General features: G+C 41.8%; 4 protein-coding genes and 2 long non-coding RNA genes across 7 annotated transcripts; 2 read left to right on the forward strand and 4 right to left on the reverse strand.

Annotated features, from left to right (window-relative positions):
* Positions 1-18,195: 18,195 nt before the first annotated feature.
* LOC134206996 (uncharacterized) lies at positions 18,196-21,434 on the reverse strand. The gene is made up of 7 exons (XM_062682737.1): positions 21,222-21,434; positions 21,011-21,156; positions 19,720-19,993; positions 19,030-19,203; positions 18,569-18,687; positions 18,383-18,501; positions 18,196-18,321 (listed from the first exon to the last, which is right to left on the reverse strand). The coding sequence occupies exons 1-5, from the start codon at positions 21,432-21,434 to the stop codon at positions 18,637-18,639; spliced, it is 858 nt and encodes a 285-aa protein (XP_062538721.1). The 3' UTR covers positions 18,196-18,321; positions 18,383-18,501; positions 18,569-18,636.
* Positions 21,435-24,485: 3,051 nt separating this feature from the next.
* On the reverse strand, positions 24,486-25,511 carry LOC134211013 (uncharacterized). The gene is made up of 3 exons (XR_009978911.1): positions 25,403-25,511; positions 25,104-25,333; positions 24,486-24,613 (listed from the first exon to the last, which is right to left on the reverse strand). It is a non-coding gene; the product is annotated as an uncharacterized LOC134211013 (long non-coding RNA).
* A 10,394-nt stretch (positions 25,512-35,905) lies between these two features.
* On the forward strand, positions 35,906-36,791 carry LOC134211018 (divalent-cation tolerance protein CutA-like). 2 transcript variants are annotated; one of them, XM_062687545.1, is made up of 3 exons: positions 35,906-36,103; positions 36,196-36,234; positions 36,318-36,791. In XM_062687545.1, the coding sequence occupies exons 1-3, from the start codon at positions 35,988-35,990 to the stop codon at positions 36,688-36,690; spliced, it is 528 nt and encodes a 175-aa protein (XP_062543529.1). In that variant the 5' UTR covers positions 35,906-35,987; the 3' UTR covers positions 36,691-36,791. The 2 variants fall into 2 exon arrangements, with proteins under 2 accessions (XP_062543529.1, XP_062543538.1); XM_062687554.1 differs by lacking the exon at positions 36,196-36,234 and having other exon boundaries at positions 35,907-36,103.
* A 13,249-nt stretch (positions 36,792-50,040) lies between these two features.
* LOC134211036 (uncharacterized) lies at positions 50,041-50,651 on the reverse strand. Its single transcript, XR_009978913.1, has 2 exons — positions 50,495-50,651; positions 50,041-50,443 (listed from the first exon to the last, which is right to left on the reverse strand). It is a non-coding gene; the product is annotated as an uncharacterized LOC134211036 (long non-coding RNA).
* A 160-nt stretch (positions 50,652-50,811) lies between these two features.
* On the forward strand, positions 50,812-52,699 carry LOC134211032 (protein CutA homolog). The gene is made up of 2 exons (XM_062687565.1): positions 50,812-50,964; positions 51,026-52,699. The coding sequence occupies exon 2, from the start codon at positions 51,030-51,032 to the stop codon at positions 51,384-51,386; it is 357 nt and encodes a 118-aa protein (XP_062543549.1). The 5' UTR covers positions 50,812-50,964; positions 51,026-51,029; the 3' UTR covers positions 51,387-52,699.
* Positions 52,700-52,883: 184 nt separating this feature from the next.
* On the reverse strand, positions 52,884-53,291 carry LOC134206997 (uncharacterized). The gene has a single exon (XM_062682738.1). It carries the CDS (start codon positions 53,289-53,291, stop codon positions 52,884-52,886), a length of 408 nt encoding a protein of 135 aa, XP_062538722.1.
* Positions 53,292-66,756: the final 13,465 nt, after the last annotated feature.

A 66,756-nucleotide genomic window follows, 5' to 3' on the forward strand; every position in this document is an offset into this window, starting at 1 on the left:
AGCTGGTACCAATGAATCGACGATGTCTTCCAAAATGAAAAGACCATCTAATGCTTGGTTGACAAAGATAAGATCGAGCGTATTGCCAGCGTAGTTTCTACCATTATTGAATTGTTCAAAACCAGATGAATACAAGCCATCTAAGAAGATTGTACGTGATCGGGATAAAGAGGAACCAGAGCTGTCAATGTGACAATACGGATGGTTTGTCGCTATCCACCGTATGCCAGGTAGATTCTAGTCTCCAAATATGGCTATTTTATCGCCTTCGTTAATCCTCATAGCCAGAGCTTAAAATATTCATCTTCATGAAGCAACTTCGGTCCGAATTTTGACAAACATCGCATGAATATTCAAAACATAGAATGACATAGTCAGACGACTACTCCACGAACTCATTCATTCGACTGTCACTGAATGTGTTTACTGTGTGCAGAAAAAAACATAATTGGCATTGTTTATGTTGATGTTTACCGCTGAAAGTGCCTCGCGGATGAAAATCGGATTCAGTCCTGTGTGATAAATTACTTTACTCATTTGAAACGTGTTCAGATTTCAGATAATTTATCAATTTGTAAAATGTGCATAAATATTCAATGACTAATATTCAACTGAATATTGACTGTCCAGAGCCGACTATGAATGTGTCGGAAGTGAACTGACAAATGAAGAAAAATTGACTTCACTAAAAAATTTCGATTATTTTACACTCTGCTCATAGCTATCTCTTCAACACAGTTGATATGACGCTGCATAACTAAATAATCCCAGGACTTGTCAGGGGGGATATAGATCCCTCCGATAGATAGTGAGTGGCAACTATGTTTAACAGAGGTCCAAATGTGTTCTATAGAGTGCTTTGTAACTGCCAACAACGACGATGGCAATCGATTATGAACGGCAATAAGCACTCCCCCAGCCCGTTTTTCCTACTGGTGAGCGCGTTTCTTTCACATCGATAGACAGTATACCTCTCGTCCTGAATCCTGGATTCAGCAATACTGTCCAGCCACGTTTCAGTTAGAACCACTATGTCGTAGGATGACGCGCTTATGGCAGTGAAAAAGTCGTCTAGTTTGGTGCGTAATCCCCGCACGTTTTGGTAGTATATGGTGATGTCATCGAGGTTGTGATTTGATGTTACTCTGCGAGCGGTGAATGATTGAGGGAGTGAATTGTTCGAATCGGATGAATACTTGCCTGCGATTGGAGTGCGGAAGCCCCCTCCTTCGATCTCAAACACAGGACCGGGATGACTGCTGAACGCTGGCAGGAAGGGCTCGACTGCGTTGAGGGGATCAGGGGCTTCCTTACGACTAGCAGGCGTGCATCCCGATGCATTCTGTTGAAGGTTGAGGAAGCGAATAATTCCAAACAGATGAGTACTTGCCTGCGATTGGAGTGTGGAAGACCCCTCCTCCGACCTCAAACACAGGACCGGGATGACTGTTGAACGCTGGAAGGGCTCGACTGTGCTGAGGGGGATAGGGGCCTCCTTACGACGGACAGGCATGCATCCCGGTGAAGTTTCATTTATGATTGAAGATTGACACGGAGTAATTTGGCTAAAAAAGATGACCTCATCAGGTAGTGAATGATGAGTGCTAAAAACGTACTTGCCTGGAATGGCAGACTGGAGGCCCCTTTCTCCTGACCCATACAGACTGTAATGGGGAGATATGAGGCTTCCAACATGCTAATATCGGTGCGTCCCGGGGTGAAAGTCTCTAATTCAGCTCCATCACAGGGGTAATAGAAAGCGAGGGCGAAACATCCTGCGGCTGCAGCCGTGGCGTCAACGGTTTCTTGCTTTTCAGTGGATTCCGAAATTTTTGAACACCATAGTCTTCGAACTCACGGAAAAATAGCCCTTCAGGCCAGGTTGCAGGGTCTAATGCCATTTCCTTAAGTGAGGAGTCTAATCCAATCTTGAAGGAAACGAAGCTTAACGTACTGATGTCCTTCTCCTTTGCAACAAGCTTCACAATATCCGGGTCGATATCCAACGCTAGGTTTGATTTTACCGTCGCACAAACCGCATCATTAGCTACATCCGGTCTTATTTTCGAAAGATACAACCAAAACTTATTTTCGTTTTCTTTGTTGCATTTTGGGACAGAAACAACATTTTCGGTTGGTTGTTTGCTGCCGATTCGACATTTTTCAGATGGCATCATATCAAGTCGCGTGGGCGCTTGTTTGGTCTGCGCAAATCAAGTTGCGGCCAGCGATTTGTAGCAGGTGTTATGGAACGTACACACGGTCAAGCAGTTTGACCAACATTGACTCCACCTCCCGTTTGTTCAAACATCCATCAAGTTTTACCAACAGCGGCACGAACAATCAATTTATTCGACCAACAATATCACACACGAACGACCGAAGCAACAACTTGAGCACCAACCATCAAAAAATATATGAGGGTTTGTGCAACTTCACTACAAATGCTCAAACATGTTCGGCTAACCTTGACTCCACCCCCGACAACTCAAACCAAAATCAAACCGTTTTAATTTTTTCCAACCGAGCCACCAACTGTCAAATGGTTGTACGAACAACTTCAAACACGTTCCAACAAAGCAGCAATCGAAGCGTTTTCTTATGGGGGTGGAGTCAATTCGTCAAACTGCTTGACTGGTGTGTACGTTGCTTTACAGGCAGAGCGGATGGTTTTGAATTTAATCGATTAATTTCGGTACGCAGCTCACTGATTGCAGTTGTAAGCGTGGAAATCGGGGACTGTTCGTCAACTCGGGATGATATTGCTCGAAAATGACCGTTTTCGAACAGTGCAGCGCATTTATCACCCATCCAGAATAAATTATTTTTATGCGTGGTAAAATAATTCAGCATCGCGCCTGTAACACCCTCGGTGCATGTAGAGATGTCGCAAATTAATCGATTACTTCAATTAATCGATTCATCGTTGTGATAATCGATTAATTTTGAATCGATTATTACCCAACGATTAATCGATTCAATAATCGAGATGAATCGGCCGATTACTCAATCGATTAGTTACTAATCGAATAATCAGAATTTTACGACATCATAAGGATGTCGAAAATTAATTGATTATTTCGATTAATCGATTCATCGTTGTGATAATCGATTAATTTTGAATCGATTACTATACAATGATTAATCGATTCAATAATCGACAAGAATCAAGAGTAATCGATTAGTAACTAATCGATTAATCGGGATTTTACGACATCTCTAGGTGCATGTATTCATATGGAATGAATATCCGCAGTAGCCACGACAGAGAACAACATCAATGCCTGTGATGGATCGCAACATTTTCCGAACATCTTAGCCATATCGAGCGCCTTTGAATAGGCAACGTGAGAACGAATAATGTAGAAAGCTTGATAGCAGAACTTGATGCTGAATATGTTTGGCAGCTTCCAATTTTTCCTGGTAGATAGCGCTTCAGACAAAAACGAAGAGCGGGAGGGCAGCGAGCTTTTACTATTTATTATGACGGTACTCAAATTGAACACTTTACGCACTCAACAATAATTGGCAAAATTAACAGTCGACCGACAGAACAGTAAAATGAACGTATAGCCGATACACTACGTATAGGATAATAGGATAACACACGTATAGGATAACACACAAAAACGAATATTCGAGATATAATAAACGGTGGAATACAAAATAAATCAAGAGGTAAAAACCATCAAACCATACAACATAGCAGTGATGTCAGAAAAAAATGACCCAGTGCAGCGCTCTAGCCAGTGCCTCACCACCGTGTTTAAACAGCTCTCCTGGTAGTTGGTCCACTCCAGGGGCTTTGTTGTTTTTCAGCCGGCCGATCTCCTCCTGGTTTTCCTTGAGATTCGGAGCCAGAAGTCGCATGTCCTGCGCGCGTGCTCCTAGGTTCATTACCAAACCGCCACCGTTGTCTGCCATATCGCCATTCAGGTGCTCTTCGTAGTGCTGCCGCCACCTTTGGATCACCTCACGCTCATTCGTGAGAAGGTTGCCGTTTATGTTCTTACACATATCGGGATGTGGCACGTGGCCCTAACGTGAACGGTTCAACTTCTCATAGAACTTTCGTGCGTTATTAGCGCGGTACAGTTCCTCCGTCTCTTCGCGGTCTCGATCTTCCTGCTGGCGCTTTTGTCTGTTCCGCGCCCGTTTGTATCGTGCCTCGTTCGCCCTCGTGCGGTGTTGAAGCAATCTCGCCCATGCTGCATTATTCCCCTCAACTAACTGCTCACATTCGCCGTCATACCAGTCGTTTCTCTGATCCAGGGGCACCGTGCCAAGTGCAGTGGTTGCGGTGCTACCAATGGCGGATCGAATATCTATCCAGCCATCTTCAAAAGACGCTGCGCCTAGCTTCTCGTCCGTTGGAAGTGCTACTTCCAGCTGCTGCGCGAAATCATGGGCTAGTCTACCGTTTTGTAGCCGCCCAATGTTAAGCCGCGGCGTCCGACTACGACGAGTGTTGTACAGGCATACTGCAACGAAGTAGTGGTCGGATTCAATATTCGCACTTACCGCAATGCGGACGTTCGTGATGTCGGAGAAGAAATTACCGTCGATTAGAAAGTGATAGATTTGGTTTTCCGTTTCTTGGTTAGGTGATCTCTATGTAGCCTTGCGGATATTTTTGCGGGGAAATAAGGACTACCATATCGCGGGAGGTTGCAAAGTTTATGCATCGTTGGCCGTTGTCGTTCGATACGGTGTACAGACTATTCGGTCCGATGACCGGTCTATACATTTCCTCCCTTCCTACATGCGCGTTCATGTCGCCGATGACGATTTTGACGTCCCGCAGTGGGTATCCATCGTATGTCTGCTGCAGCTGTGCGTAGAACGCTTCTTTCTCGTCGTCAGGTCTCCCTTCGTGTGGGCAGTACACGTTGATGATGCTATAGTTGAAGAAACGGCCTTTTATCCTCAGCTTGCACATCCTTTCGTTGATTGGCTGCCACCCAATCACACGTTGGCGCATCTTACCCAGCACCATGAAGCAGGTTCCCAGTTCGCTGGTGGTGCCACTGCTTTGATAGAAGGTAGCCACTCGATGTCCGCTTTTCTACACTTTCTGCTCTGTCCAGCAAATCTCCTGCAGCGCTACGATGTCGAAGTTGTGGGGATGTAATTCATCGTAGATTATCCTGTCACAACCTGCGAAGCCTAGCGACTTGCAGTTCCATGTTCCAAGCTTCCAATCGTGATCCTTTATTCGTCGCCTAGGTCGTTCGTAATGGTTGTTTTCATAGGCGACTTATTGGGTCTGCGCAAACCTCCTGTCTCGTCGGAGGGCCGTCGTGTCAGGTCTTTTTAGCGTCCCACCTAACGACAGGACTTGGCCTTGTGCGCTTTGAGCGGCACACGGTCGCTTTGGCGCAGCCTATTTGCAGATACATGCAACTTTTTTATAGAAGTTGAGCAGACCCCACTTTCAAACCCCACCTCATCCTAGGCGGGCATTACAACTCGCAGATGGCCTGGGGAGGGATCGTCAAGCCCTTGGACATAGTCCCTGCTGCTTTGATCCTTGCAATGATGATGCTCTCAAATAATAAATGGTGAATTTCAATAATAATATCTTCTTACAACTTATTGAAGTCAGTACAAATTACTATTACAAAAGCTTAAACGCTTGAAGAGTACAAATGAGTTGTCCTTGCAATGACTGTGCGGTTACTAGATTCAACATGCGGTTTATCAAAAAGTCGCAGCTTTATAGGACGGATTTTGAGAACTGGTCATTTCCTCGTCTGTTCCGAAACTCTCGAAGAATCACTTGATAGTAACCAATAAGTGGTTTTTGCGTTGCTTTGGAACTTACAATGCTAAAACAAACAGAAAATGAGAAGTTACAGTTTTCTGGAACGAATCTCTTCGGAAGTTTCCTAACTTCTGGAAAACTTTTGGATGGCTTTCCAGGCTCAATAAATGGTCTTTGCAATAATTTTGCTTTGACATTGTTAAAACAAACGGTTTAAAGAAAGTCGCAGCTTTCTGGAACGAGTTACTGGAATTGATCACTTCTCCGGATATTCCGGAACTCCCGGAAAACCAGTAGTTTTCCACCAGAGGTCAATTAGTCATTAATAGAACGACACAGCACATTTATTATTGGTTCTAGTTAGGCCCTTTGACTTCATCGCAGCTGCATTTTCAATAGACTTCTCACCCTCCAATGCCCTCATACTATTCAAGTTTTCCCTACGCTTAGCTCCCCCATTCTCAGGCGCGCATAGATAGCCTGCCTGAAGTTTTTCCAACCCAAGCAAGTTTTCCATCCCATATTCGTACCGCATCGAGCACACACACAATACATAGGAACTCGTGCATAGACAGAATTGTGTGTTTGCGTGTCACTCGGTACAGCCGCATGTTTGGGTCCATAAGTTGGTGTTAGTAAACAGGAAGTTCCATCTCGCCATCGTACCTCCCTAATGTGTGCACGGTGCACTGCATACACTCGGAATTCGGAGGCACACACTCGGGAGGTCATTGCACATATAAGCTTTCGTCGTCCTCGTCGTCGATTGTGCCTGCGACTGCGAAGTGCAACTGCACCCGGCTGAAAGGTGCCCCCCTTTCGGCGCGCAACACCTCTCCGGTGCCGAGAAGCTAAGCCAACCTCCCTTGTTAGCTGATGCTTTTTGCGCTTTCCATTGTACGCACGGAGAACCCGGAACAACCCGGACAGCGGGTGCAGTGGCTGTGTCCCGGTTTCGCTGCAATCGAGTGGGGTGGGAAGGCACACCCCACCACGCCCAGTCTCACGCCCCAATCGGCGTCCTTGTCCTCCTCCTTGTCGCGGCGACACCGCTGCTGGATGATGATGATGGCACGCTCGTGATGCTGCTGCTTGCTCGAATTAGTTTCAAATGAATCGAAATGGTCCATTAAACCGACAAAGTAAACAACGAGGTAGCACAGAAGCAGACCTCCAAACGGGACCGGCATGGCATGTCCACCATTATCGAGCAATCATTTTCGAAATTTTCTCACATAATTTTCACAAAATTTATAATTTGGAAGACCACTATTAATACTCGTATTTTTTGGTTCCTTTTTACAATATTGATGGAATGCTATTCAATTTCTGATACAACTTTATAAAAAAAAACTCTGTTCGTTTTACCTGTCCGGTGTTTGGGTCACGAATTGGCTGGGTAAAAAGTTGTTCGTGCTAGCCACATGATATGTAAATGTTGAAATGACTTAGAAAAATCACAATAAATTAATGTGGAGTAGAAAAATTAAGATTAAAATGCTAGATGCCAAGAAAAGAAGGTTCGTTTGTGCTCTTGGAATGTAAATGAAAATCGTTTTTAGGCCTAGATTATTAAAAATGTAAATTGTCCTGATCCCGGCCACTGTGCGCTGCCTCGCCATCGTCCTTAGCGCAGAAGTGGAAACATTTCCGGAACCGAAGGAATGTGAAGCACAAATCGCTGCTGTATTAAAGTAAATTGAGAAAAGCGGAGAGCTGTAAAGTGCAAGTTTGTTGTAGCTTGCCGCTAGACAGCTTGTGAGCAATTGGGTAAATAAAGCACGAGCAGACTTTGTCTCTCTAATGGTTGGTGTCGTTGATTTGATTGATTTTTTATTGAATTATGTAGTAAAATCTTGACGTTGGATAATGGCATCTATGAAATGATGACGTTGGTTATTCAATGAGCATCTTCTTGTATTCTTATCGTTTCGCTTTTTGGCGATGAATTGTGATTCAGAAGCAACAATTATGCAGTGACAAAAATCCAGTGAGTATCAATTAAATTAGTCTTCTAACTCATACTCATTCTTCTTCTGACGACAATTTATATTGTCTGCACAATCAGCAATATTCTGTAAATTAGCGTCTATTTTTATGCACAAATTTGATTTATGAAATCAAACGCACAAATAAAGGAATGCGCTGTGATTTAAAATTAAAATCAAGTGCTTCAAAGTTTTCTTCAAAAGACTAAAAGACAAAAAGACAAAGCATAGCATAGTTACGGTATAATTCGTAGATTGGACACTAGTCATACTTATGTTTTTCTTTTGAAATCCTTATTCAGATTGCTATCAGAAATCAAGGTGGGTGTGGTCCTTGATTTCAATCTAGGATAAAAATCACAAAAGCATGAGGATTACTACTCCTGGCCACGCCCATCTTCACCGTAACTTGGGAGGGGAAGGAAGTGTTGATGTAGTACTTACTTAACGAGAGGCCCCCGACTCAGCGACACCCTCATAAGTACCACGGAGTTGGATATTAGGGAAGGTATTCGTTGGGTCAGGATTTGCCTGTAGCTGACAATGTGACCGTGGTAGATCTTACACCGTAACGCACCACGCAAAGGTGTCTACCCAGCGTTACGGGGGGACAAAAAGACTAAAAAAGACAAAAAGACAAAAAGACAAAAAGACAAAAAGACAAAAAGACAAAAAGACAAAAAGACAAAAAGACAAAAAGACAAAAAGACAAAAAGACAAAAAGACAAAAAGACAAAAAGACAAAAAGACAAAAAGACAAAAAGACAAAAAGACAAAAAAGACAAAAAGACAAAAAGACAAAAAGACAAAAAGACAAAAAGACAAAAAGACAAAAAGACAAAAAGACAAAAAGACAAAAAGACAAAAGACAAAAAGACAAAAAGACAAAAAGACAAAAAGACAAAAGACAAAAAGACAAAAGACAAAAAGACAAAAGACAAAAAGACAAAAAGACAAAAGACAAAAAGACAAAAAAGACAAAAGACAAAAAGACAAAAAGACAAAAGACAAAAGACAAAAGACAAAAAAGACAAAAAGACAAAAAGACAAAAAGACAAAAGACAAAAAAGACAAAAAGACAAAAAGACAAAAGACAAAAGACAAAAAAGACAAAAAGACAAAAAGACAAAAGACAAAAAGACAAAAAGACAAAAAGACAAAAGACAAAAAGACAAAAGACAAAAAGACAAAAAGACAAAAGACAAAAAGACAAAAGACAAAAAGACAAAAGACAAAAAGACAAAAAGACAAAAGACAAAAAGACAAAAAGACAAAAGACAAAAAGACAAAAAGACAAAAGACAAAAAGACAAAAACACAAAAGACAAAAAAACAAAAAGACAAAAAGACAAACAGACAAAAAGACAAAAAGACAAAAAGACAAAAAGACAAAAAGACAAAAAGACAAAAAGACAAAAAGACAAAAAGACAAAAAGACAAAAAGACAAAAAGACAAAAAGACAAAAGACAAAAGACAAAAAACAAAAAAAAAAAGACAAAAGACAAAAGACAAAAAGACAAAAAGACAAAAAGACAAAAGACAAAAAGACAAAAGACAAAAAGACAAAAGACAAAAAGACAAAAGACAAAAAGACAAAAAGACAAAAGACAAAAGACAAAAGACAAAAAGACAAAAAGACAAAAAAGACAAAAAGACAAAAGACAAAAAGACAAAAAGACAAAAGACAAAAGACAAAAAGACAAAAGACAAAAAGACAAAAAGACAAAAGACAAAAAGACAAAAGACAAAAAGACAAAAAGACAAAAAGACAAAAAGACAAAAAGACAAAAGACAAAAAGACAAAAGACAAAAAGACAAAAGACAAAAAGACAAAAGACAAAAAGACAAAAAGACAAAAAGACAAAAAGACAAAAAGACAAAAAGACAAAAAGACAAAAAGACAAAAAGACAAAAAGACAAAAAGACAAAAAGACAAAAAGACAAAAAGACAAAAAGACAAAAAGACAAAAAGACAAAAAGACAAAAAGACAAAAAGACGGAGAAAGGAGGCTTCCGAGCCTCTTGAAAGGAGGCTTCCGAGCCTCTTGAAAGGAGGCTTCCGAACCTCTTGAAAGGAGGCTTCCGAGCCTCTTGAAAGGAGGCTTCCGAGCCTCTTGAAAGGAGGCTTCCGAGCCTCTTGAAAGGAGGCTTCCGAGCCTCTTGAATGGAGGCTTCCGAGCCTCTTGAAAGGAGGCTTCCGAGCCTCTTGAAAGGAGGCTTCCAAGCCTCTTGAAAGGAGGCTTCCGGCCTCTTGAAGGAGGCTTCTGAGCCTCTTGAAAGGAGGCTTCCAGGCCTCTTGAAAGGAGGCTTCCGAGGCCTCTTGAAAGGAGGCTTCAGGCCACTTGAAAGAGGCTTCCAGGCCTCTTGAAAGGAGGCTTGAGCCTCTTGAAAGGAGGCTTCCAGGCCTCTTGAAAGGAGGCTTCCAGGCCTCTTGAAAGGAGGCTTCGAGCCTCTTGAAAGGAGGCTTGAGCCTCTTGAAAGGAGGCTTCCAGGCCTCTTGAAAGGAGGCTTCCAGGCCTCTTGAAGGAGGCTTGAGCCTCTTGAAGGAGGCTTCCAGGCCTCTTGAAAGGAGGCTTCTGAGCCTCTTGAAAGGAGGCTTGAGCCTCTTGAAAGGAGGCTTCTGAGCCTCTTGAAAGGAGGCTTCCTGAGCCTCTTGAAAGGAGGCTTCCGAGCCTCTTGAAAGGAGGCTTGAGGCCTCTTGAAAGGAGGCTTCTGAGCCTCTTGAAAGGAGGCTTCTGAGCCTCTTGAAAGGAGGCTTGAGCCTCTTGAAGGAGGCTTCTGAGCTCTCTTGAAAGGAGGCTTCTGAGCCTCTTGAAAGGAGGCTTCCAGGCCTCTTGAAAGGAGGCTTCCTGAGCCTCTTGAAGGAGGCTTCGAGCCTCTTGAAAGGAGGCTTCCAGGCCTCTTGAAAGGAGGCTTCCAGGCCTCTTGAAAGGAGGCTGGGCCTCTTGAAAGAAGGCTTGAGCCTCTTGAAAGGAGGATTCCAGGCCTCTTGGAAGGAGGACTTCCAGAGCCTCTTGGAAGGAGGCTTCCAGGCCTCTTGGAAGGAGGCTTCTGAGCCTCTTGGAAGGAGGCTTCTGAGCCTCTTGAAGGAGGCTTCCTGAGCCTCTTGAAAGGAGGCTTCCGAGCCTCTTGAAAGGAGGCTTCCTGAGCCTCTTGAAAGGAGGCTTCCGAGCCTCTTGAAAGGAGGCTTCCAGGCCTCTTGAAAGAAGGCTTCCGAGCCTTTGAAAGGAGGCTTCCAGCCTCTTGAAAGGAGGCTTCGAGCCTCTTGGAAGGAGGCTTGAGGCCTCTTGAAGGAGGCCTGAGCTCTTGAAAGGAGGCTTCCAGGCCTCTTGAAAGGAGGCTTCCTGAGCTCTTGAAAGGAGGCTTCTGAGCTCTTGAAAGGAGGCTTCTGAGCCTTTTGAAAGGAGGCTTCCGAGCCGCTTGAAAGGATGCTTCCGGGCATCTTGAAGGGAGGCTTCCGGGCCTCTTGAAGGGAGGCTTCCGGGCCTCTTGAAAGGAGGCTTTCGAGCCTCTTGAAAGGAGGCTTCCGAGCCTCTTGGAAGGAGGCTTCTGAGCCTCTTGAAAGGAGGCTTCCTGAGCCTCTTGAAAGGAGGCTTCTGAGCCTCTTGAAAGGAGGCTTCTGAGCCTCTTGAAAGGAGGCTTCCAGGCCTCTTGAAAGGAGGCTTCTGAGCCTCTTGAAGGAGGCTTCTGAGCCTCTTGAAAGGAGGCTGGAGCCTCTTGAAGGAGGCTGAGGCCTCTTGAAAGGAGGCTTCCAGGCCTCTTGAAAGGAGGCTTCCTGAGCCTCTTGAAGGAGGCTTCCAGGCCTCTTGAAAGGAGGGCTGAGCCTCTTGAAAGGAGGCTTCCTGAGCCTCTTGAAGAGGCTTCCTGAGCCTCTTGAAAGGAGGCTGAGGCCTCTTGAAGGAGGCTACCGAGCCTCTTGAAAGGAAGCATCCAGGCCTCTTGAAAGGAGGCTTCCAGGCCTCTTGAAAAGAGACTTCTGGGCCTCCTGAAAGGAGGCTTCCTGAGCCTCTTGAAAGGAGGCTTCCTGAGCCTCTTGAAAGGAGGCTTCCTGAACATCGTGAAAGGAGGCTTCTGAGCCTCTTGAAAGGAGGCTTCCGAGCCTCTTGAAAGGAGGCTTCCAGGCCTCTTGAAAGGAGGCTTCCGAGCCTCTTGAAAGGAGGCTTCCAGGCCTCTTGAAAGGAGGCTTCTGAGCCTCTTGAAGGAGGCTTCCAGGCCTCTTGAAAGAAGGCTTCCGAGCCTCTTGAAAGAGGCTTCCGAGCCTCTTGAAGGCGGCTCAAGCCTCTTGAAGGAGGCTCCAGCCTCTTGAAATGTGGCTCCCAGGCCTCTTGAAAGAAGGCTTCCAGGCCTCATGAAAGGAGGCTCCCAAACCTCTTGAAAGGAGGCTCCCAAGCCTCTTGAAAGAAGGCTCCCAAGCCTCTTGAAAGGATGCTCCCAAGCCTCTTGAAAGGAGGCTCCCAAGCCTCTTGAAGGAGGCTTCTAGGCCTCTTGAAAGGAGGCTTCCAGGCCTCTTGAAAGGAGGCTTCCAGGCCTCTTGAAAGGAGGCTTCCAGGCCTCTTGAAAGGAGGCTTCCAGGCCTCTTGAAAGGAGGCCTGAGTTCTTGAAAGGAGGCTCTGAGCCTCTTGAAAGGAGGCTTCCAGAGCTCTTGAAAGGAGGCTTCTGAGCCTCTTGAAAGGAGGCTTCCGAGCCTCTTGAAAGGAGGCTTCCAGCCTCTTGAAGGAGGCTTCCAGGCCTCTTGAAAGGAGGCTTCCGAGCCTCTTGAAAGAAGGCTTCCGAGCCTCTTGAAAGGAGGATTCCGAGCCTCTTGGAAGGAGGCTTCCGAGCCTCTTGGAAGGAGGCTTCCGAGCCTCTTGGAAGGAGGCTCCCAAGCCTCTTGGAAGGAGGTTCCTAAGCCTCTTGAAAAAAGGCTCCAAAGCCTCTTGAAAAAAGGCTCCCAAAGCTCTTGAAAGGAGGCTCCCAAGCCTCTTGAAAGAAGGCTCCCAAGTTTTTTGAAAGGAGGCTCCCAAGTCTTTTGAAAGGAGGCTCCCAAGCCTCTTGGAAGGAGGCTCTCAAGCCTCTTGAAAGGAGGCTCCCAAGCCTCTTGAAAGGAGGCTCCCAAGCCTCTTGAAAGGAGGCTCCCAAGCCTCTTGAAAGGAGGCTCCCAAGCCTCTTGAAAGGAGGCTCCCAAGCCTCTTGAAAGGAGGCTCCCAAGCCTCTTGAAAGGAGGCTCCTAGGCCTCTTGAAAGGAGGCTCCCAGGCCTCTTGAAAGGAGGCTCCCAAGCCTCTTGAAAAGAGGTTCCTAAGCCTCTTGAAAAAAGGCTCCAAAGCCATTTGAGAAGAGGCTCCCAAACCTCTTGAAAAAAGGCTCCCAAACCTCTTGAGAGGAGGCTCCCAAGCCTCTTGAAAGGAGGCTCCCAAGCCTCTTGAAAGGAGGTTCCCGAATTTTTTGAAAGGAGGCTCCCAAGTCTTTTGAAAGGAGGCTCTCAAGCCTCTTGGAAGGAGACTCCCAAGCATCTCCCTAGCATCTTGAAAGGAGGCTCCCTAGCCTCTTGAAAGGAGGCTCCACAGCCTCTTGAAAGGAGGCTCCCAAGCCTCTTGAAAGGAGACTCCCAAGCCTCTTGAAAGGAGGCTCCCAAGCCTCTTGAAAGAAGGCTCCCAATCCTCTTGAAAAAAGGCTCCCAAGCCTCTTGAAAGGAGGCTCCCAAGCATCTTGAAAGGAGGCTCCCAAGCCTCTTGAAAGGAGGCTCCCAAGCCTCTTGAAAGGAGGCTCCCAAGCCTCTTGAAAGGAGGCTCCCAAGCCTCTTGAAAGGAGGCTCCCAAGCCCCTTGAAAGGAGGCTCCCAAGCCCCTTGAAAGGAGGCTCCCAAGCCCCTTGAAAGGAGGCTCCCAAGCCTCTTGAAAGGAGGCTCCCAAGCCTCTTGAAAGGAGGCTCCCAAGCCTCTTGAAAGGAGGCTCCCAAGCCTCTTGAAAGGAGGCTCCCAAGCCTCTTGAAAGGAGGCTCCCAAGCCTCTTGAAAGGAGGCTCCCAAGCCTCTTGAAAGGAGGCTCCCAAGCCTCTTGAAAGGAGGCTCCCAAGCCTCTTGAAAGGAGGCTCCCAAGCCTCTTGAAAGGAGGCTCCCAAGCCTCTTGAAAGGAGGCTCCCAAGCCTCTTGAAAGGAGGCTCCCAAGCCTCTTGAAAGGAGGCTCCCAAGCCTCTTGAAAGGAGGCTCCCAAGCCTCTTGAAAGGAGGCTCCCAAGCCTCTTGAAAGGAGGCTCCTAAGCCTCTTGAAAAAAGGCTTCAAACCCTCTTGAAAAAAGGCTCCCAAACCTCTTGAAAGGAGACTCCCAAGCCTCTTGAAAAAAGGCTCCCAAACCTCTTGAAAGGAGACTCCCAAGCATCTTGAAAGGAGGCTTCCAAACCTCTTGAAAGAAGGCTCCCAGGACTCTTGAAAGGAGGCTCCCAAGCCTCTTGAAAGGAGGAGCCTTTTGAAAGGAGGCTTCCCAGCCGCTTGAAAGGAGGCTCCCGAGCCTATTAAAAGAAGGTTTTGAGCCTCACAAAAAAAGCTTACGAGCTCTTGCAACGAAGCTACTGAGCTCTTCAGAAAAAGTTTTCATGCCTCTCGAATGGAGGCTTCCGAATAAGGGATGGGAAAAATCAAAATTTCAGACAATCTGGTTTGATCAACACTCACACGCGATCACACTTTTTAACTATCGATTGACAAAAACTCACCTTGCTGGTATGTATGCTGGTGTTATGTTTAAAAATTGTATCTTAATTTAAAGCATTTACCTTAACTTTTTGAACTCTTTTTCCATCCTACCACGAAAGCATAACGCTTAATTTAAGAACAGAACTGTAAACATTTAGCTGGTATTAGTAAGGTTTATATTTAAATGATAATTCTGTGTTTATTATTGTTTGAGTCCAAAGTTATAGCCGGCGACAACACGCCTAATAGTGTTATTTGAAAATTTCTTAAATTGTCGGGTTTCTGTCAAACCGCACCAAGTGGCTTTTTAACTGACTTGAAATATTTTGTTTATAATAGGAAAGGAAATCATAGTAGAATATCAGTTCATAAGTACATTTGTTGTAGGATAACCTTACCCAGATAAAAATATGTTGTGATGCACATATTTGGAGCATGCAAATAAACGCAATATTCAATCGATTTTTTAAATTGAAATAAACTTAAAAGGTGCTTGCTAGTAAAATTCAATCAAATTTAATTGAATAGTGAATGTTAATTCGTTTGAAGGGTTAAGCTGCAATTTTACACGTCGTTGAATATTCACAACTATTTGCTGTGTAGTCATGGGGTTGAGAGATATCCGATACGATTTGTTATCAATTGAATCTGCTAAACGAAAGTTTGGGAAGAAAAATGGGTGATATTTTGTTTGTTTGTAAAAATAACAATCAATATCGTCTGAGAATGATTCAGCACAACACTGTTCCAAACTTTTAGATACAAGATTTTAGTCACTCGACGTTTTGTCTTTTTGATTTTTTGTCCCACAGCTCTTCATACACTGTACTGGCTATTGTAGGCAGAATTCAATGGGTTTTGATTAGCTTAATGTGACCAGCAAGCATCCTGCCAAACGCGGGACGCCTATCTGGATTGTGTCACAGGCTTGAAAATGAATCCTGCAAAAGAATATTTCGCATAGATTTCGACCCAAAAAAAATATATAAAAATGTTTGTAAGGTTGTATAGTTTGGAATAAATTTGTAAACCAAAGTTGAAAAACGCAGCGTCCCGCGAAACGCAGGACGTCTGGTCACATTAGATTAACTGATAGCATATCATGTAGGTACAATACAAAGTTTTGAAATAAAAAATTACACAATAATCAAAACTGTATAAATAAGTTTTTATTGGAATTGTAATACATCCGCCATTACGCATTTTTGTTAGAGGTACCCCGTGAAAGAACTCACTCACTTAATTTTTTTCGCCAAGATCTCGGCCTTTTTGTTTATTTTCCCGAGGTGGGCACCAGCGAGTTTCAGCAAACATGATTTTTGCCTAGATCTCAGTAAATGTGACGTTTCAGTTGCTGAGATACGGTAAATGATTTGCCGAAAATCAGTAATAAACCAAATTTTCTGCCGAAGTTCAGTTCTGAAATTTACTGAGCTACAGTGGTGCCCTATTTTACCGAGCTCGAGAAAGAAAAAGTTAGTGTGCAGTTTTTTTTAAAGAATTGCTAGATGTAGATTAATGTCCGGAGAAAATTCTGTAGGAATAACCGACAGCAAAATATAGAATATCAAATACTATAGTAATATATAATATATTATAATAATATATGATTATAAAATGCTAAATTTGGAAACTGACTTCTAATTTTATGCTGCGTTCGTATTTTTCATTTCTGTTTAAATATCACCGGTGCAGAAGTGGGTCCCAATATAGGGCCCGGAAACAAGGGTAGGAACCCAGATAGAGACTCCCGTAGCCACGCTCTTTTAATGAATTGTGACTGTTATAACATTCGAATCGATTTCTATTCATTATTTATCGTTGGGTTAATATTAACCGTCATGTACATCATCTCAATGTCAGAACTTGATTCTAGAAGTTTTTCAATATTGTTAAATTGAAACCTTTCGGGTCACATTTTAGTACTACGAGGAAGGCAAAACATAGGAAGCATTACAGAGTCACTGCAAAACCAAATTTAAATAGGAAAGACATTGTAGTCAGCCACCATCCTTATCCCTTAGCGAAGCCATTGTCTGTCCCATAGCTGCATCTGGGAAGTCTCGGTGCCGTACGACAACAAAGAACTTTGTTTCGCTTCGTAAAGCTCAAAAAGGCGAACCAAGACCAACCCCAACACTCTGCTCTGCATTCAGATACGAACCCATCAGCTAGCACACCGATTCCGACCATCACTCCATTGCATTGCACTGCACTGCATGGCCAGCCCGGACGTCGTCGCGGTGAAGCACGAACAACCGGTCCAGACGTTATGATTGCATTTTCCAAGGGCTGCCACCCACTGCCCCCATAATAATCATCTTCACGACCACCAGCGTCATCGTCATCATCATCATCGATGGCGACGTCGCCGTCATCATCGTAAAGAGGCAATAAGGCAAACAGGGCCAGGAAATGGAATATCTCGTTCTTCAACTCACTCCTTCGGCAGCGGTTAGTGGAGAGCCATTTTAACAGTCTTAGCCAATGTGCGGTTCTATGCTCGCCGATGTCTGACGGTCTGCCCGGGGGGGTTTGGTCTTCAAAGTGAGAGAAAATAGGGGAGCCGCTACTGACCAGTAGAAAGGGTAATTAAGGATTATGAAGCACTTTGACTGGGTTTTCTTTTTATGGCAAGCGTGGAACAGTTTCTGCCCAGCCATGCAGTTTAGTTGTGCTGCTCGATGGACAAAATTGTTGGACCGGTGCATTTTCGTTGTTTTGTAATGCTGCAAGGAAACTGGCGATGGTTCTGTAGATGACGTTTTCTTCATGGTTTTGAACATAGCGATAAAAGGCTGACAACAAAGAGGTTGACACTGCATACAAGGAATCACCTTGGCCGTACAATAGATAGCGACGACAAAGAATATCTTCTTCTCGAAGTAATTTTTTTAACTAAGTTTCCTTGAAAGTATCAGTAGGCTGCACACAACCGGTGATTGTTAGATTTTACCTGTTTTAGAACGGGACATATACGAAAATGCTTCATTCCATACAAATATTGTATGAAACCCTGATACTGTGTTGTACAAAGTTGTGCCGAAAGGCTATCATTTTGCACCAAAACGAACATTTTATGAAAGCCTCAGAGACCCAGTTAGACAACTTTTCATATAGTAATCGTTAACCGATTTTCTCGCAACAAGTTTCATTCAACAGGGAGCAAAGTCTAGTTGAACACTATTGAATCGACCGTTGCGTTTGGAAGTTATCAAGAAAATGGTACACACTAATTTTTTTCCACTGAAACTCAGCAAAGTTTCGCTGAATTTTGCCGAACTGAAAGCTCAGCAATCTTTTCAGCAAAATAAAATTAACGAAATGTTCAGCAATCTGAACTGCTGTCATATCTGACAGATGTTTACTGAGTTATCAGTATTTTGCTAGCATGTGCTGAAAATTCCGCATTTCGGATTGTAGTATTAATTGACAGCACTTAGCTGGATCAATTCAGCAAAACATACCAAACTGCTGAAATACCAGCTGATTATAATTGATCATATTGTTATTATTATTGCTATTCTTTCATGGTAAAAAAAATAATTATTTATAATCTTTATCTTTTATTAGAAGCAGCCAAACAATGAATTTATAAATCAAACATTCACTTCAGTGCAAACATAAAGTTATGCACGGTGGTCGTAAGGTTATCGATGGCCAATACGGCTCCAACAAAAAAATTGTAAAAATTTGCCAAAGAAGGCTCAAACTTCATTTTAAAAATACAGTATGTTTGGAACAGCAGCAAGAAAGCCCGCGGTAAGTCACACCCACCGGAAACACACGCCTGTCGAACAGGATGTATGATGCTCCCTCTTCATACTGCGGTGCCTTGATGACGAGTATCGGTTGCTTTGTCTTCGAATACCCAGAAGCAAATTGTTCGATGTCGTCTTCAGGCTAAAATATAAATATAAATATTAAATATCTTATATTTCACAATAGTACGTTGTGAACATACATTTATCCACTCGGCGATATGATCGAGTAAGTTCAGGTTTTTCTGTGGTCCTTTGATTGACCGCTTGGCCCCACGTGAAGGATTTTTCTCTTTTACAATGACCAGTGCCCGAACAAACTCTGTAATTAAAAAAATATTTCATGATTGTTTAACGACATTTATGCGATTCATTTATAATTAACTTACGAGATTTGATGTATGGGTGCAGATTATGGTGTTTAGTGACAATTTTGGTTTCAAAATTGTCCCATGTTTCATGGAAGTCCACAGCTTTGGAAAAACATCAGTTCAAAATCCATCGTGATCTGTAAGTTGAAAATAATATCGATAAGTATAGTATATTCACCTACTAAACTACCTACATGTTGCAGTAATCTATGTGCTCATACGTTTCAAAAAAGTTTCTTTTCTGAATCTACATTAAACAAATAATTACTAACGATAACAGTATCTTAATATTAAACATCACATACATTAATAACAATGTTTGTATATCGAGTTTTCATTGGAAATAATGATTACGACGTTCAATAATAATGATATACTCTACTACTGTATTAGAATTGGTGAAGAAAATTAAATTCGCCCCAAATGAAATTTAGTGCAGTTTAGTTTGAAATGTTTTTAAATGGGTTGAAATTGTTTACCAGCGATCCGTTATACTCAGTCATCAAAGGAAAAGCATCAAGTAGTTGGTCAACAATGTTACTATCGTCACCGCTGTCCCTGATTTTCTTCCTGGTTTCGAATGTTTTTACCCAGTCGCTCATAATTGCATTCAGCGATGCGTCAGTTGGAACAATGTACTTTAGCTTGTCAATCTGAAATTAAATAAATGATTTAGTATTATGTATGGTGAAACAATAATGGTATTTTATTAGAAAACTAAACACAACACATGTAGTTCAACCAAATAATTGGGCTATTCTACGAGTCGAGTGACGTGAGGTGAGTCGATTTTAGTAATTCTCACGTGAGGTGACCATGTTATTCAAATGGTGCTATCTTCTCACGTCATTCGAGCAATCTCACGTCACTCCACTCGTAGAATAAGCCCAAATAATATACCATTTCTGGCTCAAATCCCAAAAACGATTCATATTTCGAACACTGGCGTTTTGGCACCCTAAAACTAAAAATTCCATCGTTTTTCCGTTCTGAGGATCAAGACTACAAATGAATTCAAGATTGCTCGAATAAAGCCATTTAGCCATTTAAAAGTGAGTGATTGGAATATGAGTCATGTTCGGAATTTGAGTCAAAATGGTATCGGATTTGCCGGTAGATTAATGTACGAAGAGTTGTGTTATGTCTGTTAATCTATGTTGTATTCTTACTATTGAAGAGTCATCCTGATTTGCAGTGCCCTGTGCCACATCGATGTCATCACCATCATGCACGTCACCGAGACGCCTTGGTTGATGAATTTGTTGTTTGTCTTTTTTCACCATGTACTCAATGTGATAGTGAATTTTCCCACTATGTTTGCCTGGTCCTCGGCCGTTAGGGTAGAACCATAATGCCTGAGGACAGGCGGCACTGGTGGACAACATTTCATATCTTCGTACCAAGGATTTGGCAATTACATCTTTGTAATGCGCATTAGGGTGGCTGAAACAAAATCAAAATTACTTTAAATGGTTATGCGCCTGTTCTGCCGTAATCTGGAAAAGTGACAACATGCATGTTTTCCATTTTTCTGTTGAAGAGCTCGATGAGTAGTACTCGTTAACACCATTTTTTTGGAAAATGGCGTATACGTCACTTTTTCAGATTACGGCAGTGTTGGTGTGAATAAATTAAACAATCGAGAATGTATCCATAAAGACATACATTAACACAAAATTGTTGTTTTTGAGCACAAAGCTTTTTCAAGAATGATAATTGAAGCACATCAGTTAATTCATTTTAGTTTAAATAGCTCAATTCAGTACCAACATTTCAAAAGGCAAAACTGCTTTTGTAAACAAGAGCTCACGTCCCTGATGGGCTAATATGAGCCCACCCACGCAATCCAACACCACTGATAGAAGCAGCGATTCCCCTTCTTTCATTAAATGGGGCTGGATTATGTGGATAGGCACAAACTCGGTCTACCACGGACGTGAGAAGCTCTTGTTTACAATAGCAGTTTCGCCCTTTTGAAATGTTGGTGCCGAATTATCGAAGACTGAATAGTGTACATAATGTCATATAACTATATAACTCTTAAATATACTGTACATATCAGTTTAGATCTGTGTATATGGATAAGGGCCGATGCCCACGTAGCGTTTTTTTTTTCAAGCTGCGTGCACGCTGCATCCACGCAAGGTCCCCAGCAACAAATGTAGTCGTGCACACGTATACGTGTGCATTACTACATTTGATGCTGGGTACCTTTCGTGGACGCGGCGTATACGCAGCTTAATAAACCGCTATGTGGACATCGCCCCTAAGGGAACAAGCATATCAAAGGCTACATAGGTCTATTCTTAAATTAGATCTGTGACAAACGGTATAGAAATGTCATTAGGGTACACTGTTCAAAATCTTGAAACGAACTAAAACAGTTCCAATATGCAATTAGATGATAATTGAAATAATGATAATGATAATGAAGATGATAATTGAAATGATTTCACTCACTATCCGAATCTTTTGACCAAGTATTCACTTAGAATCGTTGTAATAGACTTGATCAATTTGAAGTCGACTGAATTTTCTTGTCTGAGCAACTCCATTATGCGCAAGCCTTCAGCAGACTGCCTGAAAATTAAATCGATATCGAATTCCTGCGAAATAGAAAGAAAATTTTTTGATAATAAAATAGCTTATAGTGAAATTAATATTGTGTTACCTTTTCTAACGAAATAGAAGGTCCAGCTTGTTCAAAATCTGACAGATAATCCTCTTCAATAATATCTTCTAGCTTTTCTGTGTCTTCTTCAACAGGAACAGCATTGTATTTCTCAAGCAGCTGAGTTTGGTATTTTTGAATTTTTTTTCGTTGGCCTGTGTTCAATTGTAGTCGACAGAAATCATTGTTGTCCAATGCGATGAAAGTTTCCATATCCGCAATGCCTTCGTGGACTAAACATACAAAATTGAGTTTATATTAACGTTTGTTTCTCTATAAATGTCTGCAAGTAATGTTTAATTCTGTGTTTAGTAATCATTATTGTATATCCTCCTGGAGATGTAGCGCTGTTCTTGATTATATTGCTTCCAAAATGAAAATGTAGTATAACAATTGACTTCATCCATACCAGCCAAGACATATTCTTTGGTTTTCTGAACTTCATATGCTTGTAGAATGTCATTGAAACCAACTACTTCCCAGACTTGTACATAAAACAGAAGATTTTTGTCGATTAGAATTATTTCTTGGATAAGTCCAAAAGATGGAAATTCCGAAATCTTGTTTTTCATAGATATGATACAGTTGGGACGGAAGTGAACACCATTGTAGTCGATCCCTTTACACGAGAAAACCAGATCTGTATCATTTTCTAACAAACGTGCGCACTTCAATGCGTTTACAAGAATCATTTTTCCAGTTTTGTATTCCAAGCGGTTTTGGAATGGTCGTTCCGCTATATCAACAGCTTGTGCAAATACTTGACGCTTGGCTAAGCTCAAGCAAACATTTTTATAGTTGCGAGCGTTGTTCATTTGATTTTTTATATTTTTATTCTTTCCTTCGAATACTCGGCAGTCAAATTGTACAAGAGGTCCAACCTTTTTGATGCAGTCAGGATAATGGTACAGATGATGAAATTTGTTTGGACGTCTACTAAATAACTGGAAAAACACATTATGGAATACATGTATATCCATCTCTAACTCGGCCAATAGATAATCCGGAATAGTAGTTGAAAACGCTATTCTGGTGATGTTGATAAGAACGCTGATCAAATTCATATATTGACAGTTTTCATCCACTTTATGTCCAAATAGGAAAGGGAATACCCTCAGCAATAATAAATATTGGGATGCTGTTTGCCTCATTCTATAAGTATTTGGTTGAAGTAGCATTTGTGCAGTTATGTTTGATGACGGCTTATTTTTCCGGTCTCGGAATCCATAACTGAATGTTGCGATGCGATGGTTGATGTAATCGACACTGATTCCTAGATTCTTCTCTCGCAAATAGTACGATAAGACAAGCTGAATTGTTACAGGAATTATCCCTTCAGCCAAATCGTGCATCACGTCAAAAGTGTGGTTCTCCGATACATGAAATATTGACAGTTCGTTAAGAACACATCCCGCCATTTTCAATCCGCAATCCTTTGAACTTATTTCTTTCTTTCTCAGTTTCTTAAGGTTTGAATTGTACCACTGTTTGTCCTTTGGTGGAAACCTGTGCTCGAACGGATTTTCTTTGAACAGGTTTCGAGAGATGGTGCATTGCCGACAAAATAAACTTGACGATGGTCCCAATAAGCCAAACAGATCGTGGACTGCAAGCGTATCCCCAGCCATTGCAATGACAACTGCTTTAATTACGTATTTTTCAGATCCAAAGAAAACTGATACTCCTTGCTCCAACCGTTTTAGGTCATCAACGAGAGGGTTTAATATTTTACCGAAACCATGCCGCTTGACGTCAGATGATTTGGCATAAATCAAAGGGAACACGGCTTTCTGTGATGAATTGAATTGAGTTGGTATGTTCTGAATCTTGAAGTACATTGCTGCAATCTTGTTGTTTCCAGCTCTAGAACTCAGAGCATTGCACGGCTCAGCATCATCCTCATAAAGAATAATTCGTAATGCCTCAGGATTCACTTGAAAATAGGGACTGTTTTCGAAACACTGCCCACTAGTATACGAACTGTATACTTTCGGATTCAAATTATCTACCACTTCAACAACGTGAGCATTAGCCACCATCGATCGGTTCTGTTTATCCCTCAAGAACATCTTCAAAGAATCGATGATTGGCACGTATTGGAAACTTTCGAAAATCTGTAAATAAATATGTGTTTAAAGTTACCTGCTATTCTCAAAATAATTCAAATTAAGGGTGTTCAGGTCATATTGACCCGGATTTGACTATAAGCAATATCTCAGGCACTCCGCCGCCAAATCCACATGTTTATATACCCAAAATAACTGTTAGCTCAAACATTTCCCTGAACTGACCTCAAAATGTGCTGAAAACTATTTCTGAGATGGTGGAAAACATGATGCATTGAATACTTCTGTAGATGTTCTTGGTTCTCCTAATCATCATGGAGTTCAGACCAAATGAATTACCTCATCAATTATGCTTGGTACAAAACCGATCAACAATGCGTACGATTTACGATTTATATATGTGCAAATGCGACGTTCTGGGCTCCCCAAATTATTCTGGAGATCAAACCAATTGTTGTACCAGGTCGGTGCAAAACCAATAAAAACCCAGTGTTGCTATACCGGCACTTAGCGGCCATGCGTATAATTTGCTATTCAGTTTTGGCTTAGGGCATCTTTAGTAATGTTACAGTTATAGTTATCTTTATTTCCCGAGTTTTACATTTTATAACTGTCAAAGAAATAAAACAACAAATGCATCTTCAGTAGCAGTTATAAGCTGCACATGTTTTATACTGGAAAACGAAAAAATAATCTTCCGAAGCCAATTCAAATGTAAAGCTGTTATGATGTTGATGGAATAGTATTTTTTGTAGCTGATGACGTCGTCTTCTATTGTTTTGAACAAAATAAAACTCGAGTAAATTCTGTTGCAAATTCGTGCAAAAATGCAACTAAGCAGTATTCCAGTTATAAATTTCTCGACGAAACTGTTCGAATTTTAGAACTAATAACGTCTGTTGAAGATGGCATTTTAACAGTTTCAATTTCATTTCCTAACTCCCATACAATTTATACTAAAGATGCCCTAAGATGTTCCAAGTTTTCCAAACCACGGGCTAAACGAATAAATGCAAAAAATACGTAATTTGCAGCGTTAAGCATTAGGACTTTAATGATCTGAACTCAAGAATAGTTTGAAGCATCGTAGATATTGTTATAAATCTGCAATATCGCTGTGAATATAAGGAATTGGAAACAGATGTTGGTAGCATCATATTCTTCCTCAATCGTTATGTAGTTTAACAAGTCTGTTAAATTTCCAGTTGAGTTTTTCATATTTATTTCTCATACCAATATGTGCACGAGTAAATACATAATGTTTCATCTCTTTAAGTTTCATGCTCGTCGCTTCATCTCTATTCATATCCATATTTGTGATGATATCTGCAAAAAGCATTGAATTAATTGAAATTTAAAACGAAGTATCGAAATATGTAGGGGAAACCGCCAAATGTTGAACGGCTAATTTTGTCGCCTATTGTTGAACTCCAATAAGAAATGCACGTGCGTTCAACAATAGGCGAAGAAATTAGCCGTTCAACATTTGGCGAATTACCCTAGTTAGTAATTATCAAAAATTATTTTGTGGAGGGAAATTATAGCCTCCGGTACATCTTAGTTGTGTGAAAAGGCAAAAAAAAACAAATCAAATATGGTTACCGTAGTAGTTTTTCTGTCCAATTCAGGTCATAGTGAAATCAGTGGAATCGAATTACAGCTACATTTGCTAATTTAACAAAAGAAATAGAATGTGTGCTTCCTTCATTGGTTTTCAAATAATCAATGTTTGGAATTGGACTGAAAACGGTAACTGTAACGGTAAGTAACTGATAGGCTTTAATACAAGTATAGAAGCAAAAAGCAAGACACTCACCAGATACTCCAAGGCTCTGTTTTCTTCTTTCGATATAATTTTCGGTTTCGGTCAGCAGAGTGTCTGTCCATCGGAAATGGGAACAGTAGCGTATTATCCATATCCTTCCTGGCAACTTAGTGCCCACTGTGCGTGCTTTCACCGAAAAACATTGCCTTCTGCAGCTCTCCAATGTCTCCACTGAAAAGGTTTATCATCGGTGGACCACTTGAAGCCGCAAATTTCTCCACCTTCAAAAAAAAAAACACATAAATTCACGTTGACCACCAAGTTAGTTTGTAATTAATGGGTTCACTTACCTGTTGGTCGACTAGATTCCACCTCAATTTGAAAGTTAGAATCAATTTTCATGCGCAATGTTTATATTTATGTATTTTCACCAGACGCACCAGACAGGTTGGCTTTTTTTGACAATCGCAATCGAAGCAATCGAATGTTATTTACTCAAAAAGGGGGAGGCCACGGACGGATGCGACAGTGCAATTTGTGTGCAATAATTCTCGGGTACTTATTCAAAAGGACGTATAAGGCTATCTGACGTTTATCATCTTTCTCTTGCACGCGCACAGACGGGATAGGGTTTGTTTTCATACGGAAACGCCGTCTTTGCGAGTGCAAGAGAAAGACGATAAACGTCAGATAGCCTTAAGTGATTTTGTAAACAAAGATTCAAACGCCGATTTGTTCAATCGGATGGCACTCCCACGGAAACCAACATCAGCAACAAGTAGCCGAAGTCTTTTCCTACCTGTCCGTGGTGATGGTTTGCGTAGGAGTCGTGGGAGTGGCATCAGATTGGATAAATCGACGTTTGAGTTTTTGTTTAAAAAATCACATACGTCCTTTTGAATAAGTACCCGAGTTATTGTTATTCTTTTGAGTCGCGTCGCATCGCACACGCACATTGCGTTCATTTTGGCTTGACAGTCGGTAAATTCAAATAGTTTTGATCTGGTTTTGATACACTAGGTGCAAAAAATGTGTTTAGTGGTTCAATGTAACATGTCCGTGTAATTGGTATTTGTCTTTGAAGCAAAAACTTTATATCGCACTAGAAGAAATTCAGTTTCAGCATTCTGAATGCCTAACATCGTCAGGGTATATAAAAATATGATTGTGGTATTACTGATAGTGCACTCCACAGACTGCATAATCATTAGAGTCATTACATGATTATTCAAAATAATTACCTTAATATCCTTCTACTTGGCATTTTTGTAGATCTTTGCTTCCTGTGAACGTAACATGATTGCTCGGGGATCCGGGATAGAGCCAACTTCCTGTTTCAAAAATTTTTCTTGTCGTTTACAGCTTTTGACATCGTCGAAAAGATTTAGAATCGATATATCGTTTTTTAACTTTACAATGTCTTCTGGGGCAAACTGTGTTTTTGACGATTTTATAAATGTATCTACTTGCTGCGATACATACATATTTATTTGATCGATGATACTTTCACAAAAATCCACTGCCTTCAATATTTTAGCTTGTGTGAATGATACATCCGCCCGGAGTTTGCAAACAGCGACAGATGCAAAATTTCTCAGTGAATCAATTGAAAAACCGCTCAGCTCCAAATCGACATGATCGGTTCTTGTATCTATTATAGATATGTCCTGCTCGCTGAGTGATGGGAGTTGATAGTGCTGATCCTGTTGTTGCGGCTGCTGAGTTATTGATTCCTCAATTGGATGTTTCGTCATTATGTGTTGCTTAAGGCTGCTGAACTTCCGGTAGCTCATCCTGCAGCCCTTTTTAGTACATGTATAATATACTAGCGCTTTATGGAAATGTTGTTTGTCCTCATGCACTTTGATATGTCTTCGAAGGCCATCAACATATCCTTCCACTAATTGGTGGCAATGAAAACATTTCAGGACATCCGCCATTTTCCCAACGCTGAAAAAAATATTATCAATTTCAAGTGGACTACTTACCAAATAACTCCTCCAAGTCGCAGCCTTCAGACTTTAAGTTCTGTAAGGTCTCGTAAACTTCCGGATCCATTACTCACTTTTTTCGCCAAATAGTTTACAGGAATTTAAAAATTTTGTGAAAAAACGGAAACGCGAGCTGATTGAATTTGAAAATTGAAACTTTTTTCACCAAGGCAGTGACAGCAGTGTGACAGCCATCAGCGGTCGACAATGCTGAGTGTTCAGCAATCTAGCGAGATTTGCTGAATTTCAGTAAATACCAAACTAATTGCTGATTTTCAGCTAATTTCAAAATTGCTGATTGGTTTTCAGCAAATCAATTTGCTGAAATATTTTTATCGGATTTGGTGTGTACATCGAACCACATCAACGCCATATAAGGTTGATGTCTTGGCTAAATGCGAGAAAGGCAGTATCACCACTCGGTGAATTAAGTTGTTTTTTTTTCCTTTTCATTCAATTTATTTGGTTAACATCTAAACAGATAACACTGCATAAACAATTTTACAGCATTTTAATATTAATCCTGCTGGATATCTAATAACAAGTTCCGCATCTCAAATACACGACGTTATTCGTTGAAATTAACATTTCAAAGTCTGACTGAATTCGTCCTATAGTAGACCACCCTGGGAGTCCATAATAGTAAATTGCTTCCCTATAGTTGTCACTTCATTTTATTTTCATGTTCCGTTTCGGGACGTTCTTCCTTATTATGGACCCCTCAAAATATTTCTATAATGGACACTCTACTGTTTATTTTTTATAGAATTGTAAAAAATCATCTAATTTTACTTTCCATAGCATTTCCAATGCATGTAATCAAATCATAGGACTGTAAGGTAGGTTCTCCCTATGAAATTTCATAGCAAAATGTTACATTGTGCTGCAATAATGAATTTTTAGAATTTTGGGTTGTTCTACGGAAGTGGTCCAAATGCGATTATCTTTCAAATAAGGCTTGAGCACCACGACTTTTAGAACATAATGTTTTTTGGACACCCTCATCCATATGGAGTAACTTGAAATAGTGATGAACTACAGTAAGAACAGAACAAAAGCTCCCTAAAGGATCTCCTTTAGGCAAATTGAGCAAAATAAAAAAACAGGTTGTTAACGAAGCTATTGCGAAGATTTGAAAGAAGCACATTCTCGATTATTTGCTTATATCCAGAATATGTCAGGCCATTAGACCGTAGGCCGAAGGTCATTAGGCTGAATGGTTATTTGGCTGAGCGGTCAATAGGCCGAATGAAAAGTAAGAAGCAAAACGTGAGAAATGAAAATTGAGGGAGCCAAACGCAAAGGGGTGTAAGTGACAAGAAGTTGGTTTTGAGAAAAATGGGTGCAAAACTTTTCAATATTTTTTCGCTTCATAGAAATTGTATGGAAGTTCAAAAAATTATTAATTTTCTGTGAATTTTCACAATTTATATAAGCTCTACTTTCTTCCTTGTTTCTTCTTCATTCTTATTTTCCTTCTTCTTTATTTTCCCTTCTTCATTATTTTTTCTTTTTTATTTCTTCTTCCTTTTCCCTTCTTCCTTATTCCTACTTCTTTCTTTCTTATTTTTTCTTTTTTTTTCCTTCTTCCTTCTTCTTTATTTCTTTTTCCTTCTCCCTTCTTTCTTCGTCCTTCTTTCTTCTTCCACCTCCCTTCTTTCTTCTCCCTTCTGTTTCTTCCTTTTATCTCTTTTCTTCCTTATTCTCTCTTCCTTCTTCTCTCTTCCTTCTTCTCTCTCCCTTCTTATATCTTCCTTCTTCCTTCTTCCTTCTTCTTTCTTCCTTCTTCCTTCTTCCTTCTTCCTTCTTCCTTCTTCCTTCTTCCTTCTTCCTTCTTCCTTCTCCCGTGGGAACATCCCCTCAAAAAAATCTGGAGGAGAATTTCTCCCTTCTTTCTTCTTCCTTCTGTTTCTTCCTTCTTCTATCTCTTTTATTCCTTCTTGTATATTCCTTCTTCTATCTTACTTCTTATTTCTACCTTCTTACTTCTCCCTTTTTCCTTCTTCCTTCTTCCTTCTTCCTTCTTCCTTCTAACTTCTTCCTTCTACCTTCTTCCTTTTTCCTTCTTCTTTCTTCCTTCTTCCTTCTTCCTTCTGCCTTCTTTCTTCTTCCTTCTTCTTTCTTCATTCTTACTTTTTCTTACTTCTTACTTCTTCCTTCTCCCGTGGGAACATCCCCTTTAAAAAATCTGGGAGAGAATTCCTCCCTTCTTTCGTCGTCCTTCTTCCTTCTTCCGCCACCTTCTTTCTTCTGTTTCTTCCTTATTCTATCTCTTTTCTTCCTTCTTGTATATTCATTCTTCTCTCTTCCTTTTTACATCTTCCTTCTTCCTTCTTCTTTCTATTTTCTTCTTTCTACCTTCTTCCTTCTTCCTTCTTCCTTATTCCTTTTTTCTTCTTCCTTCTTCCTTCTTCCTTCTTTCTTATTCCTTCTTCCTTCTTCCTTCTTCCTTCTTCCTTCTTCCTTCTTCCTTCTTCCTTCTTCCTTCTTCCTTCTTCCTTCTTTCTTCTTCTTTCTCCCTTCTTCCTTCTCCCTTTTTCCCTTTTCCTTCTTCCATCTTCCTTCTTCCTTCTACTTTCTTCTTTCTTCCTTCTTCCTTCTTCCTTCTTCCTTCTTCCTTCTTCCTTCTTACTTCTTCCTTCTACCTTCTTCCTTTTTCCTTCTTCTTTCTACCTTCTTCCTTCTTTCTTTTTCCTTCTTCCTTCTTCTTTCTGTCTTTTTCCTTCTTCCTTCTTCCTTCTTACTTCTTCCTTCTTCCGTGGGAACATCCCCTTAAAAAATTCTGGGAGAGAATTTTTCCCTTCTTTCGTCGTCCTTCTTCCTTCTTCCGCCTACCTTCTGTTTCTTCCTTATTCTATCTCTTTTCTTCCTTCTTGTATATTCCTTCTTCTCTCTTCCTTTTTACATCTTCCTTCTTCTATCTTCCTTCTTTTTTCTATTTTCTTCCTTCTACCTTCGATCTATCTTCGAACCATGGAAATTTCAGAAAGAATTCTGGTACTTTTCGATGGGATCCTTTGGAGAAAATCCTGCGGAGGGAATATTCTGCGCGAACCGACAGGACATCGCAGAGGTAGACCTAGGAGCTCATGGCGGCCCAGCCTCATTAAAGAAATGAAAGAAGTCGACCACAATCTAACCTGGCAACAGGTTAAAGCGATAGCTGAACATCGCTCAGGATGGAGATCTTTCAAGTCGGCCCTTTGCACCACTAGGGGTATACACTGTACTGGACCCATAAGTAACTAAGTAACCGACGGATTTCCAGGGGGCAATTCCGAAAGAATTGTAGAAACTAATTCCGGAAGAATTACTTGGAGATTCTTTGAGGAATTCCTGTGGAAGTTTCCATTGGTTGGAGGGGGGTATTTTCGGAGCAATTCTTGGGTAAATTTCTGGAGCAATTTTAAGGTGCAATTGCAAAGTAAATTTCAGATGCGAGTCCTAGAGATTGACGGATTACCGGGGAAATTTCGGGATGAATTTCTAGGGGATTTTTTTAAAGAATTTTGGGTGAAATCTTCTGGAAGAATTTCTTGAGGTATTTCTGGACGATTTTCAAATAACCTTAATGTTGATTTTGGAGCAATTATCCGGCACAAATCGCAAAATCAAAATTAGGAAGAATTTCGAGTAGATTTCACAGTCCACAGTCCAGAAACAGTAGAATTTTTGTAACAGAAAATTTGTTAAAATTTTTTAAGGGAATTTCTGGAGGAATTGCTACAACAATTCTTGGTGGAATTTTTGGAGCAATTCATTTGCTGGTGGTATTACTGGAAGAAATAGTTCATGATTTTCGAACGATTCTCTGGAATAATTTCCAGAGGAATACCTAAGAGAATTTTGAAGGAAATTTCAGAGGAATCTTGAGATAAATTTCTGAAGGAGCTTGCCTTATAGAACCAAGCATTCGTACTCCATAAAATCCCGTTCCACTTCGTATGGCACCCTTCAAGAGCCCTGAAGGGTAGGGAGGAGATTATGCAGCACGTTCTCATGTACAATGCCTAGAGTTGGAGGCATTTGCGGTCCACGTCAGCATGGCTGCAAGGGCAACAAGGTTGAAGTTGTTCCTTGGTCGCTGTAGTAAAAGGTACGCATTCTGGATGAAGCGTGATCTAAATCTCAGAATCGACGAGTGGGTGAGGGTGATTATAAGAGTGAACGAGTAAGAGTGAGTAAGAGTTAATTAGTGAGTGAGAGTGAATAAGAGTTAGTGAATGAGTAATAGAGAATGAATAAGTGAGTAAAAGTGAGTGAGCGAATGAGTAGAGTAACTAAATAAGAGTAAGTGAGTAATAGTGAGTGAGTGAGCAAGAGTAAAATTGTGCGAGAGAGTAAGAGTGAGTGAGTAAGAGGGAACAAATGAGTAAGTGAGAGTGAGGTCATTATTAAAATTAAGTGAGTAAAAGTGAATGCAAAAGTAACATAGAATGAGCGAGTAAGAGTGAGTGAGCGAGTAAAAGTGGTATGAATGAGCGAGTGAGTAGGAGTGAGTCAATGGGCAAGAGTGAGTGAGTGAGTAAATAAGTAAGAGTGAGTGAGTAAGAGTGAGTGAGTGAGTAAGAGTTAGTGAGTTAGTAAGAGTAAGTAAGTGAGTATCAGCGAGTGTATGAGTAAAAGTGAGTGAGTGAGTGTGTAAGAGTGAGTGAATGACTAATAATGAGTGAACGAGCGAGTAAGAGTGAGTGAGTAAGTGAGTATGAGTAAGTTAGCAAGAGTTATAGAGTAAAAGTGAGTGAGTAAGAGTGAGCAAGAAAGAGTGAGCGAGAAAGAGAGAGCGAGTGATTGAGAGTAAATGAGTGAGTGAAAGTACTCATCCGTAAGAGTAAGAGTGGATGAGTGAGTGATAATTAGTGAATCAGAGGAAGTGAGTGAGTAAGGGGGTGTGTGTAAGAGAGAAATAAGGAGATCTTGTTTGTCTTTGGGAAGTCACGTTGACTTAAAGAAGGCATCATCTCTTTTCGCATTTTATCCGGCAAACGCGTTCATTAAAAAAAAGGCATCATCTCCTCTGTGTGCTTTATACCAGGAAATTCGTTCATTAAGGGAGGCGTTATTTCCTCTGAGTGCTCTATACCGGGGCCTCCTTAGACGAACGGTAAGATGCGCCGCCACAAAGCAAGACCATGCTGAGGGTGGCTGGGTTCGATTCCCGGTGCCGGTCTAAACAATTTTCGGATTGGACATTGTTTCGACTTCCCTGGGCATGAAAGTAATATCGTGTTAGCCTCGTGATATACGAATGCGGAAATGATAATTGGCTTAGAAACCTTGCAGTTAACTAACTGTGGAAGTGCTTAGAGAATACTAAGCTACGAGGCGGCAACCCTAGTAACATTTTTGGTTTTATTCTGGTATAACACTCTCCCAGAGCTAATAATAGTCTTCAATTAAGTTAAAAAACTTAAAATGTTACTTGGGAATATCCCAGTGGGTGATTTGATGCCAATGAAGAAGAAGCCTTATACCGGGAAAACGCGTTGTTTTGAAGGAAGGTTACTCCATTTCGTAGAATAGTACTTTTCCAGGTTATCTTCTTCTTCTTATTCTTCTTGTTAGCATTTAATCCCCCACTGGGACATTGCCACCCTCCTTAGCCGTGCGGTAAGATGCGCGGCTACAAAGCAAGACCATGCTGAGGGTGGCTGGGTTCGATTCCCGGTGCCGGTCTAGGCAATTTTTGGTTTGGAAATTGCCTCGACTTCCCTGGGCATAAAAGTATCATCGTGTTAGCCTCATGATATACGAATGCAAAAATGGTAACTTGGCCTTAGAAACTTCGCAGTTAAAAACTGTGGAAGCGCTTTATGAACACTAAGCTAAGGCGGCAATGTCCTAGTGGGGGAATGTAATGCCAATGAAGAAGGGACATTGCCGCATGTGTTATACAGCACTTTTACAGTTATTAACCGCGAGGAAGTTTCTAAGCCAAATTACCATTTCTGCATTCGTATATCATGAGGCTAGCACGATGACACTTATATGCCCAGGGAAGTCGAGACAGTCACCCTCAGTATGGTCTTAGGCATCTAAACGCTAGGCTAAGGTGGGCCCCTTTCCAGGTTATAATGGGGTAGAATGACAGTTTATGTTAATTATACGAAAAGTCGGAACTGTTAAACAGAATCTTTAATGCATTTCTCTAAGTAATTCTATTGAAATCGCTTATTCATATCTGTTGGTGTTAAACATAATAATGGAATACTACAGATCCGAAATGGTTTGGTTTTCGGGGTACTATTCCGTTCGGGGTAATGGGATTCTGGGTACTGGCATTCGGGGTAGTGGGGTGGAGCCGATACAATCGATCGAGATCAGCTATGGCAACGAATGCAAATACGGTTTGCTAAGGCAACGATGGATCGAGTAATTTGTGTAGTTCGAGTTCCTGAGGCATTCTTGAGTCCCTGCCAAACGCGCAGAGGGTTATGGTCTTTCGTGCCTGCTATTCAACAGTGCTTTGGAGGGATTAAAATGAAGGACAGGGATATACACGAGTGGTACGATTTTCACGAAGTCCGTCCAGCTATTTGATTTCGCCGAGGACATTGATATTATTCCACGTTACTTTGAGAAGATGGAGAAAGCCTATATCAGACTGAAATGGATTGGACTAGTCGAAGCGAAGTACATGATAGGAAGAGGCTCAAGAGAGGAAAATCCCAAGCAAAGTCAGTTAACAATGATAACAAATTGATATTAAGCTCTGCTGTTGAGATTACATTGAAAACAAAATATGATAACACTAAATTAATGATTTTGTGTGTGTTACTTCTACGTGAAGTTAAACGATTTACAATGATATGGAAATGCTAATATCATCTTCCAAACTTAGACGCACATGTTCATGATAGTATTAGAGGCGAAAGTATAGAATTGATAGTTCCGTTAGGATACGGCAGGCATGAAGAATGTTTTTATAGAAGTCGATTTGAAAGCGAGCGGAGGGCAATATTTGTGATGGCACATATCACACGACCTTCCTTTTGCCAAGCTCTCGTATGAAGGGGGAGGGAAGAATATCAATGAGAAAACAGAACTGTGCAATAAAATCCTATTCGACTAAATGCTGATGTCATATTAGAAATTTGGAGACAGCACTCGTCGATAGAAAATCCTTCCGCACGCGATGGCATATGAGCAAATCAAACCACCTTCCTTTTGCCAGTGGAGATATATCAGCTTCCACACTGATATCAATTCTATACCTTCGCCTCTAATTCTATCATGAACATGTGCGTCTAAGTTTGGAAGATGATATTAGCATTTCCATATCATTCAAAATATGATGTCAACTACCGTTTTGACTCAAGTCCCGAACATGACTCATATTTAGAGATGTCGTAAAATCCCGATTAATCGATTAGTTACTAATCGATTACTCTTGATTCTTGTCGATTATTGAATCGATTAATCATTGTATAGTAATCGATTCAAAATTAATCGATTATCACAACGATGAATCGATTAATCGAAATAATCAATTAATTTTCGACATCCTTATGATGTCGTAAAATTCTGATCAATCGATTAGTAACTAATCGATTACTCACGATTCATCTCGATTATTGAATCGATTAATCGTTGGGTAATAATCGATTCAAAATTAATCGATTATCACAACGATGAATCGATTAATCGAAGTAATCGATTAATTTGCGACATCTCTACTCATATTCCGAACACTTGCATTTAAATGGCTATTTCAACCTTATTCGCGTGGTTCTTTCCATAGCATATTAATTTCGTTTATAATCTTGGTACTCCGTACGAGAAAACGATGAAAAGTTTAGTTTCAGGGCTCTAAAACGTTAGTGTTCGGAATGTCATGTTAGGGATTTGAGTCAAAACGGTATTATTTGATGAAAATTGATATCAAAACATCTTTTCAATGTGCATTCCTCATAACTATGATTTCATTATGAATTATCACTGTGCTTCAATTTATGAAGATTAAAAGGAACCTGCAAACAAAATATGCTGTTGATATTTTGTTATTAATGCTTATAAGAATGATCTAACCGAATACTTATTTTGATATCAATTTAATAATCTCATGTTGATTTCATTGACAGCAAAATTAGTTTTCAGTTTGATTCCACATTGTGAAAATATACTTCAATTCCATATAAAACGAGATCAAAATAATTAACATCTCGACAGCAAATTTTAATTTCAATTTGATTTAAAACTTTACTAAGAATTAAGCCATTCACTACGAGTTTGTACCGGTGGTGACGAAATCGAGGTGTTTGTAGAATTCGTGTATTTGGGCTCACTGGTGACCTCCAAGCAAAGAAATTCGAAGACTCATTATGGCATGAAATCGTACGGAGAACGAATCGAGTTAGAAAATTATCTTACAAAAAAATCAAATTAGAATTATTATCAAAAAAGAACATCGACAATACAAAGTCTCCCTTTTTTATAAACTGGACCGTCCTTAATATTAACATCAACAGAAAAGTCTTGTAAATTATTTGAACTAGTTTAATTAATTAATCTATTTGAATGGAATTTCAAATGAAAAATAAAAACTCATTTTGGAAACTGCGGAATAGTTAAATTATGATTCTTGTTTTTCTTCTACAGATTTTTATTCAATTCTAAAAAAAAAATCCATGCGCAAAACACGTTTTCAACATAAATTAATCAAAAGAAACATTTTTAAAAGAATACATCAAATGCAGTTTCGTAACGAACACTTCAAAATCTTAATAAACCTAATGTGCTTTCACGCGTTCACATCAAACTGACGACCAGTCCTCACTTCTACAACTACGCTGTATTCCGACTTCAACAGCACGTGCGCGAGTGTTCATTCCGTCTATCACATCCACCGGCCTACTGCAGTACCCATTCTATCACCCCTGACTGCCAGCAGTTCATCGTCGATGGCCAGAAAGTGTGTCGTCCACAGACAAGCAATGAACTCCCAATGTTTTTGCCGGCAATAACAATCTGTGCTGTGCTATTATCTGCACAATTACCCGTAAAAGGCACCTTTGCTCCTACTATCAACGCGCACGGAGTTTCCACTGTCATTGGAGAAAGGTGAGCTGTGTTCGAACTTTGAACCCGATGTGCATTACTTAACTGTTAACTTCATTCGCTCCAGTGACGGAACCATTAATATCCATTTATAGCTGGGATTATCACCTACATCGAAAGCAACAGTGCCCAAAGTAATGATCCTCGCCAGGAGTGCCGCAAAAATCACAAACCGACCAAAATTGATAACCAGATCATTGCCACTTCTCAATTGCAGACCCAAAGCCAGCATGTCTTCCGATTCGCAGCCAAAGTACGAAGCTGGAACGCACTCGATTGCCTATGTGACCACCCCGAATGCCAACTCGGCCAAAGAGCTGGCCCGGAAGCTAGTGGAACGAAAGCTGGCCGCCTGCGTAAACATAATCCCCGGGCTGACATCGATCTACGAGTGGGAAGGCAAAATCAACGAGGATCAGGAAATCCTGCTGATGATCAAAACGCGCACCACACGGATCGACGAGCTGAGCAAATTTGTGCGCGAAAATCATCCGTACAGTGTGGCCGAGGTGATATCGGTGCCGATAGAGAATGGGAACCCACCGTACTTGGACTGGCTGAGCAAGACCGTGGTGGCGGTGGAGAAGTGAAACGTGAAACGGAGCTGAATACTTTTTAAACGTTTGGATTTGCTATTTTTATGGTATGGTTTAAGATTCGTGAATAAAATGCCACTTTGCATTTAAAAAAATGCTTTTCCATTCCGAATCTAAAATTGTTTTAAGATTATTGAGTTACAAGGGGGAGTGTTTACACCAAGTTAGTTGTGGACCATGTAGAAAAAGGTGTCAAATTAGGGTTGGTTCGGTTAGATTAGATCTATGGTCGCATATTTGTGAAGAAAAGGCACTAATGGAAAAATAAAAACGTTAAGTATGTGATGTGCAATATTATGCAACCCATTTTTTAATCTCAAGGAGTCAATACGCTGTAGCTAAGGAAAATATCGTTTCAATCTTGAATATTAAAATAAAGAAAATAAAAATCAGAAGGGCCTTGCACAAGACACGACAGCACGACGTAAACTACATGAAACAGCTCAGTGCATTCACATTTGAAGTGCCATCAGTGAATTACAAAATTCGGCTCCGAAAAGTTGTTGTGACATTTACCTAATTTCAAGAATCTTTGGATTGATATAAGTGAAGTAGCATTATTTGAGACAATAAACAATGTTCTGAAGTTCTATTTCACGGCAGGATACTAACGGATACTTCTGCCAGCAGCTGCAGCTCTTTTTATTCTCTTACAAAAATCGAAAAAAAGATCATTTTTTGGGTCACATGTGTTTTGCTGTATAGTATATAAAAAGATGACGCCTAAACAAGGATGCTAACGATCATTCAGTTATTTGCGTTCGATCATTTAGTAGTTCGTCAATAACACATTCCAGAAGCTGAATTTCAAAATATGTTGTATGGTGGACTTCTAGTGCGAAGGCTTTTCTACAACTTTGCCTAATAGTTCGTTGTTTGAATTCCACTAGTAACTGATTTAGAGCGCTAGTTGCAGTAACTTAAACTAAATGATTGGAATTTTGTTATCATTTAATCTAAGTTACTGAAACTATAGCTATAACTCCGTTACTAGTGGAATTCAAACAACGAACCATTAGGCAGAGTTGTAGAAAAACCTTCAGAAGTCCACCATACAACATATTTTGAAATTCAGCTTCTGAAATGTGTTATTGACAAACTACTAAATGATCAAACGCAAATTACTGAATGATCGTTAACATCCTTGCGCCTAACCACTACATTTATTTACACAGAAGATTTAGGACACAGCCTAAATGTATGCTTCATTATTTTGTCTGTAATCTTTACATTTGCTACATTATTGGTTTGTGTAATGAATAGTGGGTATTAGGGTGGTTCAAAAAATCGATTTTGCTCCACAGTGCTCATCTTATTCTTTACCATGTTCTGAGTGTCCTCTGAAAATTTGAGCTCATTTGGATTAAAACTGATTTAGCACAAGCCGTTTCGAGTTTGCATGCAAATTAGTATGGGGAAATTTATTTTTTCATTATACTGTTAATGACGTTTCCCCATTGAGCGCATGTTAAAAGAAAACCTACATAGCTAAAAGGAATACTCAACAGCTTTCACTCAGTGAAAATCGCATCTCAATTAATCGTTTCAATAATTAGTAATCGAATTTAATCTATACCGTGGTTCTCTGGAGCTAATTGCATAACTCATCAACAGGCAACATTGCTGCTCGTGGCGCGAAAGATAGCACACACAAATTCAGGCTACTATGTTGCACTGCACATTTCAGTGATGCCCTCAAAGAAGTTTAACGATCATGACTAAAGATTCGCAACCTGTCTTAAAATCGATTACTAATTATTGGGATGACTAATCAGCATGCGGTTTCCGTTGGGTGAAAGCTGTTGAGTATTCCTTTTAGATATGTAGGTTTTCTTTTAACCTGCGCTTAATGGGGAAACGTCATTAACAGTATAATGAAAAAATAAATTTCCCCATACTAATTTGCATGCAAAGTTGAAACGGCTTGTGCTAAATCAGTTTTAATCCAAATGAGCTCAAATTTTCAGAGGACACTCAGAACATGGTAACGAATCAGATGAGCACTGTGGAGCAAAATCGATTTTTTGAACCACCCTAGTGGGTATACTACGCACGACAACCATTGATATGTACAGACAGTCTAAGCTAAGCTGAGCTGAAGAGTGGGTACTACGCACGCTCTGCCATTCAAAAAGAAAGTTTATTCCTGCACGATTCACTGGGAAAACAGATTGAGAAAGAGAAGTTTTGACATTTTAAATGCTCCTCCGAGCGAACCAATCCTGTCTATACCAAAGAGCTGCACAACTAACTGGCGCCTGCTTCCTCCTACCCATCTTCCGTCTTCATCGAGGTGTCGCACTCTTCTATATTCCAACACTCTTCCTTAGGGTGCACGCCTTGGAACTCACCTAGGTCCTTTTCCGAGCCTCTCGTCCTGAGCTCATTTTCGCGAAAACGATTCCTGATCTAATTCGTTGCCCGTACAACTGACCTGAATCCGGCGTTTGTACAGCATCCTCCGTTGACCAGCTGCTGACCAGTCGTTCCAATCTCCTGATGAATTCCGTCCGTCGCTATCCAAGACTTAAAGGTGTTGAACTTAATTTTAAGATTAAAAAACCCTGATTTATCCACCTAGCGGTGTTTGTTCCTTTTCTCGGGCATTATATATACTAAAAAAGACTTGAGTGAGATTTTCTTAGCGTGTTTTTTTTTGCATGGAAATCGTATTTTGTCCATAACGTTTGAACCCATGATCCGATCTGGCCAATTTTCAATAGAAAACAATGGGATAAACAAATCAGATCAAGCTAAATGCCTAAAAGATGAGTGAGTTTTATAGTTTTATAAGAAAGCAGAGGCGTGGTTTGGTCGAAAGATCATTCAAGATTACCTTTGTTTAGGTCAACTCACTGCACTATCTAGGGCAATGAGAAGGCAGACTCGATGGCAAAGGTGGGCGCACAGGAGGGTGAAGAGATAATAGACAATTCTCGAGCAACGAGTTTTTCTCATTAGTCCGTCAGAGTACTCTTCAAACTTGGCAAAGAAATTAGACACACAACGAACTTGGGCGGGAGCTATTTTCCATAGTTCCAAATGTTGTTGAGGACTTAAGTCGAAGCTTCATTCGCGCGATGTCGAGATTTATGTCCAATCACTCAATCACGCCTATAAAAGTTGCATGTATCCGCAAGCTGGCCCCACCAAATCTACCGTGTGCCGCTCAAAGCGCACAAGCCCAAGTCCTGGTGTCAGGTGGGAAACAAAACTTAACTGACACGACGGCCTTCCGACGAGACAGGAGTTTTGCGCAGGGCCAATAAGCCGAAACCAATAATTATGAGCAATATATAGATAATTCGACTCGATATTATCGGCAAAGACCTAGGCGACGAATAATGGATCACGATTGGAAGCTTGGGACATGGAACTTCAAGTCGCTAGGCTTCGCAGGTTGCGACAGGGTGATCTACGATGAATTACATCCCCGCAACTTTGACATCGTGGCGCTGTAGGAGATTTGCTGGACAGAACAGAAAGTGTAGAAAAGCGGGCATCGAGCGCCTACCTTCTACCAAATCTGTGGCACCACCATCGAGCTGGGAACCGGCTTCATAGTGCTGGGTAAGATACGCCAACGTGCGATAGGGTGGCTGCCAATCAACACAAGGATGTGCAAGCTGAGAATAAAAGGCCACACGAAGGGAGACCCGACGATGAGAAAGAAGCGTTCTACGCACAGCTTGAGCAGACATACGAGGGATGCCCACTGCGGGACGTCAAAATCGTGATCGGTGACATGAACCGACAGGTAAGAAATGTATAGACCGGTCATCGGACCGGATAGTACACCGTATCGAATGATAACGGTCAACGATGCATGAACTTCGCATCCTCCCGCGGAACGGTAGTCCGAAGCACCTTCGTTCCTCGCAAAAATTCCACAACACAGATAGAAAAATCCACTGAAATTTACGCCAAAAATAATGCACATAAATGGAACGCCATTATTAACGTAATTCCATGCGGGATATTGCCTAAATGTATACAATATCTGACGTGAATCATCAATATTTCATGCAAGTTGTAAGCAAACTTGTTAGGAAGGGCACCATTTCAGCGTAGAAAAGCGTAAATTTCCGCATCTCAAATTTTACGCGCTGTTTACTTTTCATTATTTTTTTCTGTGAAGGCCACATTGAGACCACGTCCTAATCGACGGTAAATTCTTTTCCGACATCACGAACGTCCGCACTTACTGCAGTGCGAATATTAAATCCGACTCTCGACGATGTACAACAAGTCGCAGCGGCTTAACATTGGGCGGCTACAAGACGGTAGACTAGTCCAAGGATACGCGCAGCAGATGGAAGTGGCAACGGAAGAGCAACTAGGCGCAGCGTCTCTTGAAGATGGCTGCAGAGATATTCGATCCGCACTTGGTAGCACCACAACCACTGCACTTGGCACGGTGCCCCCGGATCAGAGAAACGACTTGTATGACGGCGAATGTGAGCAGTTAGTGAAAGAGAAGTATGCTGCACGAGGGCGAACGAGGGACCAAGATTTTTTATGTACAGGTTATCCGACTTCGTCAGTAGATGGGAATAACCAGCGCAGGGGGGAAACATACATTTTCAGTGCAAAACGTATACAAACGAGCATAAATTGCATACAAAAATCCAAGATGGCTGAGTTGGGGATATTGACAAGTCGGATAACCTGTATACATAAAAAAATCTTGCGAGGGACGATATAAACGGGCGCGGAACAGACAAAACTCGATTTTCCGGAGGGAAAAGCGCCAGCAGGAAGAATGAGACAGTGAAGAGACAGAGCAACTATGCCGCGCTAATAACACACGAAAGTTTTATGAGAAGTTAAACCGTTTACGTAAGGGTCACGTGCCGCAGCCCGATATGTGTAAGGACATAAACGAGAACCTTCTTACGAACGAGCGTGAGGTGTCGGCAGGACATAATTTTACCGGCTCCGGATCTCCAGGAAATCCAGGAGGAGATTGGCCGGCTGAAGAACTGCAAATCCCCTGGAATTGACCAACTACCAGGAGAGCTATTTATACACGGTGGTGAGGCACTGGCTAGAGCGCTGCACTGGGTCATTACCAAGATTTGGGAGTAGGAAGTTTTGCCGCAGGAGTGGATGGAAGGTGTCGTGTGTCCCATCTACAAAAAGGGCGATAAGCTGGATTGTAGCAACTACCGCGCAATCACATTGCTGAACGCCGCCTACAAAGTACTCTCCCAAATTTTATTCCGTCGACTAGCACCAATTGCAAAAGAGTTCATGGGACAGTACCAGGCGGGTTTTATGGGCGAACCAGGTGTTCGCCATTCGCCAAGTACTGCAGAAATGCCGCGAATACAACGTGCCCACACATCATCTATTTATCGACTTCAAAGCCGCATATGATACAATCGATCGGGACCAGCTATGGCAGCTAATGCACGAACACGGATTTCCGGATAAACTGACACGGTCGATCAAAGCGACGATGGATCGGGTGATGTGCGTAGTTCGAGTTTCAGGGGCATTTTCGAGTGCTTTCGAAAAGCGCAGAGGGTTACGGCAAGGTGATGGTCTTTCGTGTCTGTTACTCAACATCGCTTTGGAAGGGGTAATACGAAGAGCAGGGATTAACACGAGTGGTACAATTTTCAATAAGTCCGTTCAACTATTTGACTTCGCCGATGACATAGATATTATGGCACGTAACTTTGAGAAGATGGAGGAAGCCTACATCAGACTGAAGAGGGAAGCTTATCGGATCGGACTAGTCATCAACACGTCGAAGACGAAGTACATGATTGAAGCAGGTTCAAGAGAAGACAATGTGAGCCACCCACCGCGAGTTTGCATAGGTGGTGACGAAATTGAGGTGATAGAAGAATGTTGAATCGAATAGAGTTCGCCGCCGTACTGGCAATCTACAAAACGCTCATTAGACCGGTAGTCCTCTACGGACACGAGACCTGGACGATGCTCGTGGAGGACCAACGTGCATTTAGAGTTTTCGAAAGGAAAGTGCTACGTATCATCTATGGTGGGGTGCAGATGGCGGACGGTATGTGGAGGAGGCGAATGAACCACGAGTTGCATCATCTGTTGGGAGAACCATCCATCGTTCACACCGCGAAAATTGGAAGACTGCGGTGGGCCGGGCACGTAGCCAGAAAGTCGGACAGTAATCCGGTGAAAATGGTTCTCGACAACGATCCGACGGGAACAAAAGGCGAGGTGCACAGCGAGCAAGGTGGATCGATCAGGTGGAGGGCGATTTGCGGACCCTCCGCATACTACGTGGTTGGCGACGTGCCGCTGCAGTCATGGAGCGAGCTGAATGGAGAAGACTTTTATGTGCAGCACAGGCCACTTCGGCCTTAGTCTGAATAAATAAATAATAATGAACTATTGAGAAATCGACTGTATATTTTTATTTCGATTTTAAGGACGGCTACGCAGTCTTGAATTATTGAAACAAGATGTTTATTTAATAAACATCTTGTTTCAATAATTCAAGACTGCGTAGCCGTCCTTAAAATCGAAATAAATAATAATAAGTGTTGCAAAAAACGTGGAACGGAATATTCCCGCTGGTTCTCAGCGGTCAATGCATGGCTTAACAATCTGTTGTCACTAACGAAATCCTGGCACAGATTGTAGCTGACAAGAATTATGACAAATGGACTGAAAACACCTGAAATGTTGCCATTTAACGCCTTCTGCGGGGGCTGGTATTTGCAGTGTTAAAGAATATCTACAGAAATTGTTTTAAGAATACCTTTAAAAATTCCTTATTCCTGTAGGAATAATTAAGAAAATTACGCCATGAATTCCTTTTGAAATTCGTCCAGGAATTCCTTCAGATAATTCTCTGAAAAGACCATTGAAAATTTCTTCGGGAACTCCTTTAAAACTTCCTCCAGGAAATCCTTCGGAAAGCCATACAGAATTTCTTCCGAAATTTCTGCAGTAATTATTCCGGAAATTTTGTTGGAAGAATTTATCAGGAAATTTATTACAGAATAAAGTAGGAAATACCAAAGGAATTTTCAGAAAAGTTTCTAACGGAAATTTGCAAGAAATTTCCAGATGACATTTCCATACGAACTCTTATAGTAATTTCCGAATGATTCTTAAAAGAATTTTTCCGAAGAAATACCCGAAGGTTTGAGACTAAATTTCCGGAGGAATGTTCGAATGAACTCCTAAAAAATCGAAAAAAATCCTAGATGGCATTTTAAAGAAATTCCGAAGGGATTTCTTAAGGAATTATTGGAAGCGATTCTTTGAGAAATTCCTTAAATAATTGCTGAAGGCATTTCTTAAAAAAGTTCGGAGGCATGCCTAAACCCATTTCCGCAGGAATTTGTAGAGCAGTACTCAAAAGAAATTTTCTCCTAAGGGAATTTCGGAAGGTTTCCCTGATGCAATTATTGAGCACCTTCAACCAGCTTCGGCATCGAGAGTGTAGGTTTTCTGGAATTTGATCGCCCCAATCCACTTGCGCTCTCCAGATATCTTGAATCAAGCATTTTCCTTCTACAACGAACGATGCAACAAGCCCAAGAGGGTCAAAGACACTCATTACGACTCTTAGAACCTGGCACTTTGTAAGGATGATATTTTCTGAAAATAGATATTGCACGTCTGGCCGAAGCTTAAGAGCAAAGGTAAATTCGTCACTTTCTGGCTGCCATGTCATACCGAGGACTCGATCTGAATCTGTAGACTTCTCCGCAATTAAACTTTTCGATGATTCTGTACTTTGCTCTCCAATCCGTCGGAGAAATTGTTTGAATTTGGAAAGCCAATTTAGGATTTCAAAGCTTGCATTTACGTGAATTTCTTTCACCTCTACGGCATTGCAAGCAGCTTCATCCACTGTATCTGAGCTGTTTGCTAAATAGGTGTTCTCCACTATGGCTGCTGAAGCTTCCGGGTACACGTGTTTCCATTCCTCTGCGTTCTTGTTCTTAACATATTAGGCAGAGCATGGTGAACATGTTGACCCAAACGATGCAACGTCCATAACACGTACACCTCCACTGGATTCTCTGAATTGTCCCGCCACAAAAGACGCTGCGTTTGACGACCCTTCGGTCGAATTATGATCTGGTGGAACATTTTTTTCAAGTCACCCGTGATGGAAACTTCTCGCTGACGAAATCGAAACAATACGAATGGTAACGAAGTAAGAAGGTGGAGTTCAACGAAACACCACCCGTTTTTGCAACAGCGTCCCACACGACTCGTACCTTACCAGGCTTGTTAGGATTCTGTACCACTCCTAATGGCAAATACCAGACCTTTTTGAATGCACTACTGCTTGCTGCTTCTTCAGTAAGCTTGTGCATCCACACCCATGTTTTCTACGGAGAAGAAAACTTTTACTGAATTGTGCAGCTGTTGATCAGTCGTACATGCGCAAATGTAGTGGAGACGATGTTCGGACGATACTATCAGATATAACCCCCTCGGCTACTCTCAGTCGAATCTGGGTATCTGCAGGGTCGGAACGAGGGAATCGGTATTCAACACTCACAGTCACTCACAATTCCACTTCTAGCAGGAGCTTACTATTAGGGCAGACCCATAAACAAGTTTGAGGATGGCGTCCACGAATAACCCTCTGTGGAAATTTTGCTCAAAAGCCACGCTGCCAAGTCAATCTAGGCGAACCGTAAAGCGAGGGAGGTTTGGTAACTCTTTTTCGAGTTCGATGAGTTCGAAACTAAACAAAACGAGTAGTGACTCTTTTCAACTAACTGATGTGAACTGCTCAATTTCGTAGATTTACATGCGCATTTTTATATTTTAAGCTAATTTACATAAATTGGGAGAACGATTATGCTTATTTGGCCATGGCTTACATAACTATTGTGACGTCACAAATTGATCTACTTGCGATTGTGTTTGCAGCGTTGGGATTAGCGGAGTATTGACCGTGTACAGATGATACAGTGGGGCGACGGTGGGTGGGCGAAGCCGCTACGTTATACGGTGCTCGTATCGATCTCTCCGTGAGTCTGTACCGGAATTGCATGCATCGGCGCTGGGGTTTAGGTCGGAAGGGGAATTCTACAATCCTCGAATTCCGCCGGGCTATTACCAATTGTAGCCGTTTGTTGTGTCACGGGCGATCATTTACCGAGTCGCCCAAATGAAGACGGATTACAGATGGCGGACTCCGGGCCTGCGAGTAGTTTGCACACTCCAACAATAGTCGGTAGTAGCTTCGGCTTTGTCTTTCCGACCGGTATTGTCCTCGGAAATTAAGATGGCGTCCTTCCCCGACAATAACTGGATGAGACAAAGGAAAGGAAAAAGGCCCTTTATGGACCTTTTTCTCCTAGATTTTTTTTCTCACTTCTAACGTGTGACACGTGTAAGACGAAGGTGGTTTACCTTACCCTTTTAATACAGTTGGCTAATTTTCCTACACAATGTCTACCACGCTGGTCTTGTTTTAGTGTAGACCTCACAGATGCTGTCCAAAAACCACTACTTGATCTTCGCAATATAACTTGTATGTGGAAATTACTATTTTAAGATCGCGCGCACTAACTACTCGCTTGTGCGGTCCGGTCCGAATTAATTTGGCGAGCGCTAAATTGCCAAGCTCGATCTTAACATTTCCACCTAAATACGAGCATATCCCGAATTTGCCGTATTTGAGTATTTAGGATATTCGGGAATGCCATACCCCCGTAGTTCATTTGTGGGTTACTGCCACGATGAGAAACCGCTCAAACCGCTGTCAACAGATTGCTTGCTTTGTGAGTGGTACCGATAGAGTGGGTTGGGATTTGGGAGAAAGAGCACCATTCTATTTCGCTTCATAAGCATAACGCAGGGTTGCATCCGCGAGGCGGAATAATAATAATATTGTGATAGAGTCACAAGTTCCACTTTGAAACCATCGGTTACACAGACCTTCAGCTTTTCCATATATGGTCCAACCTAGCCTCGTTTCCGTCGCAACTGGTTCGCTGTACTTCCTTTCCTGTTTGTTCAACGTCAGCAACAGTTTGTCATTGTGAACACCAATCAAGAATGAGGTGCAGCAGTAGAATAGCTGTGCACTGTAAGGCATTTGAGGTAGTCGAACTTTTCTGCCATCACTTCGTACTGCAACGACTGTGGAGGAGATCTAAACTATCAACCTTTCGCACGTAATCCAATGTTTGCCTGCGAGCACTGCCAACACCCGATATTTGCCAACACTGGCTATTTTGAGAATTGCTTTCGATTCGTTTGATATTGCTGGTCCACTGCATCCACAAAGGTGCTTCTTCGATATGGCTAAGGAATTTACGATGGAATTTTCAATAATTTCCGTAGAAATACCGAATTGATTTTGCTAAGAAATTCCTAGAATTTCTTTCAAAATTCTTTCGAAAACAACTTCAGAACTCGTTCGAAAGTTTCTCCAGGATTAATCAAAATTATAAGAAAATCGGTTAGTTTTCACATGACAATTTTGGCGCATTTTATTAAATTTCAGAGAAATATTCGATTTGGTAGGTCACGTGCCTCATCGTGCCCCAGCTTAAGGACAAGCCTCCCAGAATCCTCCAATTGCAAATGATATAGGTTACCATATGCCTACAATGAATCATGTATATAATGCACAAAACCGCCATATACCTACTAAAGTGGAGGCCATATACGTACTGAACAAGGCTTGCTTGAGTTTTCGTAAGCATTAATACGATCTGGTGAATAGTAAACATAAAAAAATATATAACAAGCCCCGTCTCGAACATTAGACCTCTGAATCTCAAGGCCGATACCCTACCATCGGTGCTACTAAGCAACTCTTGAAAAGCAGAACTATTTTGACAATCACAATGTAGATGAAAGTTTAGTACTGACAAGAGCTTCGATATTACAAATTACGATACATAATACATTTATACGATTTAAGTACGTCGTTGTTACATGTATAAACGTGACTTGAATCGCATATGAAATCTGTATACAATTATTCCGATAATGTTCATGCATAACAACGATTACGCAGCATTCCAAATGATTCTGCGCACATATTTACGATGTTGAAACGTCAACAACAGCAAAGTTTTATTTCACCGTGTTTACCTCCTTATTTAGTTGTATTTCAAGTTCTTACACGCATTTTTGGCATTGAAACGGAACGGTAATCAGCAGCGCAATAACACTTTATGGATAATTCGGCGTTTAAGCATATCGAAAGGAATGAAGTAAGTAAAAATGAATTAATTTGTCGATAAGATTCAGTGGGCTTCGGTAGGCGTACAGGAGTAAGTAGCTATATACGTGAAACGCTCCTCAATATACGATTTGTTTTTTTTTTTTCTTTTTTTTTTTTTTTTTTTTATAGAGGGATGAAGGCAAATCTGCATACAGACACCTGAAATTATCACTCAGGGAGTGGGGTTGACGCGGTTGGCAGAAGGCCAGACCGCCGGACCCACTAAACCCACCCAAGCAACAGAAGGTTACTTGAGTTACTCTCTCTTCTAATGCACAATTCCCCCCGGGACTACCTTTCAGTATTACTTCTGTGGGGGAAAGCAGTACTAAAAGTACTCCTCCCAAAACAACACCTTTCACAGTGCCTCTCTTCGATGTTTTGTCATACGTCTGAGCCCTTTGGCTCCCTTTATGGTGCAAGCAAGCACACAAAAGCGTGGGCCCTTAAGCCCTTTACTTTTTTTTCCTTGTGCCATTCAGCAACGCATCTACTTTCCTTTTATTTTCTGAGCCATTTAGCTTTCAATGTACTCGCATGCTACTCAGATAGTCCCCGGCGGCGGATCTACCCTACTTCGACGGGGAGTCCCCGGCGGCGGAAGCTCCCCGAGACCGACGACCCGCATTCGTGGATGGCTGTTACATTACCAACACTACACATTCACCTGGTATGCATGTTCATAGATCCGCTCAAGTCCTACGCACATTCTCACTTCAACGGGTGACCGGACGAGTGCCGAGGTCAGGCCAAAGATTCCGGGTGGAGATAGCTTCCGGTTCAGTGGTGCCCCGACGACCCGAAGCAGGTGCATTCACGCGGCACGATCTACTCAACTGGTCCCCGGCGGTGGACCTAGCCTACTCCGATTAACCGATTTCCCATGAACTGCGCCTTTCAGCTTCTTGCTTAACCGATGAGCCATTCAGCTCTCACCTTGGTCGCGGACTACTCGGATAGTCCCCTGCGGTGGATCAATCCTACTCCGACAGGGAGTTCCCCGACGTTGGAAGCTCCCCCGTAACCGACGACCCGTCTCAACGGGTGACCGGGCGAGTGCCGAGGTCAATCCAAAGATTCCGGGTGGAGATAACTTCCAGTTCAATGGTGCCCCGACGACCCGAAGCCGGTACATTCGCACGTCACGGTCTACTCAGCTGATCCCCGGCGGTGGACCTAGCCTACTCCGATAACCGAGTTTCATTTGCCTTGAGCCATTCAGCTCTCACCTTATTCATTGAGCCATTTAGCTCCCGCCTCGGTCGCGATCGCGAACGACTCGGATAGTCCCCGACGGCGGATCTAACCTACTCCGACGAGAAGTTCCCCGAAAGCGGGAGCTCCTCCGAACCCGGCCGTTTCACGATTTGTATAACAATGCGCGTCCGTATAAACGATATTTCTGATTCAATCCGATCAAACCGATATTGTTTATTTTGATTTATGACTTTCTCGAAATGAATCGTAAATATTCCAAATTCAGGTATTAGATACGATAGTTATAATATTTTGGCCACCTTTATTAGTGCTTATATACGATTTTGATACTAAATAGCATCATATGCGATGAAATTTGTCTTTTCATATACGATCTGTGGTTGGCTGGGGTATTCAAGGGTACCCCATTCAAACCAGGAGCCACGCACAACTGTCATTTTTATTATTCCACGCATGCTACGACGCAACAAAGCTTGAATAATAAAAATGACAGTAATTATGCGTGGCTTCTGTTTTGAATGGGGTGCCCTTAAAAACGCGAGTGCATTCACGTGCACGTGATAAAGTGAAGGGTGAAGGGTGGAGCTGAAATAGCAATTTCTTACGTGACGTAGTTAATGACCGACTCCAAAAAAAAAGTTTGAGTACACAAATTTCCATTATCATATGATAATGGCATTTCAATAATCTCATCTGTCGTCGTCTTTTTGAACAATACTAATGAAATGACCGTATTTTTGGATTTTCCCTACTGTGAGTGGTAATTGTAATTTTATTGAGTACAATATCCTGTTGGTTTACACTTTATATCAGAGCAAGGAAGCGGTGTGAACGTTGAAGAACTTGGAGACTGGTTATTTAGTGTAACTGCCAAACATGTGTAATGTGATCAACAAAGTTATATGTATTTCTTTTTTTTTTCTGTATATTGAACAGTACATCATAATAGTGCTGTAAGAATAATTTACTACTCCATCACCATCCGAGACATCCACGCCAAATACGCTGGATTTCCATTCTCAATCGGCACCACCACAATTTCCGCCACACTGTACGGATGGTTTTCCCGTATGAACTCGCACAGTTCCTCCATTCGGGAGGTCCGCGTTTTGACTAGCAGCAAGCTTTCCAGGTGCTCAACGATGGTACCTTCCCATTCGAAAAAGGATACAACTCCTGGCACAATGCTGACACAGGCAGCCATCCTTCGATCGATCAACTTGTGGGCCAGTTCGAAAGCTGAACCCTCGGTGGGAGTGGTCACATGAGCGATCGAAAACAGCCCGCGTTTGTATCTCTGGATAGGCTCGAAAGACATCGAGAATGCTGGAAAGAATATTATGTGTACCAATTAAATTTTAATTGCCTAAAACTTACTTGTTAGCAAAGAAAGACAAATTCAACGATTGGAAAGCACAACAAACGATGGGATGGTATGCAAATTAAGATTGACTATCTATTCACTTGCGTGAATAAGATCTAAAAATACCCTAAAGTAGTGAGTAGATCATGTCGTTGAAGATTGTTAATCAATAATAATTGATTTCTTTCTGTAGATATGGAAAAAAAATGTCGTTCGATTGGCCATAGTATTTATAATTTCTTCTGCTTCCATTAAAACAAAATATTCTCCAAAGAATTATCGAGTTTGTTTAATATTAACAATAAATCTAAAAGTTCCTCGTAAACTAATCGAACCCACGCGATATGCATCGATATATATTGTTCACCAAATCGGTTTATTTATAGTTTGAATTCACGGCGACTCAAGTCGGACTGTGTGATGTGCGTCTTATCTAACATTGTATCGGATTACATGCATTTCGGTAATCAATTATAGCGAACAGGTAACATTGGATCGTTGGATCAACTAGAACTACGCTTAACAGATGTTCCATATTTTTCAAGTTCAATGGCATCCACTCCGCAGCAAAAGTGCAAACCCGGACTGCACTCGATTGCTTACGTGACCACTCCCAACGAAGAGTCTGCGATGAAGTTGTCCCGAATGCTGATAGAGCGCAAACTGGCCGCTTGCGTCAACATAGTCCCACGGGTGGTATCGATCTACGAGTGGGACGGCAAAATCAGTGAGCATCACGAGATTCTTATGATGATCAAAACTCGCAGCGCTCGGGTGGACGAGCTGTGTCAGTTTGTGCGGAACAATCATCCGCACAGTGTGGCGGAGATCGTGGCCCTGCCGATCGAGAATGGCAATCCGGCTTACTTGACGTGGCTGAGCAAGGCCGTCCCGGAAGGGAAGTAGTGTGACTTGGGTTGTAGAAAAGAAGATCTTTCGAGGTTCTATTTCTGTTAATTGAAAATAGGAAAAGTTCTAATAAATAAATGGTTGAGGTTCAGCGAAACCGCACCAAGCGCCTTTTTGACTGATTTGTGATATTTTGTTCGTAGAATAAAAACCAAAAGTAATTCATGTCAATTCATTCGTACAATTGTTGTTGGATATCCTCAGTTGTAGGGTAGAAGGATATCCGATACGATTTTTGATCAAATGGATCTACTACACGAAAATTTGTGCGACAAAATGAGTAATTTTTCATTGGCGCTTGGTGCTATTTGGATGAACCCCGACCAAATGCCAATTTTATTTGTCCAATCATACAAAACCTTTTTGGGATGAAGACTCGGAAAAATACATAGTTTTGCTAAATATGTAGTAAATGACAATACATTTCAGTAATTTAGGTTATCTTATAGCCTATTCAGATTACGATCATTTACGAAGTACTTGAGATGATAATTGACAATGAGAAATGAAATGAAAATAAAATGAGTGAACTTTGACATTAAGAAACACTTTATAGCATCGGTTCTCAACCTGGGGTAATCGAAAAGTTCGGTGTCAATTTGTTTAAAAACAGTTTTTTGTTTTTTTCTCGAAATTGTGTAGAATAAATAAAGGCAGTTTATTAAACAAATAATTCAATTTGAATCGAACTTCATTAATAAAGTTTTATTAGTTGTGTACTTTTTTTTTACCATCAAACGAATTAATATTTTATATTTAATTAATTTTGATTGAATTTTACAAGCAAACCACCCATTCCGTGCCCTGGTGGTCAATTTTATGATCAACGCGGAATGGTTGCCAACATTGACGAACCGTCGAAGGGTAAATTTCGGGTTCTCTTAATTAATACCGAAAGGAAATGAAACCTAGGTAAGAGATCGGCAATCACTCGGATCATTCGACAAGTGACTACCAAAGAATAACGTCGTGTGCATGCAGCTATTTTTTCTTAAATATATTCACGTGGTGAAGTTGAGGTGCCTTAAATTGCGTCTTGTTCCAGGGCAGTACTCGTAGATCGAGAAAACATTAACGTAGTGCTAGTGTAAAAAGGATAAGCCTCAATCGACCGTGTAGTAAAGCACGGAATAGAATAAATAATAGAGAAAAGGTAATTATAAAAAAAGGGTGTACGGTGAGAGAAAAACGGAAAGTGGTGTACTAATGACCTGATTAGGTCCAAATCGGGCCTTTTCTTTTACAACCCTCGTGCGAGGGACATCTTTTCTCCACAGCGGTCCCTAGAGCCCGATTCGAGAGTCAAAAGTGGGCGACACGGAACTCCGTGGGTACAGAAAGCCACCTCGACGGCCATTTTGGAATCGACTTCGGCGAAGACGAGCGCCATCTTCCTAAAAACGTGCACTTAGAAATAAAACGTGCATATAGGAGTTGAGCATTCCTGACATCCACTCTGCCGTTCGATTCGGCCTAGCAACGCTCAGCGCCACCTCAGTGGGGCACTCCGCCGTTCAAATCGGCCTTCCGACGCCCATCGCCACCGCAGAGCGGCACTCCGCCGTTCGAATCGGCCTCGCTTCGTCCATCACCACCGCAGGGCGGCACTCCGCCGTTCAAATCGGCCTCGCTTCGTCCATCGCCACCGCAGTGCTGCACTCCGCCGTTCGAATCGGCCTCGCTTCGTCCATCGCCACCGCAGGGCGGCACTCCGCCGTTCAAATCGGCCTTCCGACGCCCATCGCCACCGCAGTGCGACACTCCGCCGTTCGAATCGGCCTCGCTTCGTCCATCGCCACCGCAGTGCGGCCCTCCGCCGTTCGAATCGGCCTTGCTACATCCATCGCCACTGTAGTGCGGCAATCCGCCGTTCGATTCGGCCTCACTACATTCATCGCCCATCCGCCAAACGAATCCAGCCAATCAACAATGCTAGCCAACGAGTCAACCAGTCTCCAAAGAAAGCGTATATACACCCTTTAAAACCGTTTCTCTCATTATCCCTAATATGGGCAAATAAAACAAGCATGTAAAATGATGCATTAGGCTAAATTATTTGAACAGACGCATTCCTTAAGGTTTTTTAAGTTCACCTAATCCCTTTTGTACTGCAATTTCCACTTTGTCGAGTCCGCTGTAAGAGTTGTCGTTTACCGTGGATAAGATATTCCTTGATGGTAGAAATTAGGTGTTACCAACCCCTAACGGTAAGTTTGTCAAAAATTTGAGGCTCCCGCTGGAGTGAGTGCATGTTGGAGTGCAACGATACTATAGAATAAGACGACCCAGTGCTCAGCATAAATTCCCATAAAATTTATCCCGTCGGAGCAGCCGAGAGGCTACACTCCTTTCAAGAGACTCGGAAGCCTCGTTTTAAGAGGCCCGGAAGCCTACTTTCAAGAAGCTCGGCAGCCTCCTTTTAAAAGGGTCGGAAGCCTCCTTCCAAAAGGCTCGGAAGGCTCATTTCAAAAGGCTTGGACGCCTCCTTTTAAGAGTGTCGGAAGTCTTCTTTCGAAAAGCTCGGAAGTGTCCTTTCAAGAGGCTCTGAAGGCTTCTTCCAAGAGGCTTGTAAGCCTCCTTTTGAGAGGCTCGTAAGAGTCGTAAGTCTACTTTTAAGACTCGGAAGCCTTCTTTCAACTAGCTCGAAAGCCTCGCTTCAAGGAGTTTGGATTTCTTCTTTCAATAGGCTTGGAAGCATTTTTTCAGGAGTCTCGGAACTGTCCTTTTAAGATGGAAAGGAAACCTTAGTTTAAGTGACTCAAAAGCTGCCATTCAAGAGGCTCAGAAGCCTCTTATGTAGAAAAGAAGAAGCTTACTTTTAAGATGGAGTACCTCAATTAATGCAAAAGTTCGAAAGGGTATTGTCGCAACCGGCCGTATTCTCGACAGTCCAACGTTGACTGTCCATTTTTGCGGTGCAGGTGGGTTTGAATCCACAAAAAGAGCGAGGCCGCACCTTACCTGGAATGCCGTTTTTTAATGGTGCTGTCGGGTTTGAATTCCCAGAGAGAGCGAGGCCACACCGGACCTGGAATGCCGTCTCTTAAGAGTGCTGTCGGGTTTGAATCCCCAGAGAGAGCGAGGCCGCACCGGACGTGGAATGCCGTCTATTAAAGGTGCTGTCGGGTTTGAATCCCCAGAGAGAGCGAGGCCGCACCGGATCTGGAATGCCGTCTCTTGTCGGTGTTGCCTGGTTTGAATCCACAGAGAGAGCGAGGCCGCACCGGACCTGGAATGCCGTCTCTTGTCGGTGTTGCCTGGTTTGAATCCACAGAGAGAGCGAGGCCGCACTGGATCTTGAATACCGTCTTTTAAGAGTGCTGTCGGGTTTAAATCCCCAAAGAGAGCGAGGCCGCACCGGAACTAGAATGCCGTCTCTCAAGGGTGCTGTCGGGTTTGAATCCACAGAGAGAGCGAGGCCGCACCGGACCTGGAATGCCGTCTCTTGTACCAGTTTATTCCCTGACTGGGAAGTGCTCACTGCTTCGTTGCAGGCTGTTGGCTGTTGGCTACTAGTCTGCTAACGCGTCCGTCGAAAAAGTTGAATGTCAGGACTTTGCCATGGAAAGTTACACATGCTTCGATTTGGAATGCCGTCTCTTGTCGGTGCTGCCTGGTTTGAATCCACAGAGAGAGCGAACCCGCACCGAACCTGGAATGCCGTCTCTTGTCGTTGCTGCCTGGTTTGAATCCACAAAGAGAGCGAGGCCGCACCGGACCTGGAATACCGTCTCTTGTCGTTGCTGCCTGGTTTGAATCCACAGAGAGAGCGAGGCCGCACCGGACCTGGAATGCCGTCTCTTAAGAGTGCTGTCGGGTTTGAATCCCCAAAGAGAGCGAGGCCGCACCGGACCTGGAATGCCGTCTCTTAAGGGTGCTGTCGCGTTTGAATCCTGCAACTTGTGCGGTCATAATGCTCATGCTCATGAAATACTAAATTAATGATTTCGTGTGTGTTACTTCTACGTGAAGTTAAACGATTTACAATGATATGGAAATGCTAATATCATCTTCCAAACTTGGACGTACATGTTCATGATAGAGTTAGAGGCGAAAGAATTGATAGTTCCGTTAGGATACGGCAGGCATGAAGAATGTTTTTATAGAAGTCGATTTGAAAGCGAGCGGAGGGCAATATTTGTGATAGCACATATCACACGACCTTCCTTCTGCCAAGCTCCCGTATGAAGGGGGAGGGAAGAATATCAGTGTGGAAGCTGATATATCTAAACTGGAACTGATATTCTATACTTTCGCCTCTTAATGCTAGCGAACTGAAGATGACATTTCCATATCATTGCTCATGAAATAGTTTTGAATAGTGACTGATTATGATGGTGACCGATGGATTAGTTTCACGCAACCCAGGGTCATTGCCTCCTTTTCAGTCATTTCGCATCATATTATCTACTTAGTTCCGACACCCCTCAATGGCTACATAACAATCGTTGCACATTGGGATGGAGGACTACGATGGGTGGCTGGATGCGGTTTTCATAGGGTGCTGGACGCTTGTTTTGTCTAGCTCTACTACAGTCGCTTAACGTACTGGTCAAACTTACACAAGAAAACGAGTTCAATTTTATTGGCATATATGTCTATGAAATTGAATTTAAAACTAATCATGGTAGTAGAACCAGTTTCACCTGCCATTCACAAACAATTTAAACACTACATTTATTCACCTTTTTGCAACACTCATTACATAATATATCCAACAAAGGAAGCAGGCGCAAGAGGCTTTGGGAGACGGCGCCGAGGGGAGGTCGTTGGTGTCGGAAGTTACCCTCCAGTGCAAACAACTGGACGAGGTCACGAATGCGGACGACGTTGTCTCTGCTGTCAGAGAGCAGTATGGTACAGCGGTCTAGAAGATCTCTATACGCCTAAGAGGCGATCCCTTTGGCAAGCAGATAGATAGAAAAGTAAAGGAGCGAGGGAAGATGAAGATTGGCTGGACAGTATGTTCAGTGAGCAAACTCCAGCCGCCTTCAGTGGACAGGTGCTATCGGTGCTTAGAGTTAAGGCACACGCAAAGAGTGGAAAGCTGCAGCGATCTCCAGTGATGTCGCAGGCAGCAATAGCGAGTACCCAAGACTGCTGAGAACCAGGCAGGCCAACAAGAGCTAGGATCCGAGAATAGGGTGTCCACCTGAAAATTGGAAAGGAGTGCTACTCAGGAGGAGCTACAACTTGAGAGGTCCAACCTGATGGAGGTGTGGAAGCGAGTCAACGAGCTTTATGACTTCGTAAAAGACAAGAACAATGTTCACAAGAAGATCAAGCTTCTAGTGGCGAGCATCAAGTCCACCGTTAAAGCTGCTGAGCACGAACAGAACGCGCTCAAAAAACAAAACGGAAGTAGCTGAAAAAGAGAAGCGAAGCAGGGACTCTCCAGGAGAGCAGGAAGTCTCGAAGAACTTGTAAGATTGTGCTAGCGTAATGAAGGAAGACGTCAGGAATAGTGATTGCCAAACCGTGGAAAGTCAGCGGGAGAAGAGAAAGAAGCAGAAGGAGAACCTGGAAAAGAAGAAGGAGCAGAAGAAGAAAGAAAAACGTCGCTCTTCTCGTGAGAGGGGCAAGGGGGACGCCTTGATAGTCGAAGGGAGCGACAAGACTGAAATATTCTACCATAGGACCGACTGACGATAAAACCACGGCTTTCTATACTATTAGAGCAGGGAATCGAAGAGTGAAAAATAGATTAATAAACGTCTGCTTTAGTTTAGTTCTCAGAAACGAATGACATCGTTATTTATTTTAGTTTTCCATCAGACCTTCATCTGCACGATCGCTTGTTCGGCGATCCCCTGTATGTGTGTTCCGTTAAACGGGATTCGCTTTTCGTGTACACTCTTATTCAGAATGCTCATTATTAATTCATCGAGCTACACGTTGACTGTAAACACCACAGCCCTTCCTACTTTACAAGTTCAAATTTACAAATATAATATATATATATATATATATAATATATAATATAAAGTTCAAATTATAATTCATGTTTCAGATTGTCTAAATACAAGACATAATATCGATCGGAAATAGAGTTCAAAATCTAAACTCTATGCTTCGAAAAAAAAAATCACTATCTTTCTTAACTTTTCTCTGTCTTTTCGAACGCCTAGGTACAAATTCCGCAGCTTCTGGGGTGTCATGACTCGACTCGTCTTCTGCTTTGCGCTTCTTGCCACTTCTTTTAGCCACTTCCGGAGATCCATGAGATATCTGTTGGCTAGGGTTTGTCGTCGGCTGTTGCCGAATCATACGCATGTTTACTTTGTTGTGTGAATCTCTACCTATGCGAAGCTGTCCTCGGTGCGCCATGGTTTGCACGCTTCCAATTTCCACCTGGAAGGTATTACGAGAAACTCTTTTAATATAAACTGCTTTGAGCCATTTAGTTATGTGATGGGGATTATGGTTCTTGTACCATACTTCATCCCCTGGTGTCAGATTATCAAAAGGATCTAACATATGTTTCGGGACATTCACGCAATCCTTTTCAACATCATCATGCACTGGAAGCAAGTTTTTACTAGTTTTTAGGGTTTCATGCGAGGTTTTCTTTTGTAAAAACATTTTATAATTATTTTTAGGGTTTAGTAGGTCTAGCATAGTTTTAGGTTTATATGAGAAAATCATTTGGGATGGAAAGTTACCATCTATATTAAGGCAGTTATTTCTGTAATTAATGAGAAACAGATTAATCTGATCCTCTACATTCAATTGCGAAAACTCTGGATCAATTATGAATTTCTTTAGTACATCCTTCACCGTTCTCACGAATCTTTCGGCCTGTCCATTGCTCGATGGGTTATACGGCGGACTCTTTAGAACATTAATTCCCTGTCGTTTCAAGAAAACCACAAAGGCATGTGCATTGAATGGAGGACCCCCGTCCGATACTAACACATCTGGCAAGCCGTATCTAGCGAAAAACTCAATCAATTTTTTTAAAACTTTGTCACAATCCGTGCCGTTCGTCATAAGTTCTAACTCGAGCCATTTGGAATAACTATCAACTATTATCAAATAAGTACGGTGTTTCAAATAAAAGAAATCAATGTGAATTCTGCTAAAAGGTCTCGTTGTTGGGGTCCATTTAGACTCAATTTTTTGTTTCGGAACTATCATCATGCTGTTGCAAATATCACACGAAGTTACGTAATTTTCAATGTCTAAGTTGATTCCAAACCAATACACACTTTGTCTAGCAAGACGCTTCATTTTAACAATTCCTGCATGGTTGGCATGTAGCAATTTCAATACTCTTAGTTTCATAACCTCAGGTATTACTACTTATTTGATATAATAAACAATCATCTATCAACTCCAAATGTTGTTGATTTGCATACACATCAATATATTGCTTACTCAGCTTCTCAGGAAAAACCATTTGTCACAAATAAAATAACGTTGCGTAGAAAAGAGTCTTCCTTAGTTTTACCGGCTATTACAGAAAAGTCGATAGGATTTTCTTTGCCAAAGTTAATACTGTTAATTAGTTCTATATCGCAATCATTAGGCACATTACAATCTAATGGAAAACGTGAACAAAAATCCGCGTTTCCCATTCGTTGTGATGGCCTATACTGTATCTCAAAATCGTAGATTGATAGTTCCAATACGAATCTCTGCAGACGAGTAGCATAAATAGAATTCCTTCCTTCTTTACCAAAGATCCCAATTAGCGGTTTGTGGTCTGTGTAAATGTAGAACTTCTTACCATAGACAAATTTATTATTTTTTTTTACTGTACACACTAATGCTAATGCTTCTAAATGTAGTATTGGATACTTTCGTTGAGCTTCATTTAGCGAAAAAGAGGTAAAATATATTGGTTTTTCAACACCGTCGATTAAATGTGCCATTACACCACCTAAACCATATCCCGAAGCATCCGAGACTATGACTATAGGTTTATTTGGGTCATAAAACTCTAAAAATCGTGCTCCTACTAGAGCGTTTTTACTTTCTTTAAAGGCCTCATTACATTTGCTGTCCCAATGAAATTTTACGTTCGTTTTCAATAAATTATATAAACAATAAAGCTTTGATGATAGATTAGGAATGAACTTATGATAATAATTGATCAACCCTAAATAAGACTTCAACTCCGTTTCATTGCGAGGCACTTTTGCCTTTTCAATTGTAGAAATTTTGTCTGGGCATGGCTTTAATCCTTCTCCGCTGATCACATGTCCCAAATGAACTAAATCGTTTACGAAAAACTTACATTTATCCCAGTTTACCTTGATATTAGCTTCTTTCAATCTATTTAATACCACAAACAATTTTTCTTTACAATCATTCAAATCTTTCCCAGCAATCAAAACATCATCCAAGTAAACTGTAACATGTTCAATTCCATTTAGAACCTGATCCATGACTTGCTGGAAAATTGAGGCACTAGAAGACGCACCTTGTGGAAGTCGGTTATATTTATAAAGTCCCTTAATAGTATTGATCACCATAAATTCTTTAGATCTTTCTGTCAAAGAGAGTTGAGTATATGCCCCCTCTAAATCCAATGAACAAAAACAATTACATCCAGCTAAACCCGCGAAAACATCTTGTGCTGTGGGTAGCGGATAAGTGTTTGGAATAATAAATTTGTTAACTGAGACTTTGCAATCTGTCACCAAGCGTATTTCATTGTTTTTCTTTATAACCACAATTACCGGCGAAGCCCATTCACTTGTTTTAATTGGTGTTATCACTTTTTCGTTTTCTAATTTCAATAAATGTTCTAATACTTTGTCACGTAAACGATAAGGCACATCGTATGCTTTTTTGAAAATCGGAACCTCAGACTTTAACACCAAATCTGCTTCAAAACCTTTAATAGGTGAGGAAAAGTCTTTTATAAAAACATCTTTAAATTTAAGCTTAATATCGTCAACCAATGTATTCGTCTCTAAACCGGAAGTGATTGAATTTATGAAGAAATTTCTCCAATCCGGGTAAAACACATCTAACCACGGTCTTCCTAATAAGGGGGTAAACTTATTTTCGCAATTTAGCACCAAAAGCTTTAAGTTTATCGAAATACCTTTAAAACTTACTAACACATCTACTTCTCCTTCGATCATCAGATTCATACCATTCACCATAATTAAATTTCTTTGACATTTTGTTATTTTTTTTGAAAAATTGTCGAAATATTGCCTCTTACTCATAACAGTTACAGACGAACCACAATCCACTTCCATATCACACAAAACATTTTCAATTTCTACCGTCAAAAGACAAGGTTCACTTATTTTGCCGAAAGACGACACGTGCATACATTCAAAGACATTTGCCTCACCATCCGTTTCATTCTCACTATCTGAATCGGTTCGCAATCGGTTGACCATCTCGCTCAAAAACACGTCCGGGTTGGATGTTGATGTATTAGGATCAATCATGTTTACAGCATCTCTATGTAAGTTTTTTAATTTAAAACACCGCAAAACACCGACACCGCAAAAGTCACAAACCATTTGTGAATAATCCGGGCGAGCATGATCACGGTTTCTCCATTGTCGATTTTGCCACTGGTTTTGCTTCCATTCATTCTTTTGGTAAGGTGAATAACCTAACCTGTTTTTGACCGATCCACGATTGTGCTCAGTTTCTGGTGCATTAGCATTTGCTGCCAATTTCATTGTAGCCGCTAACTTGTTAAGCCTAACCCCGTTGTAGCCTTTTGCTTTTAAAGATGCTATCTGATCCGCATTGCTGCTGTACTCCATATTTCTAGCGTTATTTTTGGCGATTTCCCAGGTTGCAATTATTTTTTCCGCTGTCTCCAAAGTCAGCTTCTCTTCATTCAATAATCTTTGCTGAAGAGATTTGTCTCGGATGCCAGCAACAATGCGGTCCCTAATAGCCATTTGCTTAAAATTTTCAAAGTGACAAAATTCTGCTTGTAATTTCACAGACAACACGAAATCCTCTAGTGATTCATCCGGTTGCTGTACCCTCACGTTAAACTTCAAACGTTGCACAAGATCGGATTCGGTCTTGTCCAGACGTGCCTTCAGTTTGGTAACCATTTCTGTATAGGAAACGTCAGCCAAGTTGCTGTTAGGATACAGCAATTTGAGTTCCCTAAAAATTATAGGACCACTTAACGTAATGAAGTGGTCACGCTTCTCCTCCTCAGCAACTTTGTTCATATTAAAAAAAAACCCTAAACGCTCTACCCAGTCTCCAAAAGAGTTGCCCTTTCGGAAGGGTTCCAAAGTGCTACTTATGTTGGCCTGGGCCATATTAACCGGATGAATTAAGAAAAATTGGTTACCGCCAAACTAATACACATAAACTATGTCTTAAATAGGACAATGATTTGCAGTTGGGTTCGCAAAATGGCACCTCAATTGAAAAAAAAGAAAATTTAACTCACCAGAATCGTCCTTCGGCTTTTGCCGACACCGGTTAAAGATAAGGGCTCGCTACTCGCGGTTATCGCCTCTGGGCAACCACGCAAGCCGTCAGTTGACGTCGAGGATTTGTTCTACCTGAACCGCAACCGCTTGACCGATAGATAATATCGACCGCCGTCGGAATCACCTGGTACTCCAGTAAACGGTTGTTGTGTACCCCAAGAGCGGGTTTCACCGATCAAATGATACTAAAGCCACTATCTATTGAAACAAAAGAAAAATACTTTCAGTAAAGGGTATATAACAATGCTTTTGTTAATTTCTTTTCAAATTGCGCACTTATTATTTTACTTTTCATTAGAAAAAAAAAGGTAATCTAAAACCACCTTTGATATTTTTGGCTTACAAAATGGCGTAAGTTTCCACACGTGTAGTCACCTTTGGAACTACCTACCACCTCAGATGGAACGAGATTCTGTCTCCAGAGGATTCCGACTCGAAATTTCCAGTGGTTTCCGACTCGAAATGCTGCACGCGTTACAAAATCGGTTTCGTGGAGTTTCCTATTGTTGTATCTCGTTTCGCTTGATGATGGCGCTCGTCGAAGCGGTTGTCCAGCGATGTCAAAGATGGCGATAGTAGACCGATTGCCGTAAGCAAAATTTATTGCGCCCACGATTCTTTTGCGTTCACTTTTTTAAACACCTTTTACACTCGTCGCCAACTGAAATGTTCTACCATAGGACCGACTGACGATAAAACCACGGCTTTCTATACTATTAGAGCAGGGAATCGAAGAGTGAAAAATAGATTAATAAACGTCTGCTTTAGTTTAGTTCTCAGAAACGAATGACATCGTTATTTATTTTAGTTTTCCATCAGACCTTCATCTGCACGATCGCTTGTTCGGCGATCCCCTGTATGTGTGTTCCGTTAAACGGGATTCGCTTTTCGTGTACACTCTTATTCAGAATGCTCATTATTAATTCATCGAGCTACACGTTGACTGTAAACACCACAAAGACGACATACGCAGCGATCTTACGGAACGTGAGAGAGGACCCGGTGCTCAAGGACTTGGGTGAAAAAGTGGTTAGGACTAGGCGTACGCAGAAGGGGGAATTGCTGTTCGAGCTGAAGAAGGATCCCACGGTCAAGAGCTCGGCCCTCCGGGAGCTCATTGCCAATTCCTTAAGGTAGTGAAGGAAACGTAAAAGCTTTAACGCAGGAGGCAGTAGTCGAGTGCAGATATGAGGGATGCACTGACCTCACAATGCACGTTGGGCGAAGTTCAGATGACCATTCGGCTGAGGAAAGCGTACGGTGGTACACAAATAGCAGCGATACGACTACCGGTGCAAACAAACAGATGGAGCGATGCTTCAAATGTATGGCGTTTGGACACCAGGCGCGAAATTGCAGTGGCTCGGACAGATCCGGTGTTTGTAGGAAATATGGTGGAGAAGGACACGTTGCTAGGGACTGCACGAAGCAACCGGAGGACGGAAACGACCATATGGCTTCCAATCATTACGACACCGCACAACAACTGTTGTGGCAGTCGACCACAGAAGCAATGTGTAACGTGGCAATTATTGCTGAACCGTATCGGATCCCTTCTGACAACGGCAACTGGGTGGCGGATTCATCGGGGATTGCGGCTCTCCAAGTAATGGATAGATTCCCTATCCAAGAAGTGGTAGACAGCTCAAGCGAAGGTTTCGTTGTCTCCAAAATCAACAGGATCTTCGTGTTCAGCTGCTACGAACTCCCAAGATGGACTTTGGAGCAGTATAACCGGATGTTGGACTCACTCACGGAGAAGCTGATCGGCCGAAAACCGGTAATCATCGGAGGCGACTTCAACGCTTGGGCAGTGGAGTGGGGAAGCAGACTGATTAACCCCAGAGGTTACAGTTTGCTGGAGTCGTTGGCAAAGCTGGACGTCACGCTGTGCAACGAAGGTACCGTTAGTACATTTCGCAGAGATAGCAGGGAGTCCATCATCGATGTCACGTTCTGCAGTCCATAGCTGGTGAGGAACATGAACTGGAGAGTTAGTGATAACTATACACGTGGTGATCACCAGGCGATCCGGTATAGTGTTGGAACATGAATGCCGATGGTACGGCGAGAGATTAGGAATTGCGGGCGAAAATGGAAGACGAAGGACTTCGGCAAGGATCTTTTTGTCAAAGCACTTAGTGCGGCACTACAAATCTCGATGCAGATGAGCTGACAGAATCTCTTGCGAGGGCGACGATGCCAATGAGACTGGTGTCAAGGAATAGCCGGTGGCTAAATTACTGGTGTAACGAAACTCTTGCTAGTCTTTGTGTCTCAGAGCCAGAAGACGCTTTCAGAGAGCAAGGTCTGAAACAGTCAGAGAGGAGCGCAAGATTATCTTTCGTGAAGCTAGATCGGACTTCAAACGGAAGATTAAAGTCAGCCAATCCAACTGCTTAAAGGAGTTGTGCCGGGAAACTGACACTGATACTTGGGGCAACGCTTAATGTATCGTTTTTAACAGTGAGGATCAGGGGTCCAGCAACGCCAGCGGAAATGTGTGCGGACAAGCTGAAAATCATCGCTGACGGTCTCTTCTCGCAGCATGATTCTACGATGTGGCCGCATACACCGTAGGAAGATGAAGACGGAGCAACCATTGCAGGTACGTAAATCACTAACGACAAGCTATCATCAGTGGCGAAAGGTCTGAAAATGAAGAAAACTCCGGGTCAGGATGGAATTTCAAACGTGGCTCTAAAAGGCTCGGAAAAGCAGTTCGGATTCCAAAATGGCAAATCGACGGTGGATGCAATCAGCAGAGGATATCGAGTGTTACCAACGGAGAGATACCAGAATTGTGAGGAAGACGATGAGACTGGACTCTATGATGAAGTGGCAGCAGGAGTAGGACAATGCGGATAATGGAAGGTGGACCCCACGACTCAACCCCAATATGTCGACGTGGGTGAACAGGGAGCATGGTGAGGTGAACTTTTACCTTTCACAGTTCCTGTCCGGACACGGTTGTTTATACGCCAATATTCGCACCGGTCTGGCCATGCGTCATCGCCATTCTGCCCGGCGTGTATCAACGTAGAGGAGACTCCAGAGCACGTGGTATTCGACTGCCCGATGTTTGCGGAGGCACGTAGAATAATGCCTGCCATAAGGGCGGACAACATCTCAGAGCGAATGTGTCGCAATGAAGGTACGTGGAATGCGGTAAGCAGAGTCGTGACGCAAATACTGTCAGAGCTGTATCGTTGATGGAGGAGGGATTAGCAAATAAGCGTCGGAGTGTTTGGTCTCGGGTCGTCGGGTAACAGCGAACCGGAAGTCTTCTGCTAACCGGAATCGTTGGTCCGACCTCGGCACTCGAGCCGCCAACCTGCTTCGGGTATGTAGGGCACCGCCAGTGCGGACGTCATCCACCACCGGAACTGTCGGACCACTTCTGCAACCCGAAGACGAAGTCGGCGCAATGCGCGAAAGCGTCCCCTGCGATAGCCGCCGGTAGTCGGGGCACTTTCCTTCACCGGAACTGGTGGAACACCCTCGACACTCGAAGTCAGGACTCAGGAGGATTCGAGTGAGGAAGTTTGTGGCACGACCGCCGAGGGATCGAGATAACGTAGCAGTGGATCTCAGAAAGCCAGTCGGCGAACTAGCCTAAGCTGGGGTTCGGAATTTTAGAAGAAGTGCATGAGCACAACACCCTTCCCCTCCCTTCTTTTGAATGTGTACAACTTTTTGGCAATTCAATTGAATTCAACTGAGTTGTTCAATTCACTTGCCCTGTCAAAACGTAGCATTAATATATGGGCCTGACGTTTTGGGCAGATGGTTCATTTGTTCTGATATCTTGCCTTTTCAGCAACAGACTTTGCAGCATATGAATCTTTAAAACGTTACGTTTAGAACAATAAGAGGCTCAAGAGAGGACAACGTAAGCCACCCACCACGAGTTTGTATTGGTGGGGACGAAATCGAGGTGGTTGAAGAATTCGTGTACTTGGGCTCACTGATAACGATACCAGCAGACGAATTCGGAGACGCATCATGGCAGGCAATCGTAGTTCAAGTAGCACAACTTGTTTCACTACTGAACATTTCACTGTGTTGCAACTATTTGGAAAGAAACAATCTTTGCGTATGTGCCATCAAATATAACTCTCTTGCAATCTAAAAAGCGCAAGAAGTGGAGCCTACAGAAACATCCTTCGATTGCAGTAAAATTGCAATAATGTTGCAAAATACTACAGCGGAAAAAAATAAAATAAATATATAAAACTGGATTCGATTCATGGATTTTGTGATTGTTAGTTCATCACTCTACCACAGCACTTCAGCACTTCGAAGGGACTGCCTGTTGACTCACCATAAAAACCATACGATTATGAAGTTTTGTACTCCGGTTCCCTATTAGTTGATTGAATCATCACAAGAAAAAACATGAAGACACACTCAACTTATCTGCAAGTTAATCTAAACAAACATTGAATTTTGAAAGATGCATTTAAGTAACATGGTAAAAAATATGCAACACGCAGAAAAATATATTGTAGAAACAACAATATTCCGGTTTGAATTCAACAATAAATATTGTTAACTCAGGGCTAATAATATTTATCTTTTGAGTCAATCATGAATATTGTTGTTTCTACAATCAAAACATTTGTGTTGTTGTGAGTAAATTCAACAATATTATTGTTGAAATAACTGTCACTGTACTTTTAATTCAATGCAATATAGACGATTGATTCAACAATAAAGTATTGTTGAATCAATAAGAATGTATCCGATTGTATGGGGTTATTATTTTGAATGTAATGAAATAAAAATAAACAAAGCAATGTGAAAGCGCACTAATTTATTCATTATATTATTGTAGTTTATGTAATATTATCACTGCTAACACTGGTATAATTCTTTATGCACGGACATGTTGATCCACATGAATGGAGGAACTTTCAATGGCTGACAAG

Source organism: Armigeres subalbatus, chromosome 1, assembly GCF_024139115.2.
Source record: "Armigeres subalbatus isolate Guangzhou_Male chromosome 1, GZ_Asu_2, whole genome shotgun sequence".
NCBI lineage: Eukaryota > Metazoa > Arthropoda > Insecta > Diptera > Culicidae > Armigeres > Armigeres subalbatus.

What these genes read in the sequence shown, in the direction of transcription:
- LOC134206996 (XM_062682737.1), bottom strand. Translation starts at nt 21,434, where the DNA reads ATGGAAACTTTCATCGCATTGGACAACAATGATTTCTGTCGACTACAA. An exon ending in TTGGTCAAAAGATTCGGATA is followed by an intron (nt 19,994 to 21,010) that starts GTGAGTGAAATC and finishes ATTTTGTTTCAG; the next exon opens with CCACCCTAATGCGCATTACA. An exon ending in CTGAGTATAACGGATCGCTG is followed by an intron (nt 18,688 to 19,029) that starts GTAAACAATTTC and finishes TTCAACTTACAG; the next exon opens with ATCACGATGGATTTTGAACT.
- LOC134211018 (XM_062687545.1), top strand. Translation starts at nt 35,988, where the DNA reads ATGTTTTTGCCGGCAATAACAATCTGTGCTGTGCTATTATCTGCACAA. An exon ending in TCCACTGTCATTGGAGAAAG is followed by an intron (nt 36,104 to 36,195) that starts GTGAGCTGTGTT and finishes ATCCATTTATAG; the next exon opens with CTGGGATTATCACCTACATC. An exon ending in CGAAAGCAACAGTGCCCAAA is followed by an intron (nt 36,235 to 36,317) that starts GTAATGATCCTC and finishes TCTCAATTGCAG; the next exon opens with ACCCAAAGCCAGCATGTCTT.
- LOC134211032 (XM_062687565.1), top strand. Translation starts at nt 51,030, where the DNA reads ATGGCATCCACTCCGCAGCAAAAGTGCAAACCCGGACTGCACTCGATT.
- LOC134206997 (XM_062682738.1), bottom strand. Translation starts at nt 53,291, where the DNA reads ATGGGCGATGAATGTAGTGAGGCCGAATCGAACGGCGGATTGCCGCAC.